The following is a 72089-nucleotide window of genomic DNA, read 5'->3' as shown; positions in this document are numbered from 1 at the left end:
TGAAGGCAGCATTAAACCTCATCTTAACCCTCATCCTTCCCTCGCACTTTTTTAACAAATACTTCCATTGTGGGTCAAAATTGTTACAAAACTGGGTTCCTTGGAACAGGAATCTTTAATCAATTAACTCACAGGGAACACTCAGGAACACCAGTTAACATGAACATCGACGGACAAACACTGAAGAAACACTGAGAACTAAATACACAGGGATAACGAGGTGATTAACAGGACACAGGTGATAGACATAACTAATTATACAGACTGGGGAGAAACTAGGTCACAGGGACTGAACTGAAAACACAATGAACACGGCAGACAGGGCATACATGTAACAAAAATGACCCGAAGTATTAAAATTATACTTAATTTTCTTTTGTATAATTAAAATTTAACTTAATTTTTTTTTTTGTCCAGAAAGCTTATTTCATTTAATTTTGATAATTAAATATTATAGATCTTAATTAGATAATATAATTCGATAATAGTTCCAGGGTGCTATTCGGCAGCTGACCCATGTTGTTTGTTTTGTTTTGTTTGTTTATAGTCTTGTCTCGCTTCGTGTTTTTGGTATTGATTGTGCGTTAGAGCTTCCTACACTGTGGACTATGGAGATAACTAGGAAATGACTATTTTTGAATGCCTTATTTTCACTGTTTTTCTTCGGCAACTCCTTCCTATTATAGGCTACTTAGTTATTTTATTTATGGTCTTAATGTAATTAGTTTTTGTATTTATTTTATGTTGTGTGTTTGTAATTCATGGGGCAGGTAGTTCTTGCAAGTTCTTAGGTATGTTTGTGTTTGTATTGGATTGTATTGGATTATTTTTGAAAATAATAATACAACATGATATTTCATGACTCTTGCCTCTAGATGGACTTGTAACTCTATATGGAGCAAATGAGCTGTTCCGCTGGGTCCTATAGTTAGTTCACACTCAAATACACATGTAGACATTATACGATAATTTTTTAGTAAAGTTTTAGCACTTTTAGTTGGAATTTCTGTGTACTGAAGCATTCCTTGCATTCCATTCATTCCTTAGGGGGTAAAATTGACCCGTGAGGGAAGGATATGTTGCTTTAAATTTCAACCACGAAACTCCTTGAATCCACTCAATTTTTTAATGTGTTTATTTTTATTCAAGTCCTAGGGTCTTGGACCACTCCGATGAACACTTAATACAAAAAACATTGGGTCAAAATGACCCGAGGGAAGGAGGGTTAATTATAACACTAAAAAACAATTAATTCATTCAAGTCAAGTCACCTTCATTTATTTAGCACTTTTCACAATATATAGATTGTTTCAAAGCAACTTTACAGTGATAATAGGAAATTAATGGAAGAGAGATTGTTTTGGCTGGTCATCAGCTCTAGAAAAAAGTTGTTGTCCAGCTGAAATTTTGTATTAATTTATTCAGTGTCAAAATTGTGAAATTGCATGACAAACTTTTGAATTTAGCATAATTTGATCCATCGATTATTTTGTATCATTGTATTTACATACATTTGCAATTTTTTTTTGACAATTTATTATTATTATTTTATTATTAATAAATAAATAAATAATATATATATATATTTTTTTATTATGTATTTAATTTGGACCCACTTTATATTAGGTGGCCTTAACTATACTATGTACTAACATTTTAATAATTTGATACAATGCACTTATTGTGTACATACATGTTTTTACATTGTACTTACATTTTTAATAATACCTGCATTTAATTACATCTGTAATTAATTTCTGTAGTTACATTTGTAATTACACTATTGACACTTCCCTTACACCTAACCCTACCCTTAAACTTACCCATACCACCACACCTGTCCCTAACTTTACCCGTATCCACGTCGAGTGGAGGTTTCCTGGCTGCCGAGCCAGAAAGCATCGCAACTCAGGGCTGGATGTGATCCAGAGTAGATAGAGTCTATCCTGGGGGTTCACCCTATCAGAAGACTGCTGGTGAAGGTCAATGTCTCGTAGGTAGGCATGGACGTCGTGGTCTCCTGCAAGCTTTGGTGTGAATGCAGGGATGTGTCTGTCCATTCGCTTGAGGTCTTTAAGTGTCACTTCACGTGCCATTTCAGGGTTTGTCTGAATGAATCCTTTTCCTTCTGCGGCTGCAGAGGCTTTCAGGAAACTGGCGGGTGAGAGGTTAAGCAGAGGGCTTTGGCTCCTCCCCCCTTTGTGTCTGTGTGCAGGGATGGAGGAGCTAGCACTGCTGATGTGAAGTTCAGCAGGGTACCTCTTTCTTGTGGGGGTTAATTTGCAGTTGGTTGGGCCCTTTAGTTTTTTTTTCTTCGGACCACACCACATTAACCTTGTCTCTAATGCTGCAGGATTGCTGAGTCGGTGTTTGGACTTCAGCTTTTGGCTGCATGCAGATGGCCTCCAAGGGCCTTAGCTTTAGTGTCTTTTCTCTTTAAGTTCCACCTTGGCGGTTTTAACAGGGTCTTTGCGTGAAACAGTTCTCCTTCAAGGTCTTGTACAGTGGTGTTATCCAGCTGCTCTGTGTGCCCAGCGGCACCAGTGATCTCCTCCGGTAGCTCCCTCCTGTCAGCATCCTTGCAGGTGCGCTGTGCATTCTCATGATGAGCGGGAGATGGTTCCCGGTGGAACTCTGTGACTTACAGCATCAGTCCGTTTACCTTCCTTTTGAGGCCTGTGGGAGTGTGGCCGAGGAGACGATGATGCTGGTCAAGTCCTTGTAGCTCAGCCTGGGTGTCTGGTATCCACTTGTGTTGCAGTTTTGCCGTTCCTTTCTCTGCCGTTGCAGGTTTAAGGATGCCGATTGCATGCTCTGCTGGGTCTACAGGGGTTCCTGGTGGTGGCAGGGCTGGATGTGTGAGGCATACTGGCACACTTTGTGGGACACAAGAGAGAGATGGCAAAGGCAAATGCAAGTTTGTACAGAGCTGGTAAGCTAACTCTGTAGGAGAACAGCTATGAGGGCCACGTGAATGGTTATGTGAGCCACTCAAGGCGTTGAATAGCCGATGGATGCCGCTAGTAGGCAGGGTGTTAAGATTCTGTGTTGGTAAACACAAATTATGAATTTGAGTGTATTTTTGACGGCTTACAAGCAGTCAGCTAATGACCGGGCTGTACGTGTGGTCAAACTATTACTCAAAATACAGATAGTTCTTTGGGCAGGTTTTCACTACATGAGTGACAGAAAATAAACAAACTGAAATAAAACAATAAGATGAGATCAGAAAGGGAAAGGAAAGGAAGAAAGGAGTGTTTTACCTATTTAGTTTTAACTAGGAGATACGGCTAAACAGGGGTCACTTGTTAGTGATGCTGCATTAGATCATAATCCTAGGGTTAGACTGGTAGCAAAGCTAGCAGGGACACACCAATTACATCAGGGTCAAAAGAAAAGAAACAATGGGAAGCGTTTCTAGTTCTATCTGGGGTCTATAGTGCCTTTGCACGGTAACCGTACTTCATGGACTAGGCCAGGCACTGAGGAGTGAAGATTGAACCTGTGTAACTCATTAAAGAAACGATAGTTGCAAGAACTATTATAATCTTGTGCAGAGCAGGAAGATGGTGATGGTAAGGTAACTGAAATAAGGTAAAAGTAAAGAAGACCTTCCTTATAGCTTATAGAGACTAAAAGGAAAGTTGTGTAAACAAGTGAACATAATTAAATTTGGAAATTTAATTAGATTCAACTTAGCTGAATAGGGGTATTCACGCTAAACAAAAGTGAGTAAATGAAATACAACAAGAATAGAGGAGGGATAAAGCTGAAAGTAGAATTCCCTTATAGCTCTAGACAACTAAAAGGAAAGGTAAATAATAAAGTTGATTTAATTAAATTTGAAATTTAATCAAATTCAACTTAGCTGAATGGGAACATCCAGCTTAAACAACGTAAGTAAATTAAATTAAATAAATGTAGAGGAGGGATAAAGGTGAAATCAGAATTTCCTTATAGTTTTAGAAAACTTAAAGGAAATATAGAAAAGTTGACTTGATTCAATTTGAAATTTAATCAAATTCAATTTAGCTGAATGGGGACATTCAGACTAAACAAAGTGAGTAAATTAAGTCAACTAAAATAAAACGTAAAGGAGGAATAAGGTCGGAGTTGGACAAACACACACAAAACAAGAGCACACTGGCTTAAACCAGTGATGGGTGCCTTTGAGGCCTCGGGGTCTTGTGAAGCTTCGAGACTCTCACGAATCATTTGTCTTGAATCAGTGATTCGAAGCGCACATCAAATTGTTAAAGTCACGTGATCTCAGTAAACAAGACCGTTTAAGCATCATGGCATCTTCCAGATTATTTCAAATTTCCATTTGTCATTCAGTCTCGTGAACCGATGTCTATAATTTACATATGAGTTTGTATCAATTATAAATCTAGACGTCTAGATGATGCCTTTGGTTGTGGGAAAACATTCTCCTACTCGTCTACTTAGCCCAGCTTTCAAAAAATGAGTCCTACCGTTTACTGAAATATCACGCCTTATAAGAAACCTCATGTTTAGATGGTTCATTGATTGTCTTTAATTGATTACACCTTCAACAAAGCATTTGTGAATGGTTTGTTGAGGAAGCTGAGCTTCCTGTTCTGACCAACAGGGGTCAGCAGATTGTGGGCGCTTTGAGTGGTTCAAATCAGTGAATCATTTGTGACACAATTGATTCGTGTGATTCTGAGCTTCACAAACTCCAGATTCCCTGTCGGTGGTTCAGAGTTACTTAGTCTAAAGGGTCTCAAAGTATGAAGTGTCTTTGGTTTGAATGTTACACTATGGGCCCTATCTTGCACCCAGCGCAATTGACTTTGTACACCGACGCATGTGTCATTCCTATTTTGCACCCGCGCAAAGCGCGCTTTTCCCTCCACAGAAGCACGTCGCTAAACTAGTGAATGAACTTGCGCTACCTGGGCGGTTCAGCGCAAAAAAGGAGGCGTGTTCCGGCGCAAAAAATCCCTGGTGCTGTTTTGCTGTTCCATTAAACAATTGCGCCACTGACCAGAAAAAACCTAGTCTAAAGTCAGTGGCGCGTTGCGCGTTGTTCATTATGCTATTTTAAGGGCGCATGCTTGACCATAATGTATAGCGTGCACAACGCGCATACACTTTGCTCATATAACCTACACAGATGCAACAGTTATTTTTGCATATCATAAATTGTTACACTAAAAAAATATTAACACATGAGATGACGGAAATCATTGTGGTGTGCCACGAAGATGTGAAAAAATAGGCATAAATCTAGCTTACAAATGATTCAGGCTAATTGTAATAATTAAGGATAAGACCTGTTTGCCCAATAGTGGCAAGACATATATGTATATAAGGACATCTGACAAATTGGTTTGTCCGTCAAGAACCAGAAAAAAAAATCGACTGAAAAACTGAAAAAACTGAAAGACTGAAAAAAAAAGACTGTGAAATCACCTTTACCATAATGTACAACATTACAACTTCACTTCTCTGTCTTTCACTGCTCTTACAAGAACATCAGTCTCCTCGGCTGTGAACCGCTCCTGGCGTGCGCCTGGTAAATACGCCATAATAATAGCAATCCATAATGGAACTTGCGCACCTGCTTTTAAAGGGAATGTTGGATGACGCTCGGATTGGTTTATTCACGTTACGCCCAAACCACACCTATGAATAATGAAGCTACTTCAGACCAACCCATTTTAGATTTGCGCCGGGCGCAAGAGCCATTTATCCCGCCGGGAAAATAGCAACAGCGCCGAGACCCGCCCACAAAGTTGCTTGCGCTTCGCGCTTTGACACTTGCGTTTCAGATCGTTAAAATAGGGCCCTATATGCTCAAACGTGTCTAGGTGTTAGCAGGGTGCTAACAGCTTTAGTTGAGGTACAGGGCTTTAGCTTATACGTGTAGATTTACTTAAGGGCTAGCTTTGGCTACACGCAGGTCTTTGTGTACACAAAGGTCTGTGAAGTGTTGCACTGTCATCAGATTGAACCGGAAAGGGATCTGCTCACACCTTCCGGGTCATGCATTTCCAAGGAAACCAATGCACGCTTACAGCCAGCACAAATAGAGCAGTATTTGGGTAGCTGTGAGCCAGCATGGCAACTTGTGTTGCATACCACTCTTTCACCAATCAAAACATTACATTCACTCACAGACAATGGCGAATTCCTAGTTAGCTAGGCTAGGATTTGCACCACTAATTCAAAGTGATTGTTCCATATGAGCAGTTTGGCGCATCAATATGGATACGATGACGTGACGAATAAATAAGCGTGTGTTTTACAGGCTGTGTCTTTCCCCTGTGGACCTTCCATGTGGCCACATTCTTTTGGCGCCATAAAACTTCCTATCTGATTGTTTGCAGGGTAACCAAGGATCCTTCTCTGGGGTGTTGGGGGAAGGTCTGTTATTCAGCACAAAGTATTTAAAACATATTTGTTAAATGTAACATGCAATTAAGTGTCTGAATCACTTGGGGTTACTTGACTGTAACCCTGTTCCCTGATAAAGCGGAACGAGATGCTGCATAAGCTTATGCAAATGGGAATGTCTTTGACATAACCAGCTGTGAAAATAGTGTGAAAACACGTCAATGAAATTGACCCGGAGGTATTTATAGCCTCGGCCGGTGACGTCATAGGCGCACCTGCTGCACGAGGCTATAAATAGATGAGCTTCAGCTGGAGCAAACCAGATCTTATTTGTTTGAAGACCAGTCCTGAAGCATCATCAGCACGGCCTAGCAATGCAGCATCTCGTTTCGCTTTATCAGGGAACAGGGTTACAGTCAAGTAACCCCAAGTGTTCCCTTTCAAAAGCTACACTCAATGCTGCATAAGCTTATGCAAATGGGAACGAGAATACCCACGCCGCCGTGCTTGATGGTGCCTGGACCCCTTACGGTTGTGTAGGTGTGCACAAGAACGCAAGAAGCCTCAGGCATTAGCCTGTGATGTCGACTCAAGGACATGAGAGCCCAGAGTGGCATGAGCATCCAAGCTATAAAGTCTTAAGAATGTGTGCGGAGAGGACCAACCTGCCGCATCACAAACACTTTGTAAGGGAGCACCCCTTGCTAACGCAGTAGAAGAGGCGACTCCCCTGGTGGAGTGAGCCCTTAATCCTATAGGCGAAGCTTGACCGCGCACCTCATAGGCAAGAGCAGTAGCATCCCTGACCCAATGTGACATTGTTTGATGGTGGCAGAACCTCTGTTACGGCCCCCATGGCAAACAAACAGTTGCTCTGACTTACGCCACTGGCTAGTGAGGTGGACGTAGGCCTGAAGAGCATGGACTGGACACAGTCTATGAAATTTCTCCTGATCCGGCGTTGTGAACGGCAGAGGGCAGAAGGTTTCAAGAGTGACAGGATGTACAGTCGACAAAGGAACCTTAGGCAGGTAGTCAGGGTGGGGATGCAAAATCACTTTCACCAAACCTGGGGCAAAGTCTAAGCAGGATGGCGATATTGACAGAGCCTGCATGTCCCCAATTCTTTTCAGAGAAGTTATAGCCATAAGAAAAACCATCTTTAGAGTCAGAAGTTCGTCATACGCTGATTCTAGAGGTTCAAAGGGGGTCTCAACCAGACCCTCGAGGGCTAAAACTAAGTCCCATGAAGGGATCTTGGCTCTTAATGGAGGCCACAACTGCCTGGCACAACAAAGTGAGCAGGCAGAAGATGCCTCCCAAGCGGCACCCCATCCACCAGGGCGTGGCAAGCCAAAAGAGCGGCCACATAAACCCTGAGAGTGGAGGGGCAAGCTAATGTTTCAAAGGGGGTCTGAACCAGACCCTCGAAGACTAAAGCTAAGTCCCATGAAGGGATCTTGGTTCTAACAGGTGGCCTCAACCGCCTACCCCACGAATGAAGCGAGCGAGTAGAGGATGTCTCCCGAGCGGCACCCCATCCACCAAGGCGTGGCAAGCCGAAAGAGCGGCCACATGAACCCTGAGAGTGGAGGGGCAGGTGCCTGATGACAACTTTTCTTGCAGAAAATCCAGAACTGAAGTTACCTGGCAGTTGACTGAATCTACATTGTGTCGTACACCACCAGAGACACCCCATTTATTAGCATAAACTTCCGAGTGGAGGAAGCTCTAGCACTTAGGATGGTCTCAATAACTGCAGGCGAAAGCCCCGTGTCCCTCAGTTGGTGCCCTTCAGGGGCCAAACATGAAGGTTCCACAGGTCGGGCCTGGAATGGAATATCGTGCCCTCTGCCTGAGACAGAAGGTCCCTCCTCGCCGGAATCGCCCAAGGCGAGCCGTTGAGGAGAGACACTATCTCCGAGAACCAAACCCTGTTCGACCAACGCAGCGCTATCGATAAGAAGCAAGACCCTTGTTGGCGAACCCCGGCTAGAACTCCCAGGAGCAGAGCGACTGGAAGGAGGGCATACAGACACATTTTGGGCCATGTATGAACCATCACATCCAGACCCAGCGGGGCTGGGTGACAGAGAGAAGCAGGGACATTGCGCTATCTGAGAAGAGGCGAAGAGGTCCACTCCCTGTGGTCAGCTCTGTAAAATCTGATCCAGATCTGCTTGCCTACTTCTGGGTGGAGTTTCCACCCCCCCATCTGTAACTCTGTCTGGACAGTAAATCTGCTCCCACATTCAACCGCCCTTGAATGTACACTGCTCGAGTGACAGGAACTTGTTCTGAGCCCAGAGAAAAATCTGTCTCGCTATTCTGATAGCGTGAGCACAGACCCCCCTGGTGATTATATACAAGATATTTAGCTGTACTGTCCACCCGCACTAGGACATGACAGCCCCTCAATTGGGGGAGAAAGTATTTCAGGGCCAGAAATACAGCCGTCAACTCGAGGCAGTTGATGTGCCAACTGAGTTGATGACCCTCCCATTCCCGTTGGGCTGGACGACCACTTAAGGCCGCACCCCAGCCCGTCAGGGAAGCGTCCGTCGTTAGCAACTTGCGACGACAAGGTACGCCTAGAGTGGGACCCAAGGCAAAAACCGGGGTCTGAACCACATAGTTAGTGTACGAAGCCACATGGCGCGCCACTTTATTTGCCTGAGGATTGGCCCTAAGTCCTCTGGCTTTGAGCCACAACTGAAACGGTCTTATGTGCAACAACCCCAAAGGGAAACCCGTGGATGCTGATGCCATTAGACCTAACACTCTGGTGCTGATGATCAGTAAGATCTTGGTCTAGCCTGACTTTGCTCAGGGAATAATACTGAATGGTCTTGATTAAAGCGGGAAACCATTGTGCCCACCTTGTCATAGGCGCACCTGCTGCACGAGGCTATAAATAGATGAGCTTCAGCTGGAGCAAACCAGATCTTATTTGTTTGAAGACCAGTCCTGAAGCATCATCAGCACGGCCTAGCAATGCAGCATCTCGTTCCGCTTTATCAGGGAACAGGGTTACAGTCAAGTAACCCCAAGTGTTCCCTTTCAAAAGCTACACTCAATGCTGCATAAGCTTATGCAAATGGGAACGAGAATACCCACGCCGCCGTGCTTGATGGTGCCTGGACCCCTTACGGTTGTGTAGGTGTGCACAAGAACGCAAGAAGCCTCAGGCATTAGCCTGTGATGTCGACTCAAGGACATGAGAGCCCAGAGTGGCATGAGCATCCAAGCTATAAAGTCTTAAGAATGTGTGCGGAGAGGACCAACCTGCCGCATCACAAACACTTTGTAAGGGAGCACCCCTTGCTAACGCAGTAGAAGAGGCGACTCCCCTGGTGGAGTGAGCCCTTAATCCTATAGGCGAAGCTTGACCGCGCACCTCATAGGCAAGAGCAGTAGCATCCCTGACCCAATGTGACATTGTTTGATGGTGGCAGAACCTCTGTTACGGCCCCCATGGCAAACAAACAGTTGCTCTGACTTACGCCACTGGCTAGTGAGGTGGACGTAGGCCTGAAGAGCATGGACTGGACACAGTCTATGAAGTTTCTCCTGATCCGGCGTTGTGAACGGCAGAGGGCAGAAGGTTTCAAGAGTGACAGGATGTACAGTCGACAAAGGAACCTTAGGCAGGTAGTCAGGGTGGGGATGCAAAATCACTTTCACCAAACCTGGGGCAAAGTCTAAGCAGGATGGCGATATTGACAGAGCCTGCATGTCCCCAATTCTTTTCAGAGAAGTTATAGCCATAAGAAAAACCATCTTTAGAGTCAGAAGTTCGTCATACGCTGATTCTAGAGGTTCAAAGGGGGTCTCAACCAGACCCTCGAGGGCTAAAACTAAGTCCCATGAAGGGATCTTGGCTCTTAATGGAGGCCACAACTGCCTGGCACAACAAAGTGAGCAGGCAGAAGATGCCTCCCAAGCGGCACCCCATCCACCAGGGCGTGGCAAGCCAAAAGGTCCAAGCCAGAAGGTCCCTCCTCGCCGGAATCGCCCAAGGCGAGCCGTTGAGGAGAGACACTATCTCCGAGAACCAAACCCTGTTCGACCAACGCAGCGCTATCGATAAGAAGCAAGACCCTTGTTGGCGAACCCCGGCTAGAACTCCCAGGAGCAGAGCGACTGGAAGGAGGGCATACAGACACATTTTGGGCCATGTATGAACCATCACATCCAGACCCAGCGGGGCTGGGTGACAGAGAGAAGCAGGGACATTGCGCTATCTGAGAAGAGGCGAAGAGGTCCACTCCCTGTGGTCAGCTCTGTAAAATCTGATCCAGATCTGCTTGCCTACTTCTGGGTGGAGTTTCCACCCCCCCATCTGTAACTCTGTCTGGACAGTAAATCTGCTCCCACATTCAACCGCCCTTGAATGTACACTGCTCGAGTGACAGGAACTTGTTCTGAGCCCAGAGAAAAATCTGTCTCGCTATTCTGATAGCGTGAGCACAGACCCCCCTGGTGATTATATACAAGATATTTAGCTGTACTGTCCACCCGCACTAGGACATGACAGCCCCTCAATTGGGGGAGAAAGTATTTCAGGGCCAGAAATACAGCCGTCAACTCGAGGCAGTTGATGTGCCAACTGAGTTGATGACCCTCCCATTCCCGTTGGGCTGGACGACCACTTAAGGCCGCACCCCAGCCCGTCAGGGAAGCGTCCGTCGTTAGCAACTTGCGACGACAAGGTACGCCTAGAGTGGGACCCAAGGCAAAAACCGGGGTCTGAACCACATAGTTAGTGTACGAAGCCACATGGCGCGCCACTTTATTTGCCTGAGGATTGGCCCTAAGTCCTCTGGCTTTGAGCCACAACTGAAACGGTCTTATGTGCAACAACCCCAAAGGGAAACCCGTGGATGCTGATGCCATTAGACCTAACACTCTGGTGCTGATGATCAGTAAGATCTTGGTCTAGCCTGACTTTGCTCAGGGAATAATACTGAATGGTCTTGATTCAAGCGGGAAACCATTGTGCCCACCTTGTGACCAAAAACCGAACAAACCCTAGATAAGTCGTTCTCTGGGCAGGAGAAAGAACACTTTTCTTGGTGTTGAGTCTCAACCCTAGAGAAACTAGATGAGCCAACACACTGTGTTGAAGCACCATCTCATGTGATTGTGCTAATTTTAGCAATCGCCTTTGTAATTCAAAATTTGAATGCCCCGGAATCCCAATGGAGCCGGTAATACATCCATACATTTTGTTTATGTGCGGTTACAAGGCTAGCCAAATGGAAGACCCGAAATTGGTAAGCTTTTGCCCCCAAGAGCGAACCTCAGGAACTTCCTGTGTTGTGGCAGACTTTATATGCGAATACATGCGTCCTTCGGATCAATCGTGCCGAATCCAATCACAATGTTGAATATGCGACACGACCGGCTTCACTGTAACATCTTGACCTTGAGTACTTTAACTGCTTCACGGTTTAAGACTCGAAGATCTGAGATTAGACACCCCCCCCCCCCCACCCTACTGGGGACCAGGAAGTAACTGCTGTCACTTGTGACAGTACGAACGCCAACTCCGCCTTCACGGAAGTGGAGACCACGCCGTTCAAACAAGGAGGATGACAAATAAATTAGTTTACTAATTTTTACTGTGCTTAACACCCATGCAGAAACGCCTGGCAGAAGTTCACACGCTGCCTGAGACTCTGAGAGTGACAATTTTAACACTTCCTGTTGAGGGGATGTTAGACGTTCTATGTCCTGGATGATAGCAGGATTTAAACACTGAACGTCTAACATTTCACTGGAAACCACTGCCCCCCCGAATCACCAGAGGCGGCGGGGATGGAGTAGTTTTGAGGATAACGGGGTGGGGCGAGCAAATGTTTGACACGCCCTGTCCCGTGGGGGCAGACTCGGCACCAGACCACCGGACTTCTTATATTGATGACAGTCCCGAGGTCTGCCCTGGGAGGTTGTTGAGGATGACGAGCCGGTCTCCAGTCTTTACGAGGGAGAGCGCGACTCGCCACACTCTGCTTATTACCCCCCTAAATCTTGAAGGACTGAAGAGAGGTTGTGTGGCTGATAGCCCCTCCCCTTGAGTGCATTGAGGAAGAAACTGAGTGAACACTTCATGTTTCTTCCACTCCTTTAAATCTGGCCACTACAGAGTTAACTGAGTCACCAAATGAACCACTCAAATCCTTCAGAAGGTCAGCCTGATATGCTTGCAAGACAGCCATAGTGTGCAGCGCAGCACCAGCCTGTCCCTTTATATTTATTATTCTTATATAAATCATATACAATATATATTCCATATAAAATAATATATTATATATATATATATATATATATTCCATACAAAATAATATACAATATATAATTCATATATATAAGCTTTGCCCATGACAGCCGACGTTTATTTTCTACATGGCTTTATGGGGAGGTATGTCTCTTTAATGAAAATGCAGACCCAGGCGAGAGATAGCTCGTGAGCGTCTCCCACCTGGGGTATTCTCACATATCCACGCGATTTCGCACCCATGATAGTCGAAAATGTCGACATCAAGGGTACAAAAACACGTGAAGTAAATGTTTTTTCTAGACAGAAACCTCAAGCTCACTGCGTTCGGGGATCTCTCATTCACGGTACCAGACAAACTGCCCTGGCCACCGCGCGAACAACCACCTCGATAAATTCCTCGTATGGATTCACTATCATGTGAGGAACGATCGCAGGCGGCTGCTCGAGGTCCGCGGACCCAGAGATTCATCATCATTCCCCGCGCGAGCCGAAGAAACGCTGGAGCGCGCTTCGGGATCACGCGGGGAAACATGCATTTGTTGAGCGAGCAAGCGAAAGGGACGGACCCGTCTCTTGCTCGTCAACAAACCCATTCGAGAGCTCCGAAAACTGGTGCGGACTGAAAGTAGCCCAGACGAGCATAAAGCATTCTAACTGTAAAGGCTTGCAATGCTCGCACTCGTCTGACTCAATGCAGCAACCGCATGCTCTTCCCCAAACACACACAGCAATAAACGTGTGCATCCAGTTCTGTTATTTGAAAGATAACATGGATATACAGCATTTTACTCTGCTGACTCGTTTCCAACTGATCAGATTTAACTAGAACTCTTTCCACTAATGTTTCTTTGTAACAGAGATGAGAAAGAGAGAGAAATCTGCACACTGCCATGTTGAAAACTAACTCCTAACAAAGATCTCGAGTTGAGTCTTGAAAGAGAGAGAGAATTTTATTTTTATTTTCCAGAGACTTTGTAACACACCATAACACAGAGTTGGTCTGAAAACAAAAAGACCTGGTTTGCTCCAGCTGAAGCTCATCTATTTATAGCCTCGTGCAGCAGGTGCGCCTATGACGTCACCGGCCGAGGCTATAAATACCTCCGGGTCAATTTCATTGACGTGTTTTCACACTATTTTCACAGCTGGTTATGTCAAAGACATTCCCATTTGCATAAGCTTATGCAGCATTGAGTGTAGCTTTTGAAAGGGAACACCTCAATCACTACACCACCTCAATATCAACAAAAATGTTTTGTAATACAATATGAACACATTGTACTTATTTTTTTATGTAAGTACATAGAAGTTAAGGCCACCTAATATAAAGTGGGGCATTTAATTTTTTTAGTCTTCCATTCTTTGTTTTAAAAATGCTGCCATCCATTGTTAATGTACTTAACTATTGAAGAATTTTCGGATTAAACTTGTATTATCTGGCTTGTTCACACAACAGTACATTAAAAAAAAAAATAGCTGGCAGCAAGCGAGTGCTCACGTCATAGAACTGAAGTATGAATGAATTTGGGCGTATCTACTACCTTAAATAGGAACTTACTGAAATGTGAATATTTTGTCTGGTGGTGCTATTTACATGACTGCTAAGTAAATATAAGTCTCCTGGACAGACATCAGGCCCTTATTTACCTAAATTTGTCAAACCAAAGAGCATTATGGGGCAAACCAAGACATGATGGAGTTCAGTTTACACTGAACACCCTGCAGATCAGGATATGTTTACTATGTTTACTTGTGTACGTCATGTGAATGAAGCTTGTGGGTTATTCCCCTTTTAAAGGTTAATTTGGCACAACTCATAATAAATCTGCTCATTTGCAGTTCTGCTTTTGATTTATGCTTTACACACATAGAAAATGCTAACTTTTGATAAGTTTTGAATCCCTCAACAATGTTGCCAGCAGATCATTGTAGCAATTATTTTCCCCAGAAGTTCCCCAGAACACATAGGGGTGAATTCAGGTTGATTGGGACCCTTTTTCCCAGTCATCTCAATGGCAGAAGTGTCCCAATAATCCTGAACCCCTTTCATTTATTAGTTGGGAAATTTTGCTGATGTGCCCTGTGTTTTCGGCCAATTGACATTCGGGTGGGGGGTTATTTACTCACATAAAGGGATGCTTAAACCCTGCCAAAGACCTCACACATGAAAAAGTTATTATGTGGACAGTTTCCATTGATCTTGGATGTTGAGGAAGAGGGCTGGTCAAGGGTCCAGGATTATAAATAGTAAAACAGCATCTATACCTCAATTACAACCTCACTCTTGCATCTGAAGAAGACTCACACATCATGCCTGGACCTTCAGCGTCAATGGTCAGTAATGTTCAGATGTGTAATACTTAATATAATTACCCTGATTATAATTTAATTTGTGTTAAAGGTAGTCACTTATCTTCATGGTGATTTTGACTATTTTAATTTTGTCATCTGATAAATGATGCCAGAGGACTGTTGATGAATGTGTCAGTAACATATAGTTGTGTTACATATATGTGTGTGTGTGTTTTATCTGTTTAGAAGCTAATTGTGTTTCTGAGTGGACTCCTGCTGTACTTTCTGCTTCTTCATTGGACAGAAAGTGTGGAGGAACAGAATATGAACCTTTCAACTCTTTCCCAAATAATAAACTTCTTTGAGCTGAAGTGAGTAAAATCCTACACTATATCTCTGGGCTTGAAGATTTGAAACAACAAACATGGTCAGTCACATTCAAGGTTAATTATTATTAATAGATGTCTTGCTGGTGAGAGGACATGTAGGTCTTTGTATGGGCTGTATTTCTATTATAATGAACTGTGCACATGATATTTATCGTGTGTTGTGGCTTTAGAAGTTAACTGTGTTTCTGAGTGGACTCCTGCTGCTTTTTCTGCTTCCCAACTGGACAGAAAGTGTCGAAGATGACACTGTGGACATCAATACTCTCGCCCGTATTATTAACTTAGAGCAGAAGTAAGCTTACATCTGTCTCCAGTTTCAATTAAAAATTAAAAGTTTAAGTTAAGCAACGAGGAAGTAGACCAACAAAGAATAAGTAAGGTCAAAAGGTCATGGATTCAAAACATGGGAGTGTTTCATTTGTTAATACTTGATCTTGTTTACTGTTTTCCAGCTACAAGATAGTCGATGAAAATGGACATCCCCGTCAGTACGCAACAGCCATCAATGTGCCGAAGAATCAGTGTCAACAGAACTTCTTTCCTACACAGAACAACTTCCTGACTCAGGAGAATGCTGTGAATGTGACAAATGCTATTAATGGCTCAGACGCTCTTTATCTAGGTTCAGAGCTCATCGCTGCAGGAACTAGGAAAATGAACATTCATTCAGAGTCTCTCCTGCTGAATCCTGAAAAAAACTCGCCCATGCTCAAACTTTTGAATAAAACAAAAGACGGCTGCTCTGTTTTATACACATTAAATTTTCCCTGTGTTAACACGAGTCTGAATGCGACATGTCACAACATTTCAAATGGTCTGAGGCGCTGGAACTCGTCTTATAGTGGAATTAAAGCTTTCGTCTTCAAGAATTTGGTACTAACAAAAGATCTTCAGACCAAGTTTAAGCAGATTGCGGCTCATGTTTCTGTCTTCCGCTGTGTGAGTGAGAATGAGTGTTATGCTTGTAAAGGGGAAAACAACACTCCCATAGCCAAGCACTGCTGTGAATGCTGTGAACGTAACATTACAGGTCTTTCTCCAAATGAAACATGTATAGATTAACTAGTAAAATCAATTTAAAAAATAATCTTGCTGTGTAGATATAGTTTTTGCAAAAATTATATTATGCTCTATTGTGTTAGAAAATAACGTTCCTCCTAATGTTGGGCTGGTGTGAATTGTGAATTGTTGTTTATTATGTGATGTTGATGTAAAATAGAAAAGGGATGTAATATGAGTAGTCTAATCATGAGTAATGATTTGGCCCAGCAGGTGTCAGTAATGGATTGTATAAAGCTAAGGAAGGTTGTGTTATTTTGTATGATGGTGAAATGTGTTTCACGTGGAATAAAGATGCCAGTACCCGCAATCCCTTTCTCTTTATTGGTGGTCTATTGAAGAATACAAGGCTGTTTTGCTTTTTACATTTTAACAAAACGTTTTAATACATTTTCCCCTGGTTTCACAGGCAAGGCTTAAACTTGTCCCAGACTAAAATGTATGTTTGATCTCTTTTACCTAAAAGTATCTTGCACTGACATATTGGCAACAGATTAAAATGTTTTATTTATTTTAATATTTAACTATTTTTACATATTTTTCAAAGAGATCTTGGGGGTGTAATGATACCGTCATGTCATGATTCGATACATATCATGATACTGAACTCACAATACAATATTATTGTAATACTCCAAGACATATGGTAAAAGAGAATAAGACATTTGGCATTATCAGGACCCACAAATTTTCCCCTATTGCATTATAATACATTATATTCAACATTATATATAGAAGTTTAATGTAGTACTGACACAAAATCTCTGTAAACTTGAGCAAACTTTTTATCACACAGTAATTTTTATTTTGAGTGAAATAAACACAATACAGATTGTCACTCTCCACGATTTTGATGCATTTTTGTATTGCCATATATTGTGACACGATATATTTTAATTTACACCCCTAGTGGACAGTATGTGTTTATGGTTTTAATTGAAGAGATACTGTATTAAACATAATACAGTAATAAAACACAATACTGTGTGTATTTAACAAACCAATGAACAACATGATCTAAAATGTGAAAACTATAAAATATATACAAAAAACTATAATACAGCTTCAATTGTCTACATTGATCTATTGATGTTTTCAGACTGCGGAAAAACTAGTAATCAGGTGATGTCAATCTCATCTGAAATGAGCAGTGCTGGGAGTAACACATTACAAGTAACATGCATAATGTTACCAGATTACTTTTTGATTTAACAGGTAAAGCATTGCAAGTAACAGGCATTCATAATCCGATTCCTTTTCTGATGCATTGAGTGAAGTAATGTACATTACTTTATTACTTTATATTACTTTTTTGATGGAACTGCAAATTTAACACAGATGCATTTATTTACAGCTGAAAATGTAACTATATATATATATATATATATATTTTTTTTTTTTTGTCATATCAAGTTGTTTCCTAACTGGCTGTCTGTCAATAGTTAAGTCTGACACATTGGCGTAACATTTTTCATGTTAATCATATCAATTTTGATCAGAACAATGCACTGTGGCTTTATTTCAGCTGACCTGATTAACAAATTTCACCATGAAGTGTTCCGTGTGTTTCACAATCACCATATGACATCCAGCTCTGTGAAAAAAAAAAAAATAATACACGAAAACACAACACTGCCAGAAGATTTTGCCCAAACTTCAAAGGTATGTTTAAATTATTAAAACTAGAAGCATATCTTAACTTTTAAATGTTACATTTATCATGTGAACTACTTATATACAACATGTTATATGCATGTGTGTATGAGACAGAGGAGAACACGGTCGCATTTGCAGCAGATATATGCTGCCCATCATAAATCAAAGCATGAGACAGACAGGGGTCAGAGGAGAACACCGGAAAATGTGACAGAATGGACAATATTTGTCTGTATTTGCAATACATGAGCCGCGGTTCAGCTGCGCGAGACAAACACTGCCAGTGTGTGTATGCGCAACGGGCGCTTGCGGCTCTCCGCACTGCATCTGCCCTGCCTGCTATACGACGCTAGCACATCCTCCAACAACTCCGGGCAGTCTTCCTTATCTCTCCAACTTGCATTTCTACATGTGACGTGACCTGCAGCACTCCACTTTTACTTTACTGTATGTCCACACACACACACACACACACACACGAAAAGGACACCCACTGTCTAAGGTAACATACGGGCATGAGGATACATTGCACATGTGTCGAACCGTGCGACGTACACACTCCGAACCGAGACATGCGAACTGAACGGTTCGTTTTTTTTCCATGTACCGTGCCACCCCTAATATATATATATATATATATTTTTTTTATTGCGCACACATACACAATAATCATCCACAAACTAGTTAGCCTGAATGCTACCGCTATGCTAGCGCACCAACTGGATATTAGTGACGTTAAGCTTGTTAGTTAGCTAGTTAGTTAGGTTGTAAACCTGCAATGAAAACACAAACACAAAACACCAGAATTAACTAATGAAATTACACAATCATGTTATATAAATTTTTTTATCTGAACTGCCATTTTATAGTCACTCACCAGCAAGGCGTACCAGTCCTGACCATCAATAGAATGAAAATGAAACTTAAAGGTGACGTTAGCGCACTGTGTCTAATTAAGCATATACAGACACATAGTGATTATAGGAATGATAATAAAACAAACCTGTTACCTAGTAATATTATAACATATGAAATATAACATAAATGTGCCTACATTTGGAATAAAGTGGTAAATGCACACACTTATTTCCTCAAATACCCCAGAACATAATAATAACATCCATCACTTGTAATATATATATATATATATATATATATATATATATATATATATATATATATATATATATATATATATATATATATATATATATATATATACACACACCTGCTGGAAAGTTCTACAGTACAGTGACCTCTATACGTGAAAGGGTTAAATCATGATTCATTTAAAAATTTATTTGTACTTAACATGTTAATTATGCATGTTGTTGCTTTTTGTGAATTTATATTCATAGCACAAATTTTGAAAAAACTAATGCAATTAATGTGTAATAAAGGTTGGTTTAGGTTGGTTTAGAACTAAATTAATGACCTTTGATTTTCAGATTTTCAGAGACCTAATCTAAAGTGAGAACTATTTACGCTTCATAAGTTAACAAAGCATAAAACAACATTATCTAATGCTTTACAAATGAGCTAAATATTAATTACGGTGACAATGAATGAAAAACTCAATGTCTGTATACCTATTAATATTTTACAATGTAGAGAGTACAATATATTAACTTTTTTTTAATATTAATTAACTATAAACCAATAGTTTACTAAAAGTAAAACTAAAAGTACTTTTTTACTGTATACTTATGCTGCGTTCACGCCACCTGGTATTTACCGGAATCTTGAGATGACAACACATGACGTTGCATTCGGAGATGTTCACATCCTCGAACTGGGGATTATCTGTTTCTATAACGACAGTTGGCATGAAAGAATGCTGTAATTTAGTATAAGTAAAATGTAATAAAATGTATGCTAAGAAATAGAAAAAACACAATAGAAGTAACATTGAAGTGTTATTTAAATGTATTATTATTACATTTTCATTTATTTTATGGCCACGCACATTCTGCCGGGAGTTGAAGTGTCAGGGCGGGAAGCGACCCGTTTAGTTTGCACGCCTCAGCCGCCTCGCCATAGGTTTATGCAGTTGCCGCAGCACAGCCAATCAGTGCACTGCGTTTTACATATATAAAGTTTTAAGGATAATTTTGGCTTCAATATTCTCTAGAAAAGGAGATTTTTCCATAGCGTTAGCTAACGTACGCAATAAAAAAAAAATGGTGCTACATAGCACTAAAAGTGGTTATTTGGCTCGTAATCATAGGGGGACCACTTTAAGGGCTGTATAGCACCAAATCTTGGTGTAGAGGTCTGCATTCCCGCGGCTGTTTATTTTGTGCCGCAGGAATTATATTTCCGACTAAAACACGGTAGCGGTCGGAAACTCTGGTGTGATTTGAACGGGAGCGGTCGGTCATTCAATATCACGTTCCCGACGTCCTTTCAGAACAGCATATCTTCGCTTTACTTAAGCTTAATCTTATTGACCACATGGGATAGGCTACAGCCTGCACGTAGGACCGCTATGTACGCGCTGCACGCATGGACCAGTTCTTTCTGCGTATTGTATTTGCGGGGTCTGTGCGTGCAAGCATGTGCATAACAGTCCTCTGGGCAGACCGGTGGTAAATATACGGCCCTCAGGAAGAACAGGCAGGTTGTCGATGATATGTTCTCTGCATCCCGGCCACGAGTGCACCTACCGAGAGAGCATTCAGCCTTTGCGGTCGGATTTTGGAGGAAAGACTTTCGGTATTAAAATTCGTCATCAGTTTCGTCATCAGTCAGTGACATTATTTTCTTGCATGGATATTTAAAATAGTTTGGAAAAAGCTGATTTTACCAACTAGGCGGTTTTCGTTCATTTCATATATTGCCTCCAATTTTGAGATGTTAATTTATTATTAGTTATTGTTGAATTTATATATTCATTTCTTTTCTAGGAGAGACATTGAAATCGACGTTCTTCTCAGGGATGTTAAATTGTAGCCTACATATTTTGCTTGTAATGAATGACGTTTTTTTTTTTTTTCTCTGACACTTTTCCTCTGTTGACAGCTAAATGTTACAAATTTTGTATTTTGAAAATACAAATAAAAATAACAAATAAGCTTCAATTTTTGTCACATTCCCCCCCCCTACTGTTGGCAGCAAAATGTTCAATTTTGTATCTTGACAAGGTGAATAAAATAATAAATACAATTTTTGTGCAGACTACATTTTTATTTTCTCCGTGGAAATTTAAATGTGAAATTCTGGAAACGAGATCTAAATTTAGCAGGATGGTCGGGTCGGGAAGAAAATTATTCTAAGCGGACAGCGGGTGAACAAAGAGTGTATATATAGCGGGAACGGGTGGGTGCGGAATATAACCCCAGCAGGAGCGGGATTTAAAAAACAGTCCCGCGCAGACCTCTATCTTGGTGCTTCAGTGGTTCTTCAGCGGTTCTTTGGGATGACTGAGGTGCTATATAGCACTGCTACCATATACAGAACCTGTTAAGTTATGGTGCTATATAGCACCAAAAGTGGTTCCCCTATGATTACGAGCCAAGAACCACTTTAAGTGCCATATAGCACCATTTTTTTAGAGTGTAGTTGTCACAGAGCGCACGTCTGTCACTGAGCGCGCGTCTTTACCTCTCTCCGGTCTCACACGCTCCTTGTCACCTGAGTTCTAGAACTGCAATTCCCATCATTCCCCTCTGCTATCATTAGTTCCCAGCCCTGTCTGGTTGTCTATTCAGTATCCTCACATCCACCTGTTTATCATTATCCACCCTTTATCTGGACTGCCTTGTTCTTTGTTCTTTGTGAAGTGTTGTTTTGCCACGCTGCATGTTGCTACGTGTTTCCTTTGTGGTTTATGTCAGTGAGTCCTTGTTTCATTACCTGATTCAATAAAGTTCTGCAGATGGATCCGCCTGCCTCTACTTCGTCTTTACAGTAGTAACCGAGACGTTATTATTACACTTTCATTTATTTAGGTTGTCATTACAAGAATAACCTAGATATACATGTCTTTTGTTTATGTTCACATTACTTTTGCACAAAAAAAAAGTACATTGGCAAAAGGTAATTACACGTATTTTAAAATATTACAAAATAACTGCTTTTTTAAGTTTTACTGCTGGAAGCGCTGCTATTTTTCTCTGCTTCCGCATGAGGTGCAGTGGACACGTGGTACAAGCCGTAACGCTCATAAAATTTAACTTCCATATTTTTTTACAGTCTATGGTTAAATCACGTTCAGTCTATTGTAAGTTACGTGTGCAGGAGTGCGAGCACGAGCAAAAAGTTGCTGGCTGCAATTCACTTAACGGCCACCGGTGTCGCTAATAACAAAACCCTTGTTATTAGTGACACCGGTGGCCGTTAAGTGAATTCTAAGGGTTTCTGAATTCCTAAAGCTAATTTGATAGTGTTGCTTTTACTTACAGGCTGAATGTCTTTTAAGCTGCACTTCATTTCAGCATATGTTGGACACACCATTTTTCCATTTGTGAGGTATAGCAGGAAGGGTTTTAAATGCCATTTCTTCATGATCATCTTTGAAAAACAAGTTTACAGAAAAAGAAACCGTTTTCATATACCATGTGTGTGTGGGTCTAATTTCATATGCACTTAGACACAGCCAAAAATTTTTTTCCAAAATAATACACCCCTTCCCTTCAATGAACATCACTAAACTCACCATTCCAGGATAGTTGTGAAGTCTGGGATGTTCTCTACTCATTTCTTCAATAGATTTTTTTCCCATAGGATCAAATCCATGCCAATTTTTTAGAGTATTGAAATTAAAACCAAATATGTGTTGTTTTTAAATATGCAATGAATGCAATTGATTGATTGAAAACATATTATATGAAAATGAGGGAAGACAGCGGGAACAAAAAAAAACATACAAAAACAAACAAACAAACAAATAAGTAATAAACTGTACCCCAGTGTTTCCTAGATTATGTAGCCCACACAGAAATTGTGAGGTGCCTTCATGTGCAAATGCTGCCTAAGCTTTCGGATGCAGCCAATGTGTTTCCTTTAATTGGAAACAAGTTTTACCTGAAGTATAGGGCCGTTGGCGGGTTCCACGTGCATATGTCAAACTAAACAAAAAAGACCATTGTCATATCTGATAAATGATAGGATGGGTTTTCAGGTTTGGTTTCAATTTACTGTAGGTAAATATCCTCTTCCTCCCTTTTTTCATCAGCTTTTTTGTTATTTGTGTTGTAAACTTTCTCAGAGTAAAACGTTCCAAATGATGCATTCCCTAATTTAACTTTTCGAAAGATTCAGGCGGAATTGCAAACAGATTCAAAGCATATTCCTATTTGACTTAATTTGAAACTACTTCAACGATACGGACATCGGGTCAGCTTTAGCTACAAGTAATGCATTGCAGAGTGCCATATTGATTTAAATTTCAAAGAAATAGGCAAACATACTTAAATGTTTATGCAGATATTTATTAAAACCAATAATATGTTGCTGTTTTTTTTCTTATCCATAACTGATTCTTTCTAAGAGCCATGCAAACAAAAAATGCAAATGCCATTATTCAAGATTGTAAAAGTCAGTGATTATTACAGTTTTCTTTTAGTCTTTTAAAGAAGATGGCTGGTCTAGACTAAAATATTAATTCCCATCCACTTCTTCTTCCACTTCAATCGTATCACTCCTTATCACTTAAGAGTTTTGAAGCAACAAACAACATGGAGGGCTAGTGCTCATAACACACAAGTAGTGTTAGTGGGTTTTTGTCACTTTGAATTTTTTTTTTTTTTTTTTTTAACTAAGCACATTTTCATAGTACATGTGGAAAAACCCAGATCTTTTGTTCAAAAATGAGGTACATATCACATAGAACCCTGGTATTAAACTGTCCGATTTTGTAAAGTTGCTCATTCTAATCTGCATTTAAGCATGAAAAAAATCTCAAACATAAATTATTCATTAAAATATAATATATTTCATTGTTTTTACCTTCAGTTAGATTAGATAATCAAGACATTAGGTTGTACTCTTCAAAAATAATACAGGTTTATTGTGATGTAATTTATTTTATGTGTATCTGAAAAACCATTGTCAACTAAATTACCCACTAGGAAAACCCCCTTCAAAAAGAAATGGATTGTCAAAATCTCACATAATTTGTATAGTGTGATGTCATTTTATCTTGAAGCACACGGATGAAAGACAAATGGGTCCTCTCTCTTTTCCAAAATATTAGTTAAAAAAGAAAACCTGTGTCAAGAGTGGATTAATTGACTGTCCTCAGTGTTACATAATTTTAACAACAAAATTTTACAAAAACTTTTGTGTTTATGAAAATATATTTCTAAACATTCCATGTGCTCAATGGTTCTAGACTTCCATGTTGCATATTTTGTAACCGCGTACTTTGCACGTGCAGGTAGCACATGCGCTAAAATTTTTTACATGGAAATTTTTTTAAAGTATTTACATGGATTGTAACTTGTGGCAAGAGTTTGCTCAAAACTGTGCATGCGTCAAACGCCTGTGTATGCATATGAGTCAAAAGAAGTATACTTTGCAAGGCTGTGAACTCGACTGTGAAACTAGCATGAATAAACCTTAATTAAACAATTGAATAATCAATTAAAAAGGAATTTATACCTGTATGATATTATGGACCAGTGCGTTTTGGAAAATGGATGAATTGATGACGCGGGACATGGGAATTCATTCAGCGCGTGCTATCACAGTACATTATGAGTATTCTCTAGCCGTTAAGCGTACATCAGTACACTCGTTATTGTGGTGCATTGTGGGATTGAATGAGTGCACTCAATAACGTCCACAATAATTTCGGACACCACTACAAATGGCAATCCTCTCAAATAGTGCCAACTATTATTCCGTGGGGTCAACTGTGTTACTGCAGTTTTTTTAATTTTCAAAAATACCCAGTTGCCTACTGTACAACATGTTTAGTGTTATGAGATTACCAGACGAGTCCTTTGTCCATCAAGGTATTTTTCTTCCAAAACAGCATACACAAATTTGACTTGTTTGAGAAAATGTTAGGACCATTTCACTAGTCTTGTGAAAATAGAGAGGTATTATACCTCTAAATATTTTTTTTCCATAAAGTATTAATGATTACCATTTTTTATTTTGGTAAGTGGATATATAATCTGTCAGTCAGGTGACTATTTAAATTGTCATTACAAGTTAAATTTTGTTATTAAAAGAAGAGCCTAGATATCTAACTCCGCGTTGCATATCTTTTATGTTCACATTACTTTTGCATGAAAAAATGTGTTTACATTGGCAAAAGTTAATTACACAAATTTTCAAATATTACGAAATAACTGCTTATTTACGTTTTACTGCTGGAAGTGCTGCTTTTTTTCTCTGCTTCTGCATGAGGTGCAGCGGTCACGTGGTACAAGCCGTAACTATCAGAAAATTCCCAGCCTACAAACTGTAATTACAAGCTCTACAAGGACGTGAACACTTTTTACAAGATAGGATCTCATAATTACGAGGTGGCGTGAATGCACCTTTATTGTAAACGGTTACCAAAAAGCATGTCAGTATGTTTATGTCAATAATCATACTGCAGTATGTTAATGTGTCATTTTTTTCAACGGCTCTGATGAGACCGTACCACTCAAAGGGTTAAATCACGTTTAGTCTATTGTTACGTGTGCAGGAGTGCGAGCACAAGCAAAAAGTTGCTGGCTGCAGTTCACTTAATTGCCACCGGTGTCGCTAATAACAAGGGTTTCTGAATTCCCCTTATAAATACATTTATCAAACCTGAACACGCATTCAGTCAGTGATGAAAGGAACAGCTGTTGTGCATCATATCTAGTTCTACATTCTACATATATTGCACTGTAAGAAACTGACAGTGAAATTCACAGCAATTAACTGGCAGCAAGTGACAAGTAACTTACTGTAGAAGAAATAACCATACTTTCGCTGTTTAATTTACAGTAGCAACCATGCAACTGTACAGTAAAACTCACTAATTTGCAAGTTCTGCTTTTATTTATTTATTTAATTGTTTTGCTTATTAGACAGGACAGTGTAGCGATGGACAGGATGTTAAGTTTTAACCATAGACAGTAAAAGAAATGGACAGAGCGACTCCATAGACTTCAACGGGGAGAATTTAAGTCAGGTAGAAGTACTCACTTCCTGATGGCTGAGCGAACTGCGCAGCCTCAGACTGAGCTTGACGATGTAGATGTGACGTGATCAGCCTGTCCGACAGTGGCAAGTCTTCTAGTAATTGTGCAACATAAAATCTGAATCACTGAATCTTGCAGAGACAGAGAGGATGAGCAGGAGCAACTTTTGATGAATGAAGCAGGATCTGCAACATCTCTATCTGCGTTTATGCCTCCACGACAGTTTGCTGATTGCCTCATAGACAGTAAAAGATTGCCTACGAGCTTCTCCTCGGGTCTATATGGTAATTTGCTCAACAGCACGACACGGTCGCGTGGTTATGACACAATCGTTAGCCTATATTTTACAAAAACAGCTTCAACGGGGCGATAGTGTAAGATACAAGGTAATGGAGCCTTTTATAGATATAAACAATGGATGAATAGAGTCTTTAAAAGCCTCAGATGTAAAGATATTCACTGTCAAAGTGAGGCCAAAATGAATGGGAGTCAATGGGATGCTAACAACAGGTGATGGCTTGGTTAGCAATGGCCACGCCTATGGGTGGTACGCTTTCCGGGGGCTGAGCTACCCCCTTGGTTTTAACCAAGGAAAAACTGGAGCAACTCGAGGACTCAATTGCAGAGAATGGTGGAATTTATTAACAAAATAAACAGAACACAAAACAAAAACCCACAAGGGGGAAAATCAAACATAATACAAAAACAAACCAAGAACACGAACCAGAAGTCAGGAACGGGAAGCAGACAATGTGACATAGACAACCTACCAGAACAGGACAGAAAACGGAAGGAGATTAAATAGGAGACAAACAAGGCAGGTAACAAGAACAACAGGTGGGGCAAATTAATCACTAATTAGATGACAAGAAGGGTGGGGTCAAGACTGCAGACAGGAGCACTTGGCCCAAAATAACAAAACACCACATGTGCTCAACGAGACAGGACAGACATGTGACACAGGAAAGCATGGAGTGGAGAGAGGGGAATGGGATCAGCAAGGGATATCGAGGCAGGAATCAAACTCAGGTTACCGGATGCATGGTTACACTATATGTCAGTGTGCTAACCACTATCAGCATTAATGTTTAAGTGCTGTTTAGTTATATTGTTTCAGCCCAAATAAATAAATAAGTAATGCTTATTGCATGATTTGAATACGACAGTCACACAGTTAAACAGTTCATCATTATAATAAGCTCCATTATTCATTCTGCACTTATTGCTAAAGATGTGTTGAAAAAATAATAAAATAAAACCCCTGTGACTTTATGGGGATTTTTTTTTATTTTTTGAAGTTTTATTAAATACATTTTCTTCTGTATTCTCTGTTCAGAGTGAAAATGTAATTGAAGTCAATCTAATTGGTAATTACTGTGATTTTTTACTGTACATAATTAGTTATTGTGTTACAGTACATTGGAAGTTAGTGATTTTCTACTGTCTCTCACAGTACTTCTTTCATTACTGCAATTTTTGACTGAATCCGTTTTGACTGAACAGTAATTTCCATTGCACAAACACAGTAAATTAATGTAGATTTCACGTGTTTCCTACAGTGCACTTTTCACAATTAGGTAATTACCATAGCTGTAATCAAATTCACAATTATTTTTCTAATTAATTGTTCAGTAACAAAACATTCAAGGCTTAAGCCCCAATAGCCCACCACTAACACCGCCTCTGCCTTGGACTTCAAATCCACACATAACATACTTTTTTATGATTAGCTAATGTAATTTAAAGTGGCAGTTCACCACAAAATGAAAAGCTGCCAGTCTGAGAAAGAGCAGAAACTGAAAAATTCTTCCTACACAACATGTTAAGTCGATGAAGTGTCTGGTGCCGTGTGTCAGAGGGCATGATGACAGTGATGCTACATTACTGTCAAAGTCGTATGCATTGCATTTTAATATTACTTAATACTCTACATTTTAATGTGGGAGTGACAATGAAAAAAATACTTTATACTCACCTCTCTGGATCCTGTTCCCCTCAGTCTGCACATTTAATAAAGCAGTGTTGATCTTACAGTATCTATCATCTTACATTAAATATGCTTTTGTTTCTCTGGCTGGTTTTCCTGTAAAACACTATTTATCAATTTCCTTGTATTGAACAAACAGACCAGAGCTCTCATTTCATTTCATCATATCTTTTCATATTTACTTCTCTCCGGCATCAGTGAAATACTGTAATGAGAAATCGCCTACTCTATGAAGTGACAATGTAAAATGTAGCTGAACTTTACACTGTAAAAAATTTATAATCTTCCCAACTCAAAATTTTCTAGTGACTGGTCACATCTAAAATTTTCAATTGGCCAAATTGAATTTCTGTGAATTTAATTTGATCCATTGTGGCAACAGTCTGTTAACATGGGCTCAATTAGAAATAATATGTTGAGCCAATGGAAAAATGTAATTGACCAATACTGTAAAAAATGTCAGGCCTCTCCAATTAAAAATTTTCTACCGATCACATCTAAATTTTTCAATTTGGCCAACTAAAAAATTTAGATGTGATCAGTCACTAGAAAATTTTGAATTGGAGAAATGTTTTACAGTGAAACTGTGTGGTTGGTCCAATTAAATATTTTAAATTGTAGTAACAATTGTTTATTTCTCACTGTCCCAAAAGACAAAAATGACTAAAAACATAAATATATTAAGCAAAATACAAAAACAGACAACAGGGTTGACATTTTATCACATTACTTTATTAACAAGTAAATTCCAACACAGGATATGTCAACACAGTCTCACTCCCACTCGTCACATATTGACGCTTGGTCAGGACCCCTCGTCGTCACTTTTTTACGTACAGGGTACCCCTTGAAAGGCATTTTTCGACGTTAAGGGTACTGCAGTGATTCCAATGAGACACCTTTGGCGTCATACACAGACGTGTTGGGCATGTGAATGTTATCATGATGTAACTATTTATTGGGTTATAATTTTTCCATTATGACATGTTGGAGTATGATTCTCAATTTAATCAGCCAGCATTATTTTATTTACATTTATTGATTTGTATTTACGCTATTCAGACACGTTTGAAAGTAGCCCAACCCCGCCCCTTAACCTACCCATTTGCGTTATATGATATAGAATATAACAGACAATATGCACACTTTACTGAAAAATGTCAAGTATTCCAACTGTTCCGAGGCAAACGATTGATTTGTGTGAAGAAAAGACCCAAAAGCGATCTGCGTTTCCATCCGCACCGCGGCGTCATAATGAAGACGCTACAGGCACGGCCATACCCCTCGGCGTCAGTCTATAGACGAACTGGGAACTCCATTGCTTTCAATGGGAAACCTATGCCGGTATTCTATCGGTATGAACTCTCGCTGAAGAAGTCTCATTCAGAATACATCGCGATGTTTGGCATCAGTGCACGTGGGCCACATGTTGGTGAGTAGCCATGAATGTTTGATATAAAGTATTTTTTGTCGTTATTGATCAGATTAAGTTCAGTCACTGCATTATATCTTTCATTTCCACTCAGCCTTCGCTTTTCTTTGCTTTCTAAATCAACACACCTTGCTAATAGGGCGATTAAACACTGTCACGTGACGTGCTATAGACCTTTTAAACAGTTATTCATGTTTAATAATAACAACTAGTGTAGTTCCAACGTGCCATTTGTAGTAGAAGCACAATAAAAACAACACTTGCCATGCTTTTAGCTGTAACCTTAGTTGTAATGTGATGTTTGTTGTAAATAGACAGTAACCACAACACTTACCATGCTTTTAATGCCTTTTAATGTAAAATCCAAATATTGTGATGTAAATAGTACTTTGTCCTGTATATAATGTATGTGTTATATATTATGACTTTTTCTCTTTTTTTTTTTTTACCTGAAAAGACCAAAAGGGCCTTCTGGACTCAGTCAGTCCATTCTTGTTCATGGAAAAGTAATGGAGAAGACCGAAAGCAGCTACAGCAAATATTTGCAATGGTAAGTATGTGTTGGTTTGAACTCTTTATCAAGCATTTGTTGTTTCTTAAACATATTCTTACAAACCCCATGGCTCAATCAGTGAGAACATATTCTCAAAGTCTTAATAATTCACAAGATTTAACAAGCTGTCAAATTCATATGATACTCGTACATGTTTGTACAAATACTCATACATAATCCTGCAGCTTTTACTCCGACTCCTGCCATTGGCTACAGCCTCAATTCCTGTACATATTTATCATGATTTTTGTAAATCAGTTGCGCCCCTTCTTGGAAAGCAGTCCCAGAAAGAAAAGTTTATATTAGGTCCAATGTATTCTTTAAAATGATTACAAATTGGGCCATTGGGGAGGTCTCTTCACACCTCATGACCTACCTCTGTTTGCAAGAGTGGAAATGCACATAACATCAGATATTCAATTATTTTGTCATCAGTTGCACTGCTGATAACGTCCCGTTTGCATGTAAATAATTTACGTGATCAAAAGATCAAGTAAATAATCAACATTTTTAAACAAATTCATATGTGCTATTAAAAATATACTTTTAATAATGGAAATGCACACCTATCAGTGAACTTGTTTCATAAATGTATTTAACATTTAATTATGCAACACTTTTTACAGAAGGAAATCCTACAGTTATGTAAAGGGACAACATCATCATCATCATCATGTCCTGTCCTGTCCTGGGCACACTGGGCAACATGTGTCCTCCAACATATTCGATCTGTGGCCACGTTCTTCACATCTTCTCATGGAACACCTGCATTCTTCAGGTCTTCACGAAACATCTGTCTCATGTCTTCCTTGGTCTTCCCTGTCTCCTGCGTCTTCCTGGTGGTGTCCACTTCATAACTGTTTTGGGATGTTGTTGTTTGGGCATGCGTAGGATATGTCCACTGAGGCGCACCCTTTGCTATGTCACAGTTTCTCAAAGTCTTCACGTGGAGTACCACTCCTCCTCATGATCTCTTTGATATATGCAGAACCAATATTCATAAACTGTACTTGATGTCTGCTTATGCCTTTATCAAAAAAGCATCAGTGCTCATCAGGAGTTTTAGTAAAGGACATATTTATTGCCATCGACTTCATGATGCTATATTCCAATATCTGCATTTGTATATTTGCATATATATGCATTTGTATAACAGTGTTTGTTTGAACAAATGAAGATAGTGAGAGTGAGCACCTTTTGAAATCAATATGTATTCATTAAACCTTTTATTACAGTGGTATAGTATTCACTATAGTAAATGTCCACCATAACTAAATATATGGTATCATTATATCACTACCTTGCTAATGTAAATGTAACATGAATGTATTTTATTAAAGCATTTTCTTACTGAAAATGGTTAACATTTATAATAATCATTAACTATTTGAATTGGCCTTTCATTTGGTTACAATAGAAGTGAACAATAATCACAAGGATATAGTTTATATAGTTTTAAAGTTGAGAATGTAAAATGTTCTTAATGTTTTTGCCTATTTATTTCTTAAAGGCAAGAAATCAATATATTTTCAGATAAAGTTTAACCTCATTTCTTTTATTTGTACCGCAGCATGGTTATTTTATACTGTTGTGCAGTAGTTTGGCCGCTACATTTGTATTTAAACTGTTTGACATTAAATATTGGAATATGCTTACAAAATTGTGTGCATTCATTATGCTTTTGTTACATTTATTTTAATTCCAAGAGTTCAGATGGTGAACGATGGCATAAAGAAGTGATTCGATTTATATATATATATATATATATATATATATATATATATATATATATATATATATATAAATACACACACACACATATATATATATATAGAGAGAGAGAGAAAGGTTTCTCTTCCATATATATCTATGCATCAGTTTAACCACACAAGGGAGATTTTTGTTTTAAAATGTGAGTTGTATTAATTAATTAGAAGAAATAAATATTTAGCAGCCTAAATATTAAATATTTAAGGATATCCCTTCAGTTGGAACCGGATGAGATCTGTCATCATTTTCCATAAATGGACAAGTAAGTGTGACGCCTCTGTTCTGCTGCGTTGTCATTGGCTAAGACTTTATCGCAGAACTCGCTGTGATTGGACTATCTTTTAACCGATATAAAACGGCGTTTCATGTTACAAAGTATGTTTTGGTGTTATTGTTACGTTAGTAATACGTTAAGTTAACTATAAAGTGTCGCTATGTTGTGAGAAATTACTCCTTTACCGAGATCCCAACCCTAACCCTAAGCATTTCTGCACACTTCAATGAACTACAGCGCCATGTTTCCCATTGCATTGATACACTGACAAAGGTATATGGGTAATGTAGTTTAAAACGTTTAATAATGAGACAATAAATGTTAAGTAAATGACATCTTTAATGGACAACTGGATATCTAAATATGTTCATTGTGTAAACCTTTATGACATATATGAGGGGCAGGCTGAAATTTGATATTTTACTGTGAGCACTTTTAGAAAACCTTTATGCCAGCTTTCCATATCTGTCTGAAAACTGTGCCCAACATTATTTAGTAAACATAGCATAAGCAGTTGTCCTGCCAATTTTCTCTGTGATACGCTAACCAGACTTTGAGTAACAGCCATTTGAAATGTGCTTTTTTTTTGCTCTTCCAGGGGCCTCTACTGGGTCCCTGAGGGCGGAAGGGCAGTACAACATACACAGATCTATTTTCCTCATCATGGACAACAAACTTTGAGTCACATTTAAATATCAGAGTATTTTCTCTTTTCTATTCTAACATCATGCTTGTATTAGGTTTTTATGGGTATTGTGAGACCATCTGATGAAATACAGAAATATTTGAAAGAAATGTAATATAATTATTAATATTTATTTTCTTTTATGGATAAACACCCACAAATATAATGGATGAACAACTTGCCATTATCCAGTTTCCAGTGTAAACAAAAACTATTTAGATTTACACTTCACTATTATTATTAAATATAGGACAATGCACCATTAAGTAAAATAACAAAAGAGACATTGCCAAAATTTCATGTATTTTCACGTACCTGACATCGGTAATGTGCATGCTTTAATTTTTATTGCAGTAGTAGATGTACCAGATTTATCAACATGGATCATCGTCAGTTAAGCTTGACGTGTTTGAAATCCTTCCCTTTATTTCACTGAAAACTGGCGTATTGTCACAGCATGCAAATATATGCAACTTTTTGGTGCATTGTTGTACCAAATATAATATAACCAGATGAAAAATGTTTATGTTTCAAGTAAAATAATATTGTTAATTACTTAGATAACCTAAATTAACTCATAAAATGTGTATTTACTTTAAAAACACCATACACAATATTCACCATACTTTATCACTCAACTCTTTATTGGAGGATACAGTATACAGTTGATAAAGTAGCATAAAGAAAAATTAGATTCAAGATAAATAAAAATGGGTCTTCAAAAATACATTAAGATCATATTAATCCATTCACAGCTGCTGAAGCCACACAAATGAGTGCCACAGAATCCCATCCAGTCAACTATGATACAGAAAACAGATTTGATATTGTGTTGAAAAATAATGATTCATTATCACAGCTAGACTGGTTTCTTGCTCTTCCCTCTATCATGTTCATGTTCTATCCTGTTCTTCTTCTTCTAAACAGTTTGCCCACTTGTACCCTACAGTGTATAATTGATAAACAGATGATGTGGTCACTGATGTGGTGTAGCCTTTTCTCAACCAGAGGAAGAAGTTGTAACATCCCATTGTCAGGCATTCTCCAGTCCTGGTCTAAAAGTAAAAGAAAAAACACAATTCAAATTAAGTTTAATGTAGTCAGGTTAGCATATGTTCTGCATGATTTAAGCAGTGGTTGGCTACTCTGGGCCTCAGCATCCATTGTCCTGCAGATTTAGCTCCAACCTCAAACCCACCTGCCTATAATTATCTATAAGTAAACCTGAAGACTTTAGTTACAAATTCCAGGCATGCTCGATTAGTCTTGGAGGTAAACTCTCCATTTCAAAAGGCCCAGAGTTGCCCATTCCTAATTTAAATTTACAAAGCCGCAGTCTGTACATTATATAATATACACATTGAAGCATTATGTATATAATATTGCAGCACATAATATTAGCCAAGTACTGACAAAAAATATTTTACCCATATCAACAGCAACCTTTTAAACAGCAGATCTTTAAAAATATATTTTAGAAAGGCATGGTCTCTTCATAGCCTTTGCCAGTGATGCTAGATTTCTTTTAATACAACATACTCTTCTGTCACTTGTTTCAAGAGCATCACTTGTGATAGCCTGCACAATGTAAAATTGTTAAAATACGGCAATACAATAGGTACAGAGGCACAAGACTTACCATGCTTATGAAGCACCCATGGCCATGCATAGTTCTCAGAGACTGGAGTTTTTGCCTCTTGTATTCCTCCTTGGCTGCACATTAGTCTTTTCCTGTAGAATCTTCTGAAGTGTGTGCCTTCTCTTGCTATCCATCTTAAAACACAAATGCAATGTGTTTTAGTCTGTGGAGTATAAAGCCTTGTTTCAAGCCAAAAAACTAACCAGATATTTCACATAATTCAAAGAACATTTACTATTTGATTCCTAATATATGCCACAACTCATTATCTTCCAAAGCTACACAGAACCACCCATGGTCTACAAAACAATAGAGAAATACCTGGAGTTTATACCAACTAAATGCTTTTTTAACCCTTCAATACATGTCTGCTTTTATATAAGACAAACAGACGGTGCCATTTTTAAGAATTGAAGGCCAAAAGTGTTCCAGCCTTTATGCTAAAAGGCAATCATTTTAATAATAATTGTATCAAAAAGGGAAACAAATATTTACCATTTTAGATAAATCCAAGATACAGAACCTAATTTGCTCATTTTAGGAGTTATAAAAAGATTTAGACATGAATAATGGTGTGTATTTTATCAGAGTATAGAAAGAATGATCACAGCTGTTCTTTGAGAGATCAACATCAAATTCTGTACTACATATTAAAGCAAGACAATACATCAATACAAGACATACCAATGGACTTGCGCACTTTTCTGTCGTCTTTGGGCACAAGATGGCCATGTTCCTTCCTCACCCTAAACAAAGGACTTATTCGATTAGCTTGCTTCAATATAAGGGTCTGGTCTTTCTTCTCTGCTGTAAAACAAGAAAGTCTCACTTACTCTATGTGCAATTACTATTGTTTTTGAAACATATAAATTAAGACAATTACAATAAAATGAATTTACATACGATTCAGGGGAGCATTTCATGAGTAAATACTGATATACTAAAAATATTATTTACCTGATTACGGCAAGATTCGCTACAACTAGTAGCTCTTGTGAGGGTTGGCTCATAAAAGTAATCTGCAAGTAATCCTGCAAAATGAAAGGAAAGAAAGGAAATTTCATTACATTGCATGTAAGTTGTGATTTCCTACATAACTGTTTCTTTCTTTAAAAAGTGTTGCATAATTAAATGTTAAATACATTTATGAAACAAGTTCACTGATAGGTGTGCATTTCCATTACTAAAAGTATATTTTTAATAGCACATATGAATTTGTTTAAAAATGTTGATTATTTACTTGATCTTTTGATCACGTAAATTATTTACATGCAAACGGGACGTTATCAGCAGTGCAACTGATGACAAAATAATAGAATATCTGATGTTATGTGAGCATTTCCACTCTTGCAAACAGAGGTAGGTCATGAGGTGTGAAGAGACCTCCCCAATGGCCCAATTTGTAATCATTTTAAAGAATACATTGGACCTAATATAAACTTTTCTTTCTGGGACTGCTTTCCAAGAAGGGGCGCAACTGATTTACAAAAATCATGATAAATATGTACAGGAATTGAGGCTGTAGCCAATGGCAGGAGTCGGAGTAAAAGCTGCAGGATTATGTACGAGTATTTGTACAAACATGTACGAGTATCATATGAATTTGACAGCTTGTTAAATCTTGTGAATTATTAAGACTTTGAGAATATGTTCTCACTGATTGAGCCATGGGGTTTGTAAGAATATGTTTAAGAAACAACAAATGCTTGATAAAGAGTTCAAACCAACACATACTTACCATTGCAAATATTTGCTGTAGCTGCTTTCGGTCTTCTCCATTACTTTTCCATGAACAAGAATGGACTGACTGAGTCCAGAAGGCCCTTTTGGTCTTTTCAGGTTAAAAAAAAAAAAGAGAAAAAGTCATAATATATAACACATACATTATATACAGGACAAAGTACTATTTACATCACAATATTTGGATTTTACATTAAAAGGCATTAAAAGCATGGTAAGTGTTGTGGTTACTGTCTATTTACAACAAACATCACATTACAACTAAGGTTACAGCTAAAAGCATGGCAAGTGTTGTTTTTATTATGCTTCTACTACAAATGCCACTTTGGAACTACACTAGTTGTTATTATTAAATATGAATAACTGTTTAAAAGGTCTATAGCACGTCACGTGACAGTGTTTAATCGCCCTATTAGCAAGGTGTGTTGATTTAGAAAGCAAAGAAAAGCGAAGGCTGAGTGGAAATGAAAGATATAATGCAGTGACTGAACATAATCTGATCAATAACGACAGAAAATACTTTATATCAAACATTCATGGCTACTCACCAACATGTGGCCCACGTGCACTGATGCCAAACATCGCGATGTATTCTGAATGAGACTTCTTCAGCGAGAGTTCATACCGATAGAATACCGGCAAAGGTTTCCCATTGAAAGCAATGGAGTTCCCAGTTCGTCTATAGACTGACGCCGAGGGGTATGGCCGTGCCTGTAGCGTCTTCATTATGACGCCGCGGTGCGGATGGAAACGCAGATCGCTTTTGGGTCTTTTCTTCACACAAATCAATCGTTTGCCTCGGAACAGTTGGAATACTTGACATTTTTCAGTAAAGTGTGCATATTGTCTGTTATATTCTATATCATATAACGCAAATGGGTAGGTTAAGGGGCGGGGTTGGGCTACTTTCAAACGTGTCTGAATAGCGTAAATACAAATCAATAAATGTAAATAAAATAATGCTGGCTGATTAAATTGAGAATCATACTCCAACATGTCATAATGGAAAAATTATAACCCAATAAATAGTTACATCATGATAACATTCACATGCCCAACACGTCTGTGTATGACGCCAAAGGTGTCTCATTGGAATCACTGCAGTACCCTTAACGTCGAAAAATGCCTTTCAAGGGGTACCCTGTACGTAAAAAAGTGACGACGAGGGGTCCTGACCAAGCGTCAATATGTGACGAGTGGGAGTGAGACTGTAGGTGTGTTCGACATCGGCTGCGGCTGGATGAAACTGATCGGCGAGAGTAGCCGCGTGCAGGCGGTGAGGAGCTGCAAACACAGATGTGAAGTCGGACACTTTCTGCTTCCCGCGGTGACGCTCGCGCTGTGTTTGCACACTTTATCAGCTGAAGTGAAATAAATGCAATATTTGGCAATACACAGATGTTTCAGATACATTATTGTCATGTTATACTTTATGAACTGCTTAATACAGCGTGTGTTTTTACAAGAATAAAGTTCAACATATAAGCCTACACTATCAATGAAGTGGGGTCTATGTTTTTAATCAGTTATATTTTGATAAACATGACAATATAATATCGCGACTACATGAAAGGAGGTTTTACTGTTATAAAAAACAGATTTTTGCGCATTAGTGGAGCTGAAGGTTTTAGAATAAACACGAAACACACGTGATCGCTGTCATGCGGTGAATCTGGCCAATCGTGGAACGGCTGTGTCGTCATCAGAGCCCCTGCAGCCTCATGCAGTCGCTCTGGAGAAACTGCACCGGCTGTAATCGCCGGCTGCTCTCGAATCGCTCTCGCGGCACTTTGTTGACATACGTCACTGTCACGTGGCGTCGGCGCTGCCTCAAGTCGGACAAAATTTCTAACCGGCATGCACTGCTTCAAGTCAGCCGCCGATCGGTCTGCGCATCGCTGGGTGAAGTCGAACAAGCCTTGTGTTGGATTTGACGTGGGGGAGGGGTCAAGAGGTTGGGGTGTGTACAAGGGACGAAGGCGCGTCCTTCTCGTTACGTCATCAGCGCGAGCCCCAGACCGTATGGATCTCGTGTCATTCTGCTGCATATCATCTAGCTGTCTTTGAACACAAGAATATATTGGGCATGATTAATTGCATACATTTTTTTAATCATGTGTTTTTTTTTAAATTAATGAGTTAAATTGACAGCTCTACTTGTAACACTTTACCCCAACACTGATGATGTGTCAGACAGATTCAAGAAATGATTCCTGATGTAGTTTGGTTAGTTAACATAGCTGAGAGCTGCATGCATGCAACATGGGTATTTATAACCCTTACACCAGAATGCTAGACATCGATGGATCATCCTCTGCATAGAAAGTGAATGAGATTGGGCAAATTAATTGAGACAGCGAGAGATCAGCACAGTTGCTCAGCCTCAAGGGCGAGTGGCCAAATTTAAGTCAGATTGTATTGATTGACGTAACGAGAAGGACGCGCCTTCGTCCCTTGTACACACCCATGTACACACCCCAACCTCTTGACCCCTCCCCCACGTCAAATCAGGGACACAAAGCGAGGCGCAAAGAAAAATGAAGCGCAAAGGAAAGCTTGCGCCGCAGAGGCACGGATGACGGAAACGCGGATTTAAAGGAGCGGCGCAAAGGTGTTGCAAAGTCAATGCTGCAAGTTTTACTTTGCTAAACTTTATTTTTTCTCTCAGTGGTAACTTTTCTTTTGCAATTATTATTTTTTTACTTGCAAAAAAGCATTTTTTTCTCAATATTCTATTTTTTTTTTGCCAAATTTTTTTTTTTTTTTGCAAAACTTTTTTTTTTTGCAAAACATATTTTTTGTTTGCAAAACATTGTGTTATTTTGCAGATATATGTGGCCCTATTTTGACTCCATAGTGTTTCCTTCACCTTTACAAGCTGCCACACAACCCTGCTGCTAAAACCAGCCTAAGATGGTTGGCTGGTTTAAGATGGTCAAGCTGGGAGACCAGCTAAAAGACCAGCTAAAACCAGCGGAACACCAGCTACTTAAAGCTTAAACCAACTATTAGCCAACCAGCCTAGGCTGGTTTTAGCTGTTTTTATTCAGCAGGGAAGATGGAGCCAAGACTCCCTCACCAATAAAGAGCTTCTATAATGTTGTGACGGCCAGTCGCATCCAGACACGTGTCAACACAGGGAGATTCAAAGGTGTAGAAAACAGAGCAGCCGTCTTTTCTTTTATTCAGAAGTCTGCTCAAGGCTGTGAGTTTGTTAAAGGTGCACTATGTAGCTTTTTCTTTTTCAGTGCTTCAAGTGCTTTCAAATGCATAAGTTAAGACCAGTTACAAGTCGGTAATTCCGCAATACCGGAGGCTGCAATTTCAAGGCTGCATTTTTTTAGGGCACTTTTTTTTTGTAGTTTAAACTATTTTATAGCAAAAAAAAATTCCAGGAACGATTTGTTTAATTCATACATTTTATTGATATGTTGTCCAACCGAATTTGTCTCATTATATGAGGCCCTATATTCTGGTTTTAAATTCAGACACTTCAAATCATTAGCTGCAGCACTTTAAAAACAAGGTAAATGGCACGGTAGCTTCAGCAAATACGATTTTATATTACTTTAACGATATTAGTTTGGTTAGGAGGTACGTTATTTTCTAACACAATAGAGCATAATTTTTGCAAAAAAGATTGCCACAGCAAGGTTATATTTTAATAAATTTTTCTAGTTAATCTATGCATGTTGAATTTTAAAACAATAGTACCCTAGATCTTAATACAGAATCATATAGAAAAGGAAAGACCTGTAGTTTTACAGTTCACTAATTATCTTTTTTGGAGGAGGCAGACAGCGTGAGTCTATGGGAGTGTTTCCTTCTCCTTTACAAGCATAACACTGATTCTCACTCACACAGCGGAAGAGAGGAACATGAGCCACAATCTGCTTAAACTTGGTCTGAAGATCTTTTTCAGTGTCATACTTCCAGATATTCTTGAAGACAAAAGCTTTAATTCCATCATGTGCTTTCCAGTTCTTCAGAGCATCTAATATATTGTGACTGCTTGTCGCATTCAGACACGTGTCAACACAGGGAGATTCAAAGGTGTAGAAAACAGAGCAGCCGTCTTTTCTTTTATTCAGAAGTCTGCTCATGGGTGAGTTGTTAGCAGGATTCAGCAGGAGAGACTCTGAATGCATCTTGTATTTCTTCATTTGCCTAGTTCCTGCAGCGATGAGCTCTGCACCTTGGTAGAGTGCATTTGTTTCATCATTAATGTCATTTTTCACATTCAGAGCATTCTCCTGAGACAGGAAGTTGTTTTGTGTAGGAAAGAAGTTCTGTTGACACTGATCCTTTGGCACATTAATGGCGGTAGCGTACTGACGGGGATGTCCATCTTTATCGACTCTCTTGTAGCTGTTAATATTGTTTAAGGTGATTAATTATTATTAATATTTTTTTTATCAATGAGTAGTTAACCAACTTCGAATTTCTCTTCTACCTCATCAATAGGGCTTTTCACACTTGAAATAGTTAACTCTGGGTCATTCTAAAGACGAGTTTGACACCTGCATAGGTTATCACTTCATGTTTCACACTCATAATTTACCCAGGGTTAACAATTAATTCATGGGTATCCACACATTAATGTTTCACATTGTTTCTAGATTTATGATTTATATATTGCCGACTGCTATCAAGTTTTTCCTGAATGGACTATAAAGGTAGGAAATGAAAACGTAGATATGGAACGAGTACTGCGTCATTCGTCTTATTAACATAAATAAGACAAGAACGTATCCATGTCTAGGTTTCAGGACGACCTTAGAGTCGTTAGGCCCTAACACGAGGGGCTCACAGAGAGCGCCTGCAGGTCTCCCACACCTACCACGGTCTCTACCACGGTTAAAAGCATCGCTTAGAATGAGAGTGTGGAAAGCCCTCTTGTTGACACTTCCTCATTGCTAACTTTTAATGCAAACTTTGAGTTTGAATTTTTTAATAGACACTGGAGACAGGCTTACTTCTGCTCGAAGAAGTTAATAATACGGGCAAGAGTTTTGATGTTCACAGTGTCATCTTCGACACTTTCTGTCCAGTTGGGAAGCAGAAAGAGCAGCAGGAGTCCACTCAGAAACACAGTGAACTTCTGAAAACACAGCACACACACAGAAAAACAAAATATATTCATAAATACAATGTGCATAGTAAAAAAAACAAACAAAAAAAAAAAAATTTAAATGACAAAGACCCACTACTCCCACTTACACTACTTGTGTGTTATGAGCCTTTAATGTGACTGACCTTGTTGTTTGTTGCTTCAAATCTCTAAGTGATAAGGAGTGATAAGAGTGAAAGAGGAATTGCATGGACGTTTAGACCAGCCCTCTTCTTTAAAGGGGTCATGAACTGAGAAATAAAATTTGACATAATTACAAGGATTACTTCCTCTCATTTATCATCTCACTATGTCATTATCTAATTTATGTTTTCCTATTTAATCCCTGTGTGTTAATTCACTCATTGCAAAGTCTTGTTTAGTGTCACACTGCATTTCTGAATGTTATCCTGGTTTCCTTGGTTTTGATATTCTGCTTATCTCCCTGGATTTCCCTATTTGCCTGTGTCTTGGACCTTGTTTTATGTTTGAACTATTTGCCTGTGGCTTTGACCGTTTTTCATGGATTGAGATAATGGATTACCCTCAATAAAGCTAAGTTTGGATCTTTAATCTTAAATCTCGGAGCAGTTCTTGACCATATCAATGATCTGGCAGTTGTTTGTTATTTATTTTTTATCAATCCTTACAATTGTGTACAGTCAAGGTCAGACTGAACCTCTAGTCCCATAACTATGTATTTACGCGTCATCTAAATCTGTGCTAAATACATGTGTAATATTTCATATGTATGCCACATCTTTAAAGTATAAGATAATGGAAGAATATCAGTTTATTTTGAATATCAAAATAAACATGGCCACTCCATATGACAGAATAAAATGTATATAGAGCGTGTAGAGTGTGTATCTAAAATGAGACAATACTTTAAATCACAAATGATCAGTAAAATATTTTTTTTGTATCATGATTACTTTAGTTTTCTCTAACAATAATTGGCAGTTAATCAAGCACACAATATAACAATTTATGCATTTCCCAGATTATATATTTTATTTGTTTACAGCAATTAAAACAGGAAAAAATCCTCAGGTAAATAAAACGTGACTGAGGAAAATGTGTGAGGAAGGCAACTGTTAAGTAAAAGGATTACTTACAGGCGATCACATTCAGCTTTATTTTTCTCACACTGGCAAAGCAGTGCTATTACCTTCAGTCTGGTTATCACTGCATTTTTTATTATCATACTTCCAGATTAATTTGAATGCAAATGCTTTAATTCCCTCGTATTTTTGTAATATTTCAAGATTGCCTTTAATGCTGAATTCCCAGGAATTTGATATGCATTTATTAAAACCACACATTTATTTTTTCCATTCAAGATGTTCTTCAGATCATTCTTCAGGCGAAACTCTGAATGATCTTGTTTATCTTTATCAGCCTTTGCATGCTTGAAGACATTTGTTCTTCTCGACTTTGAACTTGAGAGTGTATAGTCCTTGCAAACAGGAAATTTCACGAATTTTACAAATTTCAAGTATGGGTTACCATACTGGGCTGTCATGTCATTTTCACTTTCACTTTGATATCTTATGCATCTTATTTTCTGTTCTTTTTTTGGTTAAAATGACGAGTTAAAAAAAAAAAGCACCACTAACTATGGTATTAAGTGATGAGGAAGTGTAACTTACCATTTTATCTGTTGTTAAGATCAGAAGGTTCAGAGATGTTGTGTGAGTCTGCAGTGAAGCAGGAGTGATGAGGAAGAGGAAGTAGATGTTTTTTTATTCTGATGCCCATCCCCCTTTTACAACACTATAAAGTTGGTTAACACAGTTCATCTCGGGGAGTACTCAGAGGCCCAAACTGAGCAAAATTATGCAATTTGATGCAAATGTTGTTGTGTATATGGCCAAAAAGTAAGATGAAATTCTGATAGCTTGTAATGATTATCTCTCTATGGGCCCTATCTTGCACCCAGCGCAATCGACTTTGTACACATACGCATGGGTCATTCCTATTTTGCACCCGCGCAAAGCGCGCTTTTCCCTCCACAGAAGCACGTCGCTAAACTAGTGAATGAACTTGCGCTCCCTGGGCGGTTCAGCGCAAAAAAGGAGGCGTGTTCCGGTGCAAACAATCCCTGGTGCTATTTTGCTGTTCCATTAAACAATTGCGCCACTGACCAGAAAAAACCTAGTCTAAAGTCAGTGGCGCGTTGCGCGTTGTTCATTATGCTATTTTAAGGGCGCATGCTTGACCATAATGTATAGCGTGCACAACGCGCATACACTTTGCTCATGTAATCTACACAGATGCAACAGTTATTTTTGCAAATCATAAATTGTTACACTAAAAAAATATTAACACATGAGATGACGGAAATCATTGTGGTGTGCCACGACAATGTGAAAAAATAGGCATAAATCTAGCTTACAAATTATTCAGGCTAATTGTAATAATTAAGGATCAGACCTGTTTGCCCAATAGTGGCAAGGCATATATGTATATAAGGACATCTGACAAATTGGTTTGACCGTCAACCAGGAAAAAAAATCGGTGAGGGTGGACGCGATGTCCTCTGCTGGCGTCAGGTCCTGAGTAGAGGCAGATCCACCTACCGTTACACGGCGTGCCTGATTGATGCTGGCAAGCTTGGACTTTCCCCGTCTTCTGATGTCATTGTAGCGCTTGCGGCACTGGTGCGACGTCCTGGGGATGCCAGCTGATGAAACAATTGTGGCTATTTCCTCCCACGTCTGTTTAACCCACGCTATTTTGGGTGGGTTTCTCCCATCCCCATACAACACAACTTCTCTGTCTTTCACTGCTCTTACAAGAACATCAGTCTCCTTGGCTGTGAACCGCTCCTGGCGTGCGCCTGGTAAATAAGCCATAATAATAGCAATCCATAATGGAACTTGCGCACCTACTTTTAAAGGGAATGTTGGATGACGCTGTGATTGGTTTATTCAAGTTACGCCCAAACCACACCTATGAATAATGAAGCTACTTCAGACCAACCCATTTTAGATTTGCGCCGGGCGCAAGAGCCATTTATCCCGCCGGGAAAATAGCAACAGCGCCGAGACCCGCCCACAAAGTTACTTGCGCTTCGCGCTTTGACACTTGCGTTTCAGATCGTTAAAATAGGGCCCTCCATCTTCCAATAATATGCCTTAGTGAGATGTCATTTAAATAATTAGTTTTATGATGAAAGCTCTGTGGTTTTAAAACATGTAAAGCAATAAAATACAATGATGATTGAAATAAACTTTCCTCAAAAGCCTGGATCATATTTGATACTCAGATAAAAAACAAACAAAAAACAATGCATGGATAATCAAGGTATATAAGTAGATTATGTGCAACAGGCTTTTTTTTTTAGCAAAGTTTTGATCCTTTTGATAACTTAGAGGCATTTTGTGTATCAAATATGAAAGACTTAAGTCTTGTGGCTTTGACCGTTTTTCATGGATTGAGATAATGGATTACCCTCAATAAAGCTAAGTTTGGATCTTTAATCTTAAATCTCGGAGCAGTTCTTGACAATATCAAGACTTAAGTCCATGTGACTTCTTCAAAATGGTCAAGTAACAGAACCCATAACTTTCTTGCGAAGACATAGTGTGAAGGGTTGTGTGTTTGCATTTGTCCATTAATTATTTTAAAAATGAAACCACTGTACAAGTATTGAGTAAATATTTATTTTTAATCATGCAGTGAGCCAGTATATATCAGTAATTATTACAAGACAGTTGCCATATAAATACAGTATGAGCACAATGACTTTTGAGAAGTCTTCTAAACAAGCTGCTTTTACACTGCACTCTAAAAAAAAAGATTCTATATGGCACCAAAAATGGTTCTTGGCTCATAATCATAGGGGAACCTTTTTAATTGCTATATATCACCAATTTTGGTGCTTCAGTGGTTCTTCAGCTGTTCTTCACCGGTTCTTTGACTAAGGTGCTATATAGCACCGCTACCATATACAGAACATGTTAAGATATGGTGCTATATAGCACCAAAAGTGGTTTCTCTATGATTATGATGAAGAACCATTTTGGTGCCATATAGAACCTTTTTTTGTGTGTCAGACACTACCGGCACCAATATGAGCTGCATTTCATGTAGTTAGAGGACATTAGTTAATTAAATGTTAATGTTAATTAATGTTAATAAAATGTTAATTAAATTAAATAAAGAGGACATTAGTTAATTAAATGTTTGAGAACTTGATCATTATACATTATACGTTATGGGGCATCATATTCATGCCCTGACAAGCTTGTTTATCACTGGTGTTGACATTGCTTTTGTATATCATTAACAGTTTTATTCAGAAAGTAATCGAAAAAATCATTATCCACAATCTCTGTACAGTTTTTTGCAGGTTTAGAGCATTTATAGCATTTACTTTCATCAACCCCACAGACTGTCTGAAGGACAAAGGCTTTAATTCCTTTGTCATGCTATTCTGCATTGGCTCTTTTAATGATATCACTGCCTGATATATTTTGACAAGGGGAGTAAACGGTGTAGATGACAACACAGCTGCCAATTATGAGCTTTTATTGTCTTGCCAGATAGACACTGGATTACTTATGCAATTTTGTGATGATTTGTCATTTAAAAGTCTGTACAGTTCTGTACAGTTGTAACATGGAGCCATATAAAAAGAGTGTGATGAGCAAAAGACTAAACACGGTTCACTAATGACATTTAATTAATTTACATCCTCTTTGTTCTAATCTACATTATATAGTATAGGATTTACTCACTTCTTCTCGAAGAAGAAACTTATGCGGGCAAGAGTTGTAAGGTTAATTTTTTGTTCCTTCACACTTTCTGTCCAACGAAGAAGCAGAAATTGCAGCAGGAGTTCACTCAAAAACACAGTGAGCTTCTAAAGAGATAAAACACACACAATTATGTAACACAACTATATGTTACTGACACATATAGGCCTATTCATCAACAGTCCTCTGGCATCACTTAATCAGTATCAGATGACAAAATTCAAAATCACTATGAAGATAAGTAACACAAATTAAATTATAATCAGGGTGATCATATTAAGTATTACGAAATCTGAACATTACTGACCATTGACGCTGATGTAATGGGTAGCTAGTACACATTAGCAGACATTAATAGTGAGTTAGTACGGTCATAGTTTTGTTCAATATATAACTTTAGTTTATCATTGTTTATGGTTAAAGGAGATGAAAATTAAAATGGGAAATAATTAATTAATGTGTTTCCTTGTTTTTATTTGGTCATGTTTGTAAATAACCATAAGTATATTTTGTTACAGAAAAATGTGAGTCTTTTATTTTGAAATTTTTCCACTGAAACGGTTGACTTCCGGTCTTAGGCTACGCGCTTTTTTTTTCCTTTGGAGGCACGCGCGCCCTGGCTAGCGCAGTTCGTAGCATGTAGCTTATCCCAAATACGGCAATAACTTCGACACGGAGCTGTGGTAAACGTTGATTTCATACTTACAGCCCCTCTGAAGAGGCAAAAGGTATGTTAAACAAGTGAAGAAATAGCATTTTGTCTGTTTATATGTTCGTTTTTGTACAAATATAAGACAGCACAATGTGAACAATGTAAACTGATTAGTTGCATGTTTTGTATACATTTCAGCTCTTACGTTGGTGATATGGTGAATGGATAAAGGTTCATAAAGGATTAAACATCATAAAACCATCAGTAAAAGTCTCATCCTTGTTCGGGGGGCATGTAACAGTAAGAGCTTCACATCAGTGTGCTACATCGAGCGGCCAGTGAACTCTAAGGACAACGGCAATAACACATAAAATGGACAGTATTGAAGAGCAAACACGTAAGCTACAAACCGAAATCAATGAAACGAGAGCTTTATTACATTGAGGAGATACAGAGAGCATGTCAAGACAGGAGTTAAAGGACGATATTGAACGCAAAGAAAAACAATTAGCCGAACTCCATAAAATGGAGGCTGCGACCGCGTTATCATTACCCAGGCGTTCAGAGCGGCCTACTGTGCTAACGGAGAAAATGCTAGCCTACCAAAACGACAAATTGATAAAAAAGGACAAAAAACTGATGAGTCTCTATGAACAATGGAAAGGGCTAATCAGAACATCCAGAGAAAGCCTAAAGACTGATTTATCAGAGCACAAGTTGTGTGCAATGGCCGATGATATTGAAAACGGTTTGAATAGCATGATGAAGGTGTACAGTGAAATAAGGGAGCGTACTATGCCATCCCCTGACACAAGACACAAAATGGACTCTTGTGAAGGAGTAACTAAGGACATTATGAAAGTCCTTAATGAACGTATTACAGCAATAGACGGGGATTTTGATGCAGATAGAGAAAAGCAGCACCTTCATCAGCTACTGTCACAACAGTACGCCCGCTCCATCTACGGTACCGCCTCTCAGTCTAGTGTCGGTAAGCAGTCTGACATTTCAAGCATCGCAGTCAAAAGGATTGATGCAGCTGCGGAGTTGGAGTTGGAGTTGCTAAAATTGTGCAGGAGGAAATTAAACAAAAGGAAAAAATGAAAGATAAAGAATCTGAACTTGAGTGTTTAAAGGCAGAAAAGGAAATGCAAGCTGCTCGCGCAAAACTTGAGATCTACGACAGAGAAATGAACATGGATATGGACAATCAGCAAAAACAACCAAACAATATGCCTTTCTCTGTTGACCAACAATCTGTTCATGAAGCACCAGCTCCACAGTGTTCAGCGGAGATCCAATTAACTACATTGAATGGAGGGCTTCATTCTCTTCACTTGTGGACTGCAAAGGCATCTCACCTGCTGATAAACTTCACTTGCTTAAAAGATACGTTACAGGCCCAGCACGAAATTGTCTTGAGGGCACATTCTTTCACAGTGATGAGGAGGCATATAAGGATGCATGGCAAAAGCTTGACCAACGTTATGGACCACCTTTTATTGTCAAAAGAGCTTTCAGAGACAAACTGTCAAAATGGCCTAAGATAAGTTCAAAGGACGCAGAAGGATTAAGGACATTTTCAGACTTTCTTAATGCATGTCTCCAAACCACACCATACGTAAAAGGCCTAGAAATACTAAGTGACTGTGAGGAAAATCAAAAGTTGCTGCAGAAAGTTCCTGACTGGCTGGCAGCCCGTTGGAATCGACAGGTTATGACCCCTCATATACCAAAGACTTTATTTCAGTTAACTATGACAACCTACCCACTAGTGACACAGCAAAACAATGGCCCCACCTGACAGAAATTGCTGATAAGATACCACCTCTTCTGAGTTGTGATGTTGGACTCCTTATCAGATTTAACTGTCCCAGAACGTTAGCTCCAAGACAAGTTCTACTAGGAGAAGGTGCGGAGCCATATGCCCTCCGCACTGACCTAGGGTGGAGTATCGTTGGAGGCTCCACACCAGCGCTCAATGAAACTCAGTCAAGTTTGTGTCATAGAATCTCAATAAAGGAATTACCCCCTGTAACTCCCATGGACGTGATTAATGTGCTAGAGTCAGATTTTAAGGACACAAAGGCAAGTGACAAAACAGTCTCACAAGAAGATCTCATCTTTTTGGACAAGCTCAAGGAGGGAATAAGGAAAAGCGAACAAGGACACTATGAGATGCCTCTACCATTCAGACAAAAATCACATTTACCCAACAACAGAAAGCTTGCTGAAATCAGACTCGAACACTTAAAGCGAAAGTTCAACAAAGATGAAAATTACAAAAGAGACTATATAACGTACATGAAAGACATTATTGAAAGGGGTGATGTCGAAGAAGTACACGATGAAGGAAAAGAAGGTGAACGATGGTACATTCCCCATCATGGGATATATCACCCCAAAAAGCCCACTAAACTACATGTTGTGTTCGATTGTTCAGCCAAACACAATGGTACAAGTCTAGATGATCATCTTCTCCAAGGGCCAGAACTGATTAACAATCTAACAGGCATCCTCCTTCGTTTCAGACAACATCCTATTGCTCTAATGTGCGATATAGAGATGTTCCACCAGTTTCACGTCCGGCGTTGCGACAGAGATTACCTGAGTTTCTGTGGTGGAAAAACGGCAACACAGAGACACAGCCACGGGTATACAGGATGAAGGTACATCTTTTCGGTGCAACATCATCCCCAGGGTGTGCAAATTACGGACTAAGGTATTTAGCTAAAGAACACTGTCACACACTCAGGATCTGAGTTCATGGAAAAGGACTTTTATGTGGACGATGGAGTCACAAGCACAGACACAGTTGAAAAAGCAATACAGCTTGCACAAGAGGCCCCAGAGATATGGAAGCAAGGAGGGCTCCGTCTACATAAATTTATCTCAAGTAGCCCTGCTGTACTACAAAGTATCCCGCCGTCTGAATGTTCAATAGAGACAAAAACAAAGGACTTAACATTCAAAGACATGCCACAAGAAAGGGCCTTAGGCATCCAATGGAACGTTGAAAGGGACTGTTTCAGATTTGGCAACACTTTAAAAGACCAACCAGCAACACGTCGAGGCATCTTATCTACTGTTGCATCCATCTACGACCCCCTTGGCTTCCTGGTGCCATATGTGCTTCACGGAAAAAGGATCCTGCAGGAAATTTGTCACCAAGGTATCAACTGGGATGACTCCCTGCCAGAAGTACTGAGGCCAAGGTGGGAGAGCTAGCAACGTGACTTCGCCAACTTAGACAAGGTAAACATAACTCGCTGTTACTTTCCTGCTAGTTTCGGAGAGCTTAAAGAAATAGAGTTGCAACACTTTTCGGATGCGAGCACAAGTGGTTATGGACAATGCACCTATTTAAGAGCCAAAAATGTTAAAGAGGAGATTCACTGTTCATTGGTAATAGCCAAAGCCCGTGTTTCTCCTACCAAGCTGATTACAATCCCCAGACTCGAGCTAACTGCGGCTGTAGTTTCAGTCTCAGTTAGTAACATGTTGAGAGATGAACTCTGCTACGCTCAAATCAAAGAATATTTCTGGACTGATTCAAAGGAAGTTTTGGGCTATGTAAACAATGAGGCACGTCGTTTCCATACTTTTGTAGCGAATAGGGTCCAAAAGATACGCCAAAGTACAAACCCTCAGCAATGGTTTTATGTGCCATCTGAAGAGAACCCAGCCGATAGTGCATCTAGGAGTAAATCTGTCACTGAACTTCTCTCATCTAACTGGTTCACCGGCCCTCCTTTCTCTGGGAGAGGGACCTGCCCACAAAACAAAGTGTAGAGTTGGAAATGTCTCTTGGAGATCCAGAAGTCAGAAAAACACAGACAATGTTAACCAAAGTTACAGAAACATTCAGCCTTGCAGAACGTTTGTCCAAGTTCTCGTCATGGTCCAAAGCAGTCAAAGCTGTAGCACGTCTCATAAGAAGAGCCAAGAAAGTAAAATCAGATGTGCCGGCTACAGTGAGTGAACAAGAAAGTGCAGTACATATCATCATTCAGGATGTACAAAAACAAACATATGGAAAAGAGATAAAACTATTAAGCAAGGGCAACCAGCTCCCACATCACAACAAACTGTTCCACTTGGACATTTTCAGGGACACGGATGGTCTCATCAAGGTCGGAGGGAGTCTTTCATCTATCAAGACTCTTTCAAACACCCTATTGTCATTCCAAAGGAACATCATGTGACCAAACTCATAATAGCTCACTGTCACGACAAAGTAAAACACCAAGGAAAAGGCTTCACCATAAACGAAATCAGATCCAGCGGCTACTTGATCCAAGGGATGAGCAGAACCGTTGCTTCTTTCATCCACCAGTGTGTCATCTGTCGCAGACTCCGCAAGGCTCCGGAGGGTCAGAGAATGAGCGACCTACCTTCAGAACGCTTAGAGCCCTCTCCGCCCTTCACATACTGCGGTATGGACTGTTTTGGCCCTTTTGTAACTACAGAAGGCCAAAACAACATAAACGGTATGGACTTTTGTTCACTTGCTTTTGCTCCCGCGCCATTCACATTGAGCTATTAGAGGACCTATCCACTGACACATTCATCAATGCATTAAGGTGTTTCATTGCTATCAGAGGTGCAATTCGCCAAATCCGATGTGATCAGGGAACAAACTTTGTTGGCGCAAAGAATGAGTTTAAAACTGCCCTAAGTGAACTGGACACCCAGAGACTGAGTACTTATCTGTCCCAAAAACAGAGTGACTTTGTGATGAATGCACCTCACTCCAGTCACACAGGTCACTAAGGACTTTATTCTATGTAGCTATGGCCATAGTAAACAGTCGCCCACTGACTGTAGACAACCTTAACAACCCTGACAGCTTGGAACCACTTACCCCTAACCACCTGCTCCACATGAAATCCAGCACAACACTGCCCCCACCTGGTGCCTTCCCAAAGGAGGACCTCTATGGAGCAAAGAGATGGCATCGTGTGCAGTTTTTTACTGAGCAGTTCTGGTGCAGGTGGAGGCGTGTGTATCTGCACAACATTATTGCTAGACAGCGCTGGCACTCACCAAAAAGAAATCTAAGAGAAGGTGATATTGTGTTGGACATTGATGAACTGTCACCCAGAGGTGAATGGAGACTTGCCAGAGTCTTGGAGACTGTTAGCGGCAAGGACGGCCTTGTGAGAAGAGTGAAAATCTCCTTTGGAGATAGGAGACTGAATAACAAAGGTCAACGCAGTAATAAGCTTTCTAGTGTAGAGCGTCCTGTGCAAAAGCTAATTTTGATATTAGAATGTTCATAAACCAATTAAGAGAAATGGTTATTTCCTGTTGAAAATTCTTCATTGTTGTTATCCTGATATAACAAACACTCATAAAAACACCAGAAGTTTATTTTTTTACAGAAAAATGTGAGTCTTTTATTTTGAAATTTTTCCACTGAAACAGTTGACTTCCGGTCTTAGGCTACGTGCTTTTGTTTTACATTTACATTTAGCAGACGCTTTTATCCAAAGCGACTTACATTGCATTCAAGGTAGACATTTTTTACATTTTTGTCAATTCTTGCTTTCCCTGGGAATCAAACCCATGACCTTGGCGTTGCTAGCGCCATGCTCTACTGTTTGAGCTATAGGAAAGCTTTCCTTTGGAGGCGCGCACGCCCTGGCTAGCGCAGTTCGTAGCATGTAGCTTATCCCAAATACGGCAATAAATTCGACACGGAGCCAAGGTAAACGTTGATTTCATATTTACAGCCCCTCTGAAGAGGCAAAAGGTATGTTAAACAAGTGAAGTATGAGCATTTTGTCTGTTAATATGTTCGTTTTTGTACAAATGTAAGACAGCACAATGTGAACAATGTAAACTGATTAGTTGCATGTTTTGTATACATTTCAGCTCTTTTACGTTGGTGATATGGTGAATGGATAAAGGTTCATTAAGGATTAAACATCATAAAACCATCAGTAAAAGTCTCATCCTTGTTTAGGGGGCATGTAACATGTTTATAGTAAGAGTTAAAATGTTATAGTAGATCCGTTAGGCTGAGATCCATTGCTCATGTCTCGCTGTATCGTGAGAGTTACTCCATAGCCTACAGGCGAATGTTCTCAGAATGTTAATGTGATTTTTACCACGTGGAAAAGTTCAAGGGCATTTATATATTTTGTTTTATACTGTTTATCTTAGTAACTTTTGCCAGTTTTTGTAAGACTACACGCAACTGTATTCATGTGTTATTCACTGGTGGTGACAAGAATGAGAAATGTTTAGAGAATTCTTTGCGTATGGTTATAAGTTATGTGTTATAATTAACCCTCCTTCCCTCTGGTCATTTTGACCCAAAACTCTTTTGTTCTTTTTCTTTCTTTTTTTTTTTTTAATTAAATGTTCATCGGAGTGGTCCAAGACCCTATGACTTTTGTCATACTTCAATCACGAATAAACACAAAAAAATTGACTGGATTCGAGGAGTTTTGTGGTTGAAATTTAAAGCAACAAATCTTTACCGGACGGGTCGATGTGACCCCCTAAGGAATGTATGAAATGCAAGGAATGCTTCAGTACACAGAAAAATCAAATTTCAAACTAAAAGTGCTAAAACTTTACTAAAAAATTATCTTATAAAGTCTACATGTGTATTTGAATGTGAACTGACTTTAGGACCCACGGAACAGCTCATTTGCTCCATATAGAGCTACAAGTCCATCTAGTGGCAAGAGTCATGAAATATCATGTTATATTATTATTTTTCCACAAGAGGTCGGCAGAGACACATACAATGTGAGATATATTATTTATTGATCAAATCTAGTAATTTAAAAGGTAAATAAAATAAATAACAAACAATTCTCTAGATTAGAAATCTTTATTGCCACACATGTGGAAATACATCCTCAGCCTCACAAAAACATAAAAAAACATATACCACAAATACATTTGACTTCACAATCCAATACAAACACAAGCATAGCTTAGAGACTTGCAAGAACTATCTGCCCCATGCATTAAAAACACAAAACATAAAATAAATACATAAATTAATTGCACTAAGATCATAAATAAATAACTAAGTAGCCTAATATTACTAAATAAATACCAACCCTTAGTTACATAGTGTACATAGACCTAATCATAGAACATTTATTTAATAAAATGATAGCAGATGGTATAAAAGATTTCTTAAAAATTATTTATTGTTGCTCTGGGTACCCTATATCATCTGCCTGAAGGAAGTTTCTCAAATTCATGTTGGAGAAGGTGAGTACATAGAGTCCTGTATTATTTGTAACGCTTTCCTCCTGGTCTGATTTGTATACAGTTCCCCCAGCTGCCTCTGGGGGTCCAAAATAATTTTAATAGCTGTATTAATAATCTTTGTGAGCTTGCTTTTACTTCTAACCCCCAAATTCCCATACCAGCAAGTGATATTATATGAAATAATACTGGTGTAGACCATCCCCAGGATTTCCTTACTCGCATTGAAACTTTAATTTCCTTAAAAGAAACCTTTAGATTGCCTTCTTATAGACATAATCTGTATGCTCAATAAAATGAAGACAATCTAGGATGATCCCTAAATATTTAAAGCAATTTACAATATCAACATGTTGGCCCCCAATTTTTTTTTTTACTATTGCCTTCTGGCAGACGGTATCGCAGTACTAGGACCCGTACCAGTAGACTACGAGACAGTTTCTTCGCACAGGCCATTAGACTGCTGACTTCACTTACACTGCAGTTTATTAAATGTGTTTATTGTTATTTATGTATACTGTTAATTGATCATACTGCCATTTAGGAGAGACGTGCACCTAAGCATTTCACTGACAGTACACTTGTGCATGACATGTGACAATAAAAGAGAATTGAGAATTATAACCGACTAACTTATAGATGACCCTTCCCTAGTACTAACAATGAGTTCCTTAGTTTTAAAGCACTCTCCTCACACCATTTTACCAGGCGGTCTATATGATCAAAGTAGGCCCTCTCTAAGTCCCCCTTTCATTTGACAATAAGACCAACCATAGCCATGTTCAGTTAAATTAAATTCACATTTATTTGTATAGCGCTTTTCACAATGCATGTCGTTTCAAAGCAGCTTCACAGAAAATGCATGTGTCTACATTACAATTTTAAGTGATTTGTCCACGTTATGTATTTCAGAAATGTACATACAAAGCACACATAAGTGAAAAAGGAATACATGTTGTAACAATGATTAGGGTATACTGTATAAAAAAATTAGCATGGGTGCGTGTTGATGCAGAGCTGTGTCATCTGAAGTCCTAGCTGGAGTTGGAGTCGTCTCTTCACAGGTGATGGTCATCTGAAGTCCTCACAGAAGTTGGAGTCGTCTCTTCACAGGTGATGGTCATGTGAAGTCCTCGCAGGAGTTGGAGTCGTCCCTTCACAGGTGATGGTCATCTGAAGTCCTCACAGAAGTTGGAATTTACTCTTCACAGGTGATGGTCATCTGAAGTCCTCACAGAAGTTGGAGTCGTCTCTTCACAGGTGATGGTCATCTGAAGTCCTCACAGAAGTTGGAATTTACTCTTCACAGGTGATGGTCATCTGAAGTCCTCACAGAAGTTGGAGTCGTCTCTTCACAGGTGATGGTCATCTGAAGTCCTCGCAGGAGTTGGAATTTACTCTTCACAGGTGATGGTCATTTGAAGTCCTTGCAGGAGTTGGAATCGTCTCTTCACAGGTGATGGTCATCTGAAGTCCTCGCAGGAGTTGGAATCGTCTCTTCACAAGTGATGGTCATCTGAAGTCCTCGCAGGAGTTGGAGTTGTCTCTTCACAGGTGATGGTCATCTGAAGTCCTCGCTGGAGTTGCAGGTGATGGTCATCTGAAGTCCTCACAGGAGTTGGAGTCGTCTCTTCACAGGTGATGGTTATCTGAAGTCCTCGCTGGAGTTGCAGGTGATGGTCATCTGAAGTCCTCACAGGAGTTGGAGTCATCTCTTCACAGGTAAGAGTCATCTGAAGTCTTCATAAGAGCCTGGATCCAGACTGGAGCTGACGGACTCTCTAGTTACCTTGGGATGGGCGTCCCGAGATAAAACAGAACAGGATAATAATTAACGTAGCTGCAGTTCAAAGCATTAAGCAAAGACAATTATGTGCACTGATATAACTGGAGTACAAGGTTATGAGATGCATTATGTGAATGCTTGGCTAAAGAGATGCGTCTTTAAATTTAGATTTAAACTGGGAGAGTGAGTCTGAGCCCTGAACATTATCAGGAAGTCTATTCCATAGTTTAGGTGCCAAATATGAAAATGTTCTTCCTCCTTTAGTGGACTTAGATATCCTAGGTACTACCAGAAGCCCAGAGTTTAGTGATCTTAATGATTGTGATGGGTTATAATGCAAAAGAAGATGAGTTAAAGGGGTGATGAATTGAGAAATCAACTTTCCTTTGAGCCTTTGGTATATAAAAGTTAATTGTGATTATAAGAATATCCTGTAAGTTTCAGAGCTGAAAACGTCACTGTTAGTCCTTGTTGATGTTTCCAGTAACTAGAATCTTTTTTCTTGTATCTAGAGGACTTTTATGTTTATTTGGCTGTGCTGGCAATGTAAACAGGCTCTCCAGATGGAAATTCATTAAGTTAGGCTATTTTTAGTAGCTTGTAGTGCATGTCTAATTTCAGTAACTCCGCTTTGACACTTGGATCTTTGAGTTTGGTTACCATTTATCACCCCACCGATCATCATCCTATGCGGTGAGCCCTCATCTGCTGCCAGCCATAAACAGATGCCAAAATGACTTCTAACTGTACCAGAAGGGGGAGTGTTTCCTTCACCTTCACATTGAATGGGAAGGTTTTCAGTAGAAGTGAATAAGAGACACTCTGCTTTTTTACTGAATCCCATCTTTTGAAGACCTGCTACAATGAAATCTTTATCTTAGTAAATGTAAATTATTTTCAGTAATTTGTCTCACTTTTTCCTTTTTCTCCATTTGCTTTCATAAAGAAAGTTGTCATGTGTAGGCGAGCAATCCTTTTCTCATTGATTCTTATGTACATTGATGGCTAAGGTGTGTTGTGTTTTCCACACTGAATGTCTGATAGCTGGAAAACATGCGAAACATAACTCAAGCAAGCACACAACTGACTGACAGATTTTCCATACTTTTACTTCCTTTTCTGCTAATATTACCTTTAAAGGGTAAAAGGCAATTTGATGTTTGACGTTACATCAGGCATACTTACTTCTGGTCAAAGTTCTTTACAATACAACCAAGAGTATGAATGACCACAGCCTGTGGCTCTGCACTTCCAGCCAAAAGAAAAAGCAGAAAGAGTCCACTAAGTGGAGACATTGAGTTTTTTATTGACAACACAACACAAAGACACATTTAAATAAGAAACTCTCCCAATAACATGCTCAAAAAAAGGTGAACATGTGACGAATGCACATTGAAACTAAACTAACTGATGTTACTTACTATGAAGAAGAGTGTGGATTGTAGAGAAGATGTAGAGACAATCTGCTGAAGAAAGGTGATTGAATTGACTGGTTGTTGGTGCCAGACGGGCTGGTATGAGTATTTCAGAAACTGCTGATCTACTGGGATTAGGGTTAGGGTCAAGGGTTTACAAAGAATGGTCAGGAAAAAGAGAAAATATCCAGTTAGCTGCAGTTCTGTAAGTGAAAACGCCTTTTTGATGCCAGAGGTCAGAGGAGAATGACCAGACTGATTCAGCTGATAGAAAGGCAACATTAACTCACATAAGCACTTGCAACAACCAAGGTCTGCAGAAGAACATCTCTGAACACACAACACCTCGAACCTTAAAGCAGATGAGCTACAGCAGTAGAAAACACACCGATAACACTCATGTCAGAGAAGAACAGTAAACCGAGGCTACAATTCACATGGACTCACCAAAAACTGTACGATAGAAAATACGTTTCCTGATCCTTCGATTTCTGCTGCAACATTCAGATGGTAGGGTCAGAATTTGGTGTTAACAACATTGGATCCATCCTAGAATGGGAAAAAGCATCCATGGAAAAGCATGGATCCATCCTGCCATGTATCAATGGTACAGGCTGCTGGTGGTGTAATGGTGTGATGGAATGTTTTCTTGGCACACTTTGGGACCCTCAGTAACTGAGCATTGTTTAACACCACAGCCTGCATGAGTATTGTTTTTTGAGCATTTCCATCTCTTTATGACTACAGTGTACCATCTTATAAAGGTTATTTCTAACGGGATAGCGCGTCATATCACAAAGCTCAAATCATCTAACTGTTTTTTTTATCATGACAATGAGTTCACTAAACTCAAATGGCCTCCACAGTCACCAGATCTCTATCCAATAGAGCAGCTGTGGGATGTGGTGGAACAGGAGATTCGCTTCATGGATGTGCAGCCGAGAAATCTGCAGCAACTGCATGATAATATTATGTCAACATGGAGCAAAATCTCTGAGGAATGTTTCCAGCACATTGTTGAATCTGTGCCATGAAGAATTAAGACAGCTCTGAAGGCAAACAAGGGTCAAACCCAGTACTAGCAAGGTGTACCTATAATAAAGTGGCCAGTGAGTGTATATTTTCCTATCTGAGGAGAGCGGTGTGTTAGATCAAAGTTTGCTCATGGAGAGATGTGGCAACTGTGTTTGACATTGGTTTGGTCCGTGTGCAAGGTCTGCATGGCAGTTTTTTACCAGTCGACACAGTCATGTGTAACCCTTACTGTCTAAAACTAACACATCACTGAAAGCTGTTGTGATCATCATCAATTTTTGTATCTGCCTTTTCTCACAGGCCTTCTTATATCCTCCCTTTTGACTTTGTATGACCCACTTGAGTGTTTATGTGCATTTCTGTACTCTCATCTTCAAATAAAACACAAACACAAAGTTTTTCAAGCAGAAGTATTTTATTTGTTGAAGCAGGAAGCAAGATTATTTTTCAAATGCATTTTACTACTTCATCTAACCATACTGATTTTTGAAATGGATAGAAGGATAGATGATCTTAATACAGAATCACATGGGAAAGAAGTGAATGTTACTGCATTGGACTAACTGTTGTTAACATCTTTTTTGGAGGCAGACAGCGCTCATCTATGGGAGTGTCTCCTTCCCCTTTACAAGCATAACACTCATTTTCACTTACACAGCAGAAGAGAGGAACATGAGCCACAATCTGCTTAGACTTGGTCTGAAGATCTTTTTCAGTGTTAAACTTCCAGAAATTGTAAATTCATTTTATTTACGCAGTACTTTCCGGGCTGTAATCTAAAGTGTTACCAAATATTCTTTGTAAATACGCAATTCCAAATCAATAAATCAAGAGGATGGATGAAGTGGATATTTACATGTAGGCCTAAGGGCATAAGCAGGGTCTTATAAATACCGATATACCAACAAGCTTTGCATTTTAAGACGTTTGAAAGCCAAAACGGATAACAAAACTTTAAAAACATCTCAGTGAGCAGCAGCATAAATTTGCCTATTTGTCAAGCAGATAACTCCCCAACATGAGAATCAGGATAAATGTTGCAATGAATGATTCACACTACAAACTGGAAACACAGAAGAGGTGTAGTTTATGTTTATTGCTGACAATACACAATGACATATTCCAAAAATGAATAAATAAGAAATGTTGGTAACACTTTACATTAAGGTTCCCTTTGTAAAGGGTTTATAATGGTGTTTGTTAATGACTAAAAAGTAATTTACAAATGCATTATTAATCATTGATAAGTGGAGTGTTGTATTTGTGGTTTTCTCAATATCTCATGACTTATGTCACTTTTCTTACTATGTTGCTTACCAGAAGTTACTAGTCTTACCCATGATGCTCTGCAAAAAGGTCATGATGCCTATCCACAACATTGTATAAAACTGATGTATTGTCTGATTTCTAGGGTGGACAACTGTAAACCATTTATTCCAAAAAAGAGTTACATACAATAACCTGTGAAAATTGTCTACAGTGGTTCAGGCTGCAGGGTTGCCGAATGACTAAAGAAACGTTATCAGCATGATATAAAACTGTACATATCTTGTCAAATACCACCCACTGCAACTTGTACCAACGACGGAAATAAGCGCAGCTATAATAGCAAAATATGTGGGAGAGCGTTGCTATAATGTGACTGTATTGTATTGCAATAGGTAGCACTTCAAAGTCAAAGAGAAGAGCCAAAGAGCAGGCCCAGAGAAGAGAGAGTCAGAGAAGAGAGAGAGACCATTACAATCTTCTTTTATCCTTTTCTTGACCATTTGACTAAACCCAAACGTGAGACATTCCATATTTTAATTGCATATTTGTTATTTAATTGTTGAGATCGTTCTTTAATGCTGATCTGACCAGCAGAAGACACAAGCCGCGGTTAGATCCCAGTTGTGCAGATGGGGTGCATTGTAACACTGCGTTACAATGAGATTCTATTAGAACTACGCTATTGTATTCTATACTTTTAGGAATTCTTTTGAGAAACCATGAGAAAAAAGTGAATAATGACTGAGAGTCAATGTTCAGAAATGATTCATTATTATTATGTTTTTAACTATACTGTATAGCTGTATTTAGCAATGTGTTTGTTGTCAAACGCAAAAATTAGTATATTTTTAATTATTAAAAATGCCATTATTTTATTTTAAAAAGTTAATAATTGTATTTATTGACAAAATATTTTAGTTTGTCTTGGATATTTTTTGATTATATCAGATAACATTTAAAGCTGTCATTTGGTCATGTTATATTGTGCCCCTCACATGTTACTGCACCCCATCTATGGGGCATGTTGTAACATTTCACTTCCATTCTTTCGGGGTATATCCACAAAATTATACACTGCATTAATGAAACAAAACCACATAATTGTACTAGATGTGTGGAATTAATGTGGGAAAAAATAAATACTCTGAATCAAGTAGATTTACATAAACTGAGAAAGTCAAAAAGCATTAGGTTGTGCCCCGCTCTCTCTTATTTTCAAATATTCGTTCCACCATGTCACACAGAGGCTTAATGCTCGCAAAATTTAATTAGCTTACAGACAAATTCACCAGTTCTGATATTACAGAGGAGGCAGAGCGACTAATTTAACTTGTCAGGTCGCACATGCTTACTCGTAACAAGCGTAATTTTAGTATTAGTCGCGAAAGCTGCAACTTGTTAATAACAGTGACTGTCAGAAATCGGATTGCCCCGAATGCTGTGCTCCATGCTCCAGTCATTGGGTCCTCGGTATGATCTGCCCTGACAGTATGATTTGAGGAAACCCCTACTTACTCTGCATCGGTTACTACTAAAATAATGATTTCAGAGAGATACAGAATTAATCACGATTAACATTTCTTTTAGTCAGGCAGAACATCAAAATAAAAAAGAATCAAACAAGAATCCCTGGTACACAACTGATCAGGATAAAATATAAAACACAATTACAAAATAATATGAAAATAGTTTCAAAGAGTCATCATAGCTGGCACAGTACACACAGTGTGTGTGAGTGTCTCAAAGACACTGACACAGACTGCATGTGTCACAAGCACGCCAGGCTCCACCCTCTCCCAGACACAACGCTCACAGTCACCCGAATACTGATCACACACACCTGCACGTCATTATCACTGCAATCACCACCTGCACTTAAGCCCCACGCATTCACTCAGTCACTGTCCAGTCTCGTTTGCACACACTCACGCTTATGCTTGCTTCTACGGACTCACCTGTGTTTACCTACCTGTTCTCCCAGTCTCCTGAGTGTCTCCTCGTCCTGTCTCCTGGCTCCTTGTCTCCATCGCTCCATCGTCCTGCTCTCCTTGTCACCTGCAACCAGACGTACAGTATCACCATTGACTTTACCATTCCGCTGGACATACTCTTCTGTTACTCACCTCATATGCTCACATCCTGGTTCTGTTGATAAACTCTGTTTACTCCTGTCATCAGTTCTTTGAAACAAGGTTCAGTCTGAAAATGAGTATGCCCTCCAGTTCCGAACCCTCGCTGCTGCCAGTGGGTGGAACGAGCAATCCCTGATAACAACCTACCGACAGGGTCTGGATCCTCGGGTGCGGCTGCATCTCGCTGCATACGAGGACACCATCGTATGCAGCAATGAAACCACTCACCACTACTGTAAACCTTACTGCTGCCAGTGTCTCCCTTCCAGTTACTGCCCTCCTCGAATCTGGGTCAGCTGGGAACTTCATCTTGGGCACCCTCTGCCGCCAGCTCAAGCTCTGCACGTCTGCTACTCCGACCATCTACCAGATCCAAACGATAACCGGGAAACCCCTCAGTCGGAGACAGGTTAGTCGTCCGTGGGCCCTATCGGAGTTCAAGTGGGAATCCTCCATATGGAGCGTCTACATCTGCTGGTTCTGGAGGCTACAACATTGATCGCAGTGGCATCCGGATGGACGAGGGGAAGGTGGAAGCCATCTGGTCCTGGCCAACCCCCTCCACAGTCAAAGAACTCCAGATATTCCTCGGCTTCGCCAACTTCTACCATCGTTTCATCCACCTCTACAGTTCCATCGCCAGTCCACTCACCAGTCTCCTATGCAACAAGCCCAAGTCAAGACCGCGTTCACGACCGCTCCCCTCCTCGTCCACCCAGATCCTGACCTGCCCTTCATAGTGGACGCCTCCACCTCCACCACAGGGGAACCCCAGTTGTCTCCATCCATGTGCCTTCTTCTCCCGCAAGCTCAACCTGGCGGAGGTGAACTATGACATCGGGAACCGCAAACTCCTCGCCATCAAGCTAGCGCTGGAGGAGTGGAGGCACTGGCTAGAGGGCGCTAAACACCCCTTTCTTGTACTCACCGACCACAAGAACCTGGGTTATCTCCGAGAGGCAAAACGTCTTAACCCACGCCAAGCTAGATGGGCTCTATTCTTCACACGGTTTCACTTCAACATCTCCTATCGACCTGCCGCCAAGAACATCAAGGCGGACACCCTTTTCCGCATCCACAGCCCCGAAGAGAAGTAAGAGGAGACTGAGCCCATCATCCCTACCCAGTTATTCGTCGGTCCCATCTCCTGGTCTGAGGAAACCCTGCCCTCTGCCAATGCCTCCACCAACGTGCCGCCGGGTTGTCCCCCGGGCTTGCAGTTCATCTCCCGAGCACGACGCACTCCTCTCATCCACTCCTCCCACACGTCACTGGGCACTGGTCACCCTGGGGTCAATGAAACCCTCTCACTGCTACGTCAACGCTTCTGGTGGCCCCATATGTCATCAGGTGCAGGGATGTAGGGAATATGCCATGCCCAAGAGTCCACATCATCTACCTGCTGGAAAACTTCTTCCTCTGCCCGTTCCCAACCGCCCTTGGTCAAACCTAGGAGTGGATTTTATCACGGATCTCCCAGTTTCTGATAATTGTACCTGTGTCTTCGTACCCACTGCCCTGAAGACTGCTGAGTTAATGTTCAATCACATCTTCATATCCAAGATATGGAAATCCTCTCGTTCAAATGTTCAAACCCAGTTCATATCCAAGGTATGGAAAGCCTTTTTCTCCCTCCTAGGTGTGACCGTCAGCCTCTCGTCTGGATACCATCCCCAAACAAATGGGCAGACGGAACGCAAGATCCAGGAGATTGGCCGTTTCCTCCGTACCTTCTGTCACGGCCACCAGGACTCCTGGAACCAGTTCCTAGGATGGGCCGAGTACGCACAGAACTCACTCCGCCAGCCTACCACCGGCTTCACCCCATTCAGTACGTACTCGGCTATCAACCTCCCCTCTTCCTGTGGTCAGGGGAACCCTCCGATGTCCCTGCGGTTGATTACTGGTTCCGGGAGATTGAGAGGGTCTGGGACACGGCTCATCATCGGACTCCTGGCTTTGTGGTGGTCAGCTCCAGTATCTCATCGACTGGGAGGGGTACGGCCCAGAGGAGCAATCATGAGTACCCAAACAGGACATCCTAGACCCGAACCTACTTGAAACTTTCCACTCTTCTCATCCAGACAGACCGGCGCCTCAGGGTAGAGGTCGACCACCATGGCGTCGGGGTAATGTCACAAGCACGCCAGGCTCCACCCTCTCCCAGACACAACGCTCACAGTCACCCGAATACTGATCACACACACCTGCACGGTCCGGTCTCGTTTGCACATGCTTAAGCTTATGTTTGCTTCTACGGACTCACCTGTGTTTACCTACCTGTTCTCCCAGTCTTCCGAGTGTCTCCTCGTCCTGTCTCCTGGCTCCTTGTCTCCATCGCTCCATCGTCCTGCTCTCCTTGTCACCTGCAACCAGACGTACAGTATCACCATTGACTTTACCATTCCGCTGGACATACTCTTCTGTTACTCACCTCATCTGCTCACATCCTGGTTCTGTTAATAAACTCTGTTTACCCCTGTCATCAGTTCTCCATGTCACATCTGTATTGTAACAGAATGGGGTTTCTGGCTACAGAATTTTTCCCAAATGGCAGCTCTGCCACCCTTCCCTAAATACCCAGACCAGAACAAATGGGTTGTAAATATTTGCTACACAAACACCTGGTTTCGGGGGAGAGGATCAGATATCTTGAAGAGACCACTCAAAAAGGAGAACAGAATTCTCATAAGTTAAAATTTTTCTCATCCTACCAGTGACTGCAGTGAAGTTGAGACCATTTTACCAGTCGCACTGAGACATTTAAAAAGATACCAAACATGAAAGGGAAAAAACAATAGATTCACAAGATACATCATCTGTGGTATCGGCATTCTGTGACTTGAATCCGGGGGAAGGGAAGGGAGGAGGGACAGGGGGAGAAGTTTTGGGCAGGGCGATGTCCTACACTCTTTCTGTGAGATCTTCCCTCCAGATTATTGAGTTTTATTGTTTTATTTCAGGGTGTCGGATCTCAGCTTTTGTCTTAGCAGTAAAACCAGGTTGGAATGCCAATTGGTTATTAGGGTCATTTATATAACAATTTAACTACACATTTGATTATTCTATTTGACTCTTTACTCTTATTGAAATCATTCATCTGGTTCTCAGAGTCACACAGGAGAGTCACACAGAGTCCTCGCACAGGTCGTTATGCAGGCCCACAATCACAAAATTGCCAGTCTTGGTCACTAGACAGAGGTAAATGACTATACTGTTTTAGACTGCCGCTCTCATGCTTGCTTTCTCTAAAAGTATTTTATTTAGTCCCCATAGATCTGTGTACACTTGAATTAAAATAACATTATCTCCAATCAGAGGTCATGACCACTACTACAGATATAAGTTGACCAACATTACTCTTCCGATAGTAGCTTTGGTTGGTCATGCCATAGTTTCCCACGTAATAATAATAATTAATAATAATAATAATAATTTGTTACATTTATATAGCGCTTTTCTAGGCACTCAAATTGCTTTACATAGAAGGGGGGGAATCTCCTCACCCACCACCAATGTGCAGCATCCACCTGGATGATGCGACGGCAGTCATATTGCACCCGAACGCTCACCACACACCAGCTGATTGGTGGAGAGGAGACAGAGTGATGAAGCATATTGTATATGGGGATGAATAGGAGGCCATGATGGACAGAGGCCAATGGGCAAATTTGGCCAGGATGCCAGGGTTACACCCTTACTCTTTATCGAAGGACATCCTGGGATTTAATGTCTCATCCGAAGGATGGTGCTTGTTACAGTATAGTGTCCCCATCACTATACTGGGGTGTTAGGACCCACACAGACCACAGGGTGAGCACCCCCTGCTGGCCTCACTAACACCTCTACCAGCAGCATCCTAGTTCCCTTTCAAGGGAACTCGCGCTGCGTCAAGCGCTGCGGGAACGCCCCTGCGTGATGCGTCATGAAGCACTCGTAAAATCAGTCCAATGGTGTGGCTGGACGTCGTAGGCGGGTGACGTCATAGACCAGGAAGCTATAAAGCAGCCCTGAACCAGACAATGTCAGCTTCTGTGTCTTCACAAGCGCTCCATGTGAAATCGTTTGTCCTTGTATGAAAGAAAAGTGTGTGTGTCTCTTAAAAAATGGCGAATCAACAATTCAGACAGTGTGTCACTCCCTGCCCTCGTTTCATCACGGGTGGGGATACACACTTGCTCTGTGTAATGTGTTTGGGACCGGAGCATGCACAGTCAGCTCTCGAGGGGGCTGGCTGCGAGCATTGTGAACAGTTATCAATGAGAACTCTCCGGTCCCGCCGTTCGCTCTTTGAGGAGGGCGCTTCGGCTCGCGTTCCCCAGGGTGCAGGTCCCGCTGCTGCTGAGGCACAGCGAAGGCTTTCATCTTGGGGTTCGCAAATGGATCTGACGGCGGGGTTAGAGACGGGTGATCCCCTTTCTCTGCCTTTACCCGTCAGACCCGACGCTTCAGTTGCCAAGTTAGAAGCACGCTCTGCGGTTTCTTCTGCTCGCGCTGAAGCGCAGGTGCAGCAACACTCCAGTTCTGAGGAAGTGGATGTTGTAAGCCTGGATTATTTAGATGAGGTTTCGCCGCCTCAGTCACACGCTCAAGAGGAGCTTTTGGAGGTTGTGACTCGCGCTGTTGCCAGGTTGCAAATAGACTGGCCAGCCGAGACTCACGAAGCGCATCAGCCTAGTAAATTAGATGAACGCTTCCTTCCATCTAGATCACAACCTCCAAAGCGGGGCTTGCCTTTTTTTTCCTGATCTCCACACCGAGGTGTCGAAATCATGGAAAAAACCGGCATCATTCAGACCATTCAACCCCAATACAGCTAGAAAGAAAAGAAAATATTCAAACATAGTGGGGTTGAAACAGCATGGTTACGCGGTGATGCCGCGGGTAGAAGAGACGCTCGCGAGCTATCTCTCTCCCGAGTCGTCATCGTCGTTAAAAGCCCCGCAGCTGCCCACTAAGCCCGTTAGAACAACATCAGCTTTAGTGGGTAGGGCTTACTCGGCAGCAGGTCAGGCAGCCGCATGTCTCCACACGATGGCGGTGTTGCAAGCTTATCAAGCCGACCTGCTGAAAGACATTGATGATGAATGTGAAGAAGTGGGGAGGGAAACGATAGCTGAGATTAGGAGAGCTGCTGATTTGTCTCTTCGGGCCACCAAGGAGACGGCAAGATCCATCGGCCGTTCTATGGCAGCCCTGGTGGCCACGGAGAGACATCTCTGGCTAAATCTTTCAGAAATAAAAGATAGAGATAAAAAAAGTTCCTTCTCGACTCTCCTATCTCCCCTGCTGGCCTCTTCGGCGACTCAGTCAACACAGTCGTCGAGAGGTTTCAAGAGTCTAAAAAGCAGGCGGCTGCGTTTCAAAAATTTCTCCCCCGCAAATCTCATGTCTTTGGGGCTGCTGGGCGGGAGCAGCCCCAACCGAGTACGTCCTCCTCTCACAGAGCGCAACAGCGAGAGAGTGTTGCCACCCGCGCTCCCCCACAGAGAGACTGGGGGCGGGGTCAGCACTCTCAGCCGAGGTCTTCCCGAGGTAGAGCAGATCTGAGGACTGTTATTATCTCTAGGAAGGCCTCGGCGAAGAAGTCCTGACGCCAGAGGCGCCAGAGCAAGAGGTACAGACTCTTTTGCAAAAAGAGGCTATAGAGCGGGTCCCTCCCCACTGCAGAGAGTCAGGGTTTTACAGCCGGTACTTCATAGTTCCGAAGAAGGATGGAGGACTGCGTCCTATTCTAGATCTGCGCCAGCTAAATCGGGCAGTAGAGAAACTAAAGTTCAAAATGCTCACGCTAAAACAGATCATGTGTCACATCAGGTCCGAGGACTGGTGTGTCACAATAGACCTGAAAGACGCATACTTTCACGTCTCCATCCTTCCTCAACACAGGAAGTTCCTCAGGTTTGCTTTCGGGGGCGAAGCATTCCAATATCGGGTACTTCCATTCGGCCTAGCATTATCACCCCGCACCTTCACAAAATGCGTGGATGCAGCTTTGGCTCCGCTGAGACTCCAGGGCATCCGCGTATTGAATTACATAGACGACTGGCTGATCTTAGCAGAGTCGGAACATCTAGCGGCTCAGCATCGAGATGCTGTGATCGCTCACATGAAGAGGCTGGGGTTAAGGCTAAACACAAAGAAAAGCATGTTATCTCCACAGCAGAACGTCACTTTTCTGGGTGTGCTATGGGATACGAAAACCATGAGGGCTCGGCTGACGCCCGCTCGGGTGAATTCGATTTTACAATCCGTATCCAAGATAAAGCTAGGCCAGTCACTCACTGTGAAGCATTTTCAAAGACTTCTGGGTCTGATGGCAGCAGCGTCCAACGTGATACCTTTTGGCCTGCTGTGCATGAGGCCCTTACAGTGGTGGCTCAAGACCAAGGGATTCTCCCCGAGGGGAAATCCTTTTCGCACGATCAAGGTCACGCGGCGGTGCCTACGTGCCTTAGTCATGTGGAAGGATCCTTGGTTCCTGTCCCAGGGTCCGGTGCTGGGGGCTCCTTGTCGTCGCTTAACGCTAACGACGGATGCATCCCTCACCGGCTGGGGGGCGACCATGAGTGGTCGCTCAGCCCAGGGTCTGTGGAGCGATCAGCAGCTCTCCTGGCACATAAACCAGTTAGAGCTGATGGCAGTGTTCCTGGCACTCAGGCACTTTCTCCCAGACCTCAGGGGCCATCATGTGTTAGTTCGCACGGACAACACATCGGTGGTCTCATACATAAATCGCCAGGGGGGTTACGCTCGCGCCGGCTATGGAAGCTGGCACATCGAGTCCTAGTTTGGGCCCAGGGCAAGATGCTATCGGTCAGAGCAGTGTACATCCCGGGGTACCTGAATACGACGGCAGACTCCCTGTCGAGGCAGGGAGTGGTGCCGGGGAGTTGGAGACTCCACCCCGAGGTGGTGGAGCTCATATGGAACCGGTTTGGTCAGGCTCAGGTGGATCTGTTTGCGTCTCAAGAGACAACGCACTGTCCCCTATTTTACTCCCTCACACATCCAGCCCCGCTGGGGTTGGATGCCATGGTGCAGACGTGGCCGAGGCTGCGTCTGTACGCCTTTCCCCCTCTGGCATTAATACCAGGAGTGCTGGAGAGAGTGCGCCGGAACGGGGTTCGTCTGCTGCTAATAGCCCCGTTTTGGCCGACACAAGTTTGGTTGTCAGACATTATATCTCTCCTCGAAGGTCCCCCGTGGGAGATTCCGATCAGGAGGGACCTTCTCTCCCAGGCGTCGGGGGCAATCCTGCACCCGAGGCCGGAGTTGTGGAAACTGTGGGCTTGGCCCCTGAGGGGGCCCAGCTCGTAGACTCAGGTCTTTCTGCTGAGGTAGTTCAGACCATGTTGCACTCCAGAGCTCCCTCTACGAGGAGGCTGTATGCCCTTAAATGGAGAGTCTTTGTAGCTTGGTGTTCTAACCATTCTCTAAACCCAGTCAACTGCCAAGTCAACTCAGTACTGGATTTTCTACAAGAAAAGTTTGCTTCAGGGTTATCCCCTTCCACCTTAAGGTATACGTGACGGCAATATCGGCCTATCACATCTATCTGGATGGTGCATCGGTGGGGAAACACCCATGGGTTATTCGCTTCCTTCGTGGTACTCTGAGGCTAAGGCCTGCGGCACGCTCAAGGGTGCCGACCTGGGATCTGGCTGTGGTGCTGGAAGGTCTAGCTTTGGCCCCATTTGAGCCTATTGAGGAGGTGCCAGAGAAGTTCCTCACATTAAAAACTGTGTTTCTCTTGGCTATTTCCTCTCTAAAGAGAGTGGGGGATTTGCAAGCACTATCTGTCGCCCCCTCCTGTCTTGAGTTTGCGCCAGGAATGGTGAAAGCTTTTTTATATCCAAAAGAAGGATATGTCCCGAAAGTTCCTACGAACGTGGCGGGTCCTATAATGCTGCAGGCCTTCTCTCCGCCTCCCTTTGAGAATCCAGACCAGGAGAAGTTAAATCTGCTCTGCCCAGTAAGGGCACTAGATGCTTATGTCCACAGAGCTGCCCTGTGGAGGAAATCTGAGCAACTGTTCGTCTGTTTCGGGTCCCCAAACAAAGGGAAACCTGCATCTAAGCAGACATTAAGCAAGTGGATAGTCGAGGCTATCTCACTCGCATATGAGTCGGCCGGCCAACCTTCACCACTAAAGGTCCGAGCCCACTCTACTAGGAGTATGGCGGCCTCTTTGGCTCTTCTGTCAGGAGTCTCCCTGCAGGAGGTATGTGATGCGGCAGGGTGGTCCTCTCTGCACACTTTTGTGAGGTTTTACAACCTTGATGTAGCCTCTACTCCAGGTTCTCGGGTGCTTGTAGCTTAATGTGCGCTATAAATTTCACATGTACAGGCATTTGAGAGTTATGGCGGCGTTGGTATTGTGTTCCCGCAGCGCTTGACGCAGCGCGAGTTCCCTTGAAAGGGAACGTCTCAGGTTACGTATGTAACCATGGTACCCTGAGAGGGAACGAGACGCTGCGTCGCTTAGCCATACTCCCGGCACGCCTGTGACCGACTTGTTCGACTTTTTCAGAAGCTGACATTGTCTGGTTCAGGGCTGCTTTATAGCTTCCTGGTCTATGACGTCACCCGCCTACGACGTCCAGCCACACCATTGGACTGATTTTACGAGTGCTTCATGACGCATCACGCAGGGGCGTTCCCGCAGCGCTTGACGCAGCGTCTCGTTCCCTCTCAGGGAACCATGGTTACATACGTAACCTGAGACGTTTTCCCAGTTGGTCTCCCATCCAGGTACTGACCAGGCTCAGCCCTGCTTAGCTTCAGTGGGAAACCAGTCTTGGTCTACAGGGTGATATGGCTGCTGGTTTACACTTACACGTACACTTAATTATTACACCACTAGATGGTGGCAAAGACTGTCATTATGAGTGACAGGTTGCAAACAAGGAAGTTGTTTTAGCAATGTCTTTGGAAATCTTTTAAAAGGATATCGCTTTCCTCAGCGGACTTTCAAACTGATTTTTAATAATGGATATTATGGATATTGAGCTAAAGAATGAATACTACATCAGATGTAGGTAATACGCTCATTTAGTCGATCTCGCTCTCATAATACCATAGGCTAATACTCTACATAATACAATAAGCTCCAATAACGTGACTCAACATTCCTCAACATTCCTTCGTTACTAGTTCTAAAGTGACGTTTTAGAATTAGAAACAGAGGCTTGGTCACAATTGTCAACTGTCAACTTGAGATTTGAATCCGTGTTAGAAGGAAGCAGTTCTGCACAAAAGAGTGTTTTTTAAAGACACTCAGTTGTTGTTTCTTGTTTATTTACTCCCTTGTGCCGTCGAACTGTTGTATTGACGCAATATCACACTCGTAGCCATGTGATAAGGCTGTATATCAGCACGCTGTGATTACCTATGGCCGAATCACAGTCGTGCTGATATACAGCCATATTGCACTGCTACTCGTGTGATATTGCTCATATATAGATCATACTTTTTCGTGAAGTTATTAAAAATTCAAATGTAGTACCTTCTGAGACCGTATGACATTTCAGATGCAGAGAGAGTGTTCTGAAAGGTGTGCTTATGACGGCATATGTTTATTGGCTTTTCCAGCCCAAAAATGCTGCAATTTGGGGGGCATTGGGAGTCCCGCCCATTCACTTAATCTTATTTCTTCTTTATTCCCTTAAATCCCTTTCAATACTTTAATTATTTAATGTCTTTCAATAAAAAGACCCCCCCCCCCCTCAAAAACTGGTTCCCCGAATGTTCAAGTCATGGTTACTGTAAGAACTCATCACTGGACTGCTATTTTCCTCCTGATCGGCAGGTGGCGCCTCTCACCAGGCTCCTGCTGAACACTACCACTCATTATGCCTGATGTGTGACACCTGTGTTTTGCCCTATTTAAGTGGGTTTGTGCCATGCTTTATTGTTTAGTCTTGAGCCTATGCTACCTGTTGTTAGCCACAAGCTAAGTTTATATTGCTTTATGGTTTTGGACCCTTGTGTCTGTTTTGTTTTTCTCTGTTTCTTGGAAGCCTGGCTTCCTTTGTTTTGTTGTAATTTTCTAGTGATGGGCAGACCGAGGCTTTGTGAAGCACTGAAACAGTTGAAGCAAATGTGCCATATAGAGATTGCTAATGTGTCGTCATCATGACGTATTCCCAGTGGTAAACGCAAAGCATTTTGGGAATCCGCGGCACAACGGGCGCCGGTCGCCAGACTTCTTTGCATGGAGGGAAGAAAGCAGTGTTCAAGATGCCGTCTACCTGCTGTGTTATAAACTGCAATAGTCGTTCTCACGATAGAAGTGGCATAAAGCTTAAGAACGGGATATACAAATATAAGTAAACACTTTGTAGTTTGAATGATGTCCTGTATGAACAAAATGACGGAGTATATTTTTAGTGTCCACTGTTCGATTGCGCCCGCTCCCCCCTCTCTCAGGCCGGCTAC

At 40.8% G+C, this 72089-nt stretch overlaps 1 protein-coding gene and 1 long non-coding RNA gene across 2 annotated transcripts; both read right to left on the bottom strand.

Annotated features, from left to right (window-relative positions):
* Positions 1–33496: 33496 nt before the first annotated feature.
* On the bottom strand, positions 33497–38192 carry LOC307130064. The gene is made up of 6 exons (XR_013817000.1): positions 36800–38192; positions 36250–36342; positions 35469–35542; positions 35196–35318; positions 34512–34645; positions 33497–33927 (listed from the first exon to the last, which is right to left on the bottom strand). It is a non-coding gene; the product is annotated as an uncharacterized lncRNA (long non-coding RNA).
* A 766-nt stretch (positions 38193–38958) lies between these two features.
* On the bottom strand, positions 38959–45796 carry LOC307131131 (uncharacterized protein; the record flags this gene model as incomplete). Its single annotated transcript, XM_079824619.1, has 4 exons — positions 38959–40619; positions 41228–41352; positions 41508–41531; positions 45743–45796. 4 exons carry the CDS (start codon positions 45794–45796, stop codon positions 40013–40015), a joined length of 810 nt encoding a protein of 269 aa, XP_079680745.1. The 3' UTR covers positions 38959–40012.
* Positions 45797–72089: the final 26293 nt, after the last annotated feature.

This window comes from Gobio gobio (assembly GCF_949357685.1).
Source record: "Gobio gobio genome assembly, chromosome: 8".
Taxonomy (NCBI): domain Eukaryota; kingdom Metazoa; phylum Chordata; class Actinopteri; order Cypriniformes; family Gobionidae; genus Gobio; species Gobio gobio.
The sequence above is the reverse complement of the archived record's forward strand: the minus strand, read 5'-3'. Positions and strand labels throughout refer to the sequence as shown.